Raw genomic sequence first — 72,089 nt, 5'->3', positions numbered from 1 at the left:
GTTGACTGGTCAAAGGGGAGCGCATGACCTGTCCAAGTTTTAACAGTTGAAAATAGATGATTAATCACTTCTTCAAGTTTGAGATGCTATGCATTGCACGTGACTGACCGGTGCATGACGTATGTCATTATTACAAGGTTGCCACTAATACTTATTTTGATGCGGTTGATCACTCAAATATGCACTTCGATTTGTGGTTGATCCTTCAGTCGGATGACCGTTAGTTAAGTCCCGTCAAGTGGTGAACCGGTTATCACCTGCTCCGATAAACAAGGGATTGAAGAGAGAGTCAATTGAATAACTAAATACAAAACGTGGGAATGCGGAACAATCTATAATCCCATGATTGTTGGCTACATATACATCATGGAGAACATATGCTTCATCTACATGTAGGATTATAAATAGCAATTGTAGGTGAAAGAAATTACAGCCTTTTAATACTTATATATGAATGTGTATATGTAATTAAAAGAGAGAAATAGCCTTTTATCACCAAAATGTAAAAGAGAGTATAGCTAGCCTTTAGTATTATTGTGCTAAAGAATACATTTGCTAAAGAGAAAAGAGGACTAGCCTCTAGTTACTCCATGTAATCTAGAGAGAAATAATAAAATTATTAATTACCCCATATTCAGTTGTTCTTCTTTTTACATTCTTGTTACATCAACTCTCATAAAGAGTTCCTTAATTTACATTCTTGCAATTAGAGATGGCAATGGGTGTTTCATAAACAGACATCCCAATCCCAATGGATATGAATGATATAAATGGACGAATAATAGATATGAATATGGATGATTTAAATATTTTGTGAATCGGATATGGATAACAATTTATCATCCACAGATATATCTGTTACTGATATGACTAATACAGACGGTTTTATTTGTGCGGTGTCGTTAGGTCGCAAAACGTCAGAATCAGTTACCAAAATAGAGTAATGGTTTTATTATTTATATTTAGCTAGGTTTGCAAGCTATAGTTCACCTACTTGTCTTCCTTTTAACGAGTAAGTGGTAAATATAACTCAAGTTCATATTTTTGTATGTTTGCTCAGTAATGTGGGATAAAAGTGCCTATATAGTTAACCCTAGTGACAAGTGGTGATAGATTAAGATTAACTAAGATAATATAAACTTAGAAAGAATAAAAAGGGATATGTATGAAGAATAGAATCCTGATGGGGAATTATCACAAGAGTTTAACTTATAGAATAAACACTAAACCTCAATCAATCGGGCTATAGACCTAAATGATTTGTCACTAAGAATTTAGTCTTTGAAGATTCTGGCTAAGACGGATATCACTACTCCCAATGCTAACCTTAGAAGGTTTAATAGAATCCCAGGTACATGAATAAAGTGGTATATCCCTAAAGGAAAGTTTCAGCTTTTCTTGATCCTAGTTGGTCTAACTATAGTAATATTCCACCACTTAATACTAAGCTATGCCTTAATATTAACAGATGTGAAATCTTAGATATTCTAAGGTGCTTCTAATTGGATTAGAGGTATCTCCTTTGCGATCACTTACTAAACCCCGGATCATCTTACAACATCTCAAGAACGTTGCTTCTGACGCGAATCGTGTTTTTGAGTAAGCTAGTGTTCACTGAACTCTATATTGCCTACTCTAATCACAACCTAAATGGCCAACTCTTCTCTGACGAATAAATGATTATTTGTACGTAGGTACTATATCCCTATTGTGATGTTAAGCATACATAACTAGTTACCTGTATCCTAGGGTTGATCAAGTCCTAATGCTAGGTTATAGCCACGTGAGTAAGCGGAAAGGGTGATCCGTAAATTAGACTTCTAAACCGTCAAGGTTTCAGCATAACAGTAGCACAAGTTTCAGATTAGATATTCAACACATAATAAACATTTGTAACGGATAGATAAGCATGCAAGATGAAAGCAACTTAAAGTAACAAGATAACTTTATTAAATTAAGGAAAGCGTTCACCGTTTACAGACGAGATCTGGACCATTACAAGTACTGACATCCTCAAGACCGCTCCTAATACAATATTCAGCGTTCGCCTCCGGGTACTTAATTTCCCGCTCGGAGGTGAGAAGGCCTTGAAAGCTCTAGTGAGAGAAAGTGTATTGTAGTAAGAGAGTGACGAGAGGTGTGTTGAAAATGGATTACAAAAAGCCTTTAAATATAAGTGAAAATTGCCTGCAAACGGCTGGCAGGCCGTTTGGCAAGTTGTTTGCTGAAGCAGGCCGTTTGCTTGTGATGCCCGTTTGTCTAGGCCGTGTGGCAGGCCGTTTTCTATAGTGGTAGGCGGTTTGGCAAGCCATTTGGCAAGCCGTTTGGCCTGCCCTGGTCAGCCTATTTCCTGGGTGGTAACTTGATTTCTTGTCTTTCACCGTTTATGCTCTAGAATCTTTGTTTTAGCTCCGATTCTCTCGATTCTTCTTGTATCATCTTTATAATTACTTAATCTACAAATGTAACCGAAAAAGTGATTATTTTTCCGACAAAGTTTGGAACTTTATGCTTTTTGGGACTCAATATCGGGGGTAAAAACGTGACTTTTTAGCCGATATCAGTTACCACCCAAAATACATCTATACATAGAATAGATATATACGTACTAAAATACATGTATATGCATCTACATATCGATATTCATATACATATAACCTACAAAATTTTAAACTATAAACGGAAATAAGGGTTATGAAAGTTACAATTATTTGAGTGTTAATAATAATATTATACGTTACACATCTAGATTACTTTGAACACATATTTAGTTATGTTGTAACGTATATTGCTCAATTAAAGTCACAATCGCCGACAAATTACAATAAAACATGTGTAATAAATTCAAAACATATAGATTATACATTTACATATGTTATAATCTGCTTTTAATTGTCAAATCGTCCTTAGATTAACATTTTATTTAGAATCCAACGGATATCCATTAACCCGTTTCATCCAACGGATATGTACATAGACGGATGAACAGAAATTAAATGGATATGAATATGAACATGGATGAATAAAAATTAAATGGATATGAATGTGGATACGACATAATAATGAGAAATTGTGATGTGTAAGTGTATATACTTATGTTAATAAGTAAATCTTCATGTGTGTTCCTACATAGAGGTAACTAGAAAAACACCAGCCCGCGCGATGCGGCGGGGCCTTTTGGGTTTCATATTCATATTTAACGTAGCATTATGTATTTACAGAATTTAAAACGACGTTTTTTTGGAAAGACTTGGTTAGTACCTAGTATTCCTAATGCAATGCGTGTTTTTCGCCAGGAAAATCTCGTATAAAAGGGATCAGAACCATCGATACGAGGTGGTTAGTTTGAGTTGTTTATTATATATGTATGTATATGTATAAAAAGTAGACCGAAATGTTTAGCAGTTTTTAAAAACAGTCCATTTCGCGCATGGCTAGTTGCATTGTGTTTGTAATATTATTTCGAGTTGAACGGTGATGTCAGAAATATTTAACTTGCAGCGAGCGGGAAGATAGGGTCTCTTAAAATTTGGGTGAAGTTAGTTTTATTTTTTTTAATTAATTTGTGGTTTTACATTTTACCCCTTGTTTTGGGAGTTGGAGTTGTACATGATGTTAAGTTTGGGGCTGAGTTTGATTTTTTTGGCCATGTCGTTTTAGGTGCTTTTGGGTTGGGGACGACAAAACACGGTGCTTCATTGAGTTGGAGTTGTACATGATGTTAAGTTTGGGGCTGAGTTTGATTTTTTTGGCCATGTCGTTTTAGGTGCTTTTGGGTTGGGGACGACAAAACACGGTGCTTCATTTAGTATATATATAATATAATATAATGTCTAATGATTTTGAGTTTGGTTCTTAGTGTTCATGTGTAACGAACTCAAAATCATTTAACCCAAATCGACACTTTTTTTTAAACCGGCTGACCACTCCTATCAGCACCATGGCGCGGTGCGCCTCTCTCAGCCGCGGCGCGGAACATGAGGAGAGCTGAAGATCAACCACATACAAGAGTTCTGTTAACGATTTACACTATTTCCCGCGGCGCGGCCCCAACTGAGGCCTGATTCTGTTTTCGACATAATACACAGGACCCCAATTTTTACAATCTTTAAACAATAGGAGTTTTATTAATTACACAATGTCATATCGACACAATAAACGTTTTATCACAACCCTTGGTACACGAATGACCCGTTATACAAAATACGAATTAAGACTCAGTAACCCAACCCAGCACCAAGAGCATAATCCTAGGACTACCAAATCCCCAATCCGCGTCCAAATATCCAAAAGCAAATCATCCAAGCTTAAGCAATGTCTATCAACTAGGTAACTCCTCATCAACTGTAACGACCATGACTTTTCCATCTTTAATTAATAATGGTTATTATTAATACTTGTGATTAAACGAATGTATGTTATTACATTTACATGTTGCCATGATTGCCCGTACTTGACTTTAATTGCCCAAAACGTCTTTGTGACACACGAAACTTTCACGAATAATATTTTTATAATATTATTTACATTCATGATTGATTTTATTAATCATTTTAATTAACTAAAGTTATTAGTTAATTACTTGGGCTTCGTTGGATTTAATTGTTAATTACTTGAACTTGGGCCTTTATTAGTGTTAATGGACTTTAAGAGCCCACCCTACATCTTATATGGACTTACTAGCCCAACTCTTTCATGTAAGTATCATTTAATATGAAACTAGATGATTTATGTAGTAAGGAATCTTGTTACTACTTAGTTATATCATAATCCCCATGAAACCACCTCATTTATCCACCTTTTAAGCTTTAACATGAAAGAACCTCATGGACAAACTTCTTCCTCCCTTTCCTCTATTGTGGCCGTGGCCTTTGATGGCTTTAGAGGGGTTTTCATTTCATTTTTTTATTACTTCTACTTGCATCCTCATTTCCCAAAACACACACATTACTTGCTCACTTTTTCTCTCATTTCTTTTTCTTATTCTCTCTAAATATTGTGAGTAACTTGAACTTCTTTTTCTCTTTTTCTTTCTTGCTAAAACCGTGACATAACACCCCTAAATCATCATCATTTGTTGTTTGTTACTTGTACTTAGTTGTTGTTACTTTGTTACTAGTTGTTGTTTGTTACTTACTAGTTTCAAGAATCAACTCTTTAGTTTGATTCTTCATAATATCTTGTATTTTCAAGAACACAAGAACATAAACTTACTAGTTTATGATTCTACATTTATTGTTTCAAAAGATTTAAGGTTCATTTGTTGTAAATCATACTTGTAATTCATGTTAGTAAACTTTAAAGTTTACTCTCTTAAGGATCAAACTTTGGTTTGAATCTTTAAAGTATGAACAACCCATGAACTAGTTACTAGTTACTTGTTTACTTAGCTTATTTACTTCATTTACTTGCACTTTAATTTCATATTTGTTGGTTGTTATTGGTCAAGTGTTACTAGTTAACCTTGATCTCATTAATCTTGAACTAAAAGTTAACTTTAAAAGTTCAAGAACATGTAAGTAAGCTTTCTTTAAATTATAACTTGGTACACTTATGTTAGATCTAGACTTTTGAGTCTTGGATCTTCAAGATCAAACTAAGAACTATGTTCTACAACTCAAGATCTTGATTTCATAAGTTTACTTTCAAGTTTGTAACTTATTATTAGTTTTAAAGTTCATGCATGTGTTAGATCTAAGACTTTGATGTAACTTTGGTTCATCAAACTTCATACAACTCTTAAGTGAGTTGTGCTACATGTCTTAGACCTACACTTGTGTCATAATAGTCAAAACTTGGTTAATATTACTTTTACATTTCATGTATGTGTTGAATCTAAGACTTTGATGTAACTTTGGTTCATCAAAACACTTGCAACACTTAAGTGAGTTGTGCTTCATATCTTAGACTTACACTTGGATTATGATGGTCAAAACTTGGTGAAAATGATGCAAACACATCAACGGGTTGTACACTTGAAGCTATATGCATCAAGGATGAGAACCATTATAAGCATCGAGCACCAAGAACCACCGGAACCTACTGACCCTACAGTTTTGCTGTTTCTGGGTCTGATCAGTATGACCTGGGCTGTTTTAATATTTATTTTCAGATATCTCTGTTCTAGTAGATAACTTTTCATATAGGACTCGTCTTAATCCGAGTTACGGTTTAGGATTTATGGCCCTCCGATCGTCACTATGTCCATTTAACGTTGTGCAGAAAATTCTGACCTACTCGCACTTAGACCGTCGCCACGGTCAAATGAAGACTAGTTTGCTTCTGGTATTTTTACCACAACTAAAGGACTCATATGCGGAGCCATGGCCACTGGTCTCACCTTATTTCAGTAGGTGTAGAGGCCGTGGTGACTGACCGAACTCAGCCTTTGTTTTAAACTACTTTTATAAACAAAACTTACTTTACGCCTTATGTTTGATGATGAATGATGATGACCTTTAAGACCTTATTTACATACTTTTAAACTTATTCGGACGATTTACTAACTTAGTACTATTTGACTTAGGTTGAGGACCCGTTTGGACAACCTTCATTACTTGCTTACTTTCCGAGTCATACTTTACCGCTACTTTATCATTGTGAGTTATAGCATTCCCTTTTTACTTTAACTATTTTGGGAACTGAGAATACATGCGGATTTTATGTTTTACATACTAGGCACGAGTACTTAAACTTTATATATGTGTGGGTTATACAACGGCATAAACATTCCCTTTAGCTCGGTAACGTTTAATCATTGGTTTTTGAACCGTGAACGCGAATCTTAGATATGGATCCATAGGGTTTGACATCCCCACTCGGGCTAGTCGCGCTAGCATTTAACGAGTGTTTAATACTTCGTAGACATACGCACTTGCCAAGTGTACTTTCAGGGGGTGATATATTATTAAACGTTAAGTTAGTTACCGAGTGCCCACGGTTGAGCATATACTTAAACATACGGATTTGGATTACTATTTTGAAACGCTCTTTGTAGCACTGAAATCTCGTGGCCTACCTTACATACTGTTATACTTAAACTATAGCTCACCAACCTTTGTGTTGACATTTTTAAGCATGTTTTTCTCAGGTGCTTAAGGTTATTTGCTTCCGCTGTCGTGCTAGTCTTGCTGTAGACACCCGCTGCTCTAGAGTTATCACCGCATGAACTGTTTAACTTGCATTCAAACTTTAATACTTTTGAACTATGATTTGTAACGACCTATGGGTCACGCACTATTATATTTGCTTCCGTTCATTGAAGCATAATTTTGGATGTAAAACATTTGACGTTGTCTATGACATCACCTTTTTATCATGAATGCAAACGTATTTTGAAATAGCATATAGTGTTTGACCTTGTAATGATCCTGTTGTTGATGATTCGTACACGATGGTTTTGTACGGGGCATCACATTTGATATCAGAGCATTGGTTGTAGGGAATTAGGTTGCATTAGTGAGTCTAAGACCGACCCGAGTAGGATTCACTAATAGGACTAATCTACAACTTGCTAGTTTACTTGTTTCCGCTGAACTTACTGCATACTGCTGCTTGCTTTTACTACTATATATCGTATGCTGCTACTTGTTTACACTACTGCATGATATTGCCTACTTTCGATTGCATGCTACTGTGTTACAATACTGCATGCCACTATCTGCCTTTAGCATGTTACCTCGGTATGATACTGTTACTATTGCCATGCTACGTGCTGCTGTAAACAATCTAGGCTGCTGTAGTTGTTATGCCTGATTATACTCTTGCTACCTGTCTACTATCCGCTATACCGACTTGGAGAACTTATCCTTCCCGGTTCATATGTTTTCCTGAACTACTTCCCCACTCGTCTAACCCTAAGAACTAGTAGTGTAATCCACCTGTTACTACTGTTCCACCATTCCAGAGATCGAAACATTACTTCACGCAATCTAGAAGATTGTTCAGTTGACACATACACTGTATGCTTTCATAACCGTCACTTAACTCTTTCATTCTTCACGACTGCTCAACGATCTAACGACACTTCTGCACTTAGGTCCCTACCACTCCTAGACATTGGAGAAGTCGGGAAGGCATTCCCTTTAATGAGGTCATAGTGCCTTCTACTAATACTCAGCCATACCCAAAGACTTGCGAGTCACCTCGAGACATATCGTATCACTACTTGCTACACGTACAACCCGACGCGAGACCCGAAATGAATATCTAGAAGGAACCTAACAACGTTACTTGAATCCGAACCTTTGAAGAAACTTCGGGACACTTAGGCATTAATACATGACCTACGGAACCTACGCACCCACATCGAGAAAATGTGAGATTAGTTATGTCGATTCCGTTTTGAGATGGCATAGATAAAGCACCATTAAATTGGAAGTGATCACGTTACATTGACCATATGAAATGATATTGGAATGAACGTACAATTTAGTACAATATAATGACGCCAGGCCAGCGTGATTATCTTGAAGTAAATCATGCAGAAGTTCCAATGTTACTACATGAGGAATATGGGGTGATCCAGGGAGAATTTTGTCAGGAATTACTTGAGCATACACATTGTATCCTGTTAAAGGTAGGGAAGGAATAACCACGTAGCCAAGATACTGTACAAGAGGGGCCTTGATTGCAGAATTAATAACCCGAAAATTTGCTATAGATATCGACACCCTGGTCATTTAAGGGAAAAAGTTCTCATATAGGAAAAACTTTAAAATTACCTGCGGTAAAGCAATCGTTATGGAGTTTTGCATGGATCCTGATTTTAGTTAGGGTACGTTTCATCACAACGTTTTATTGTCACAAGGATGTTTAATACTAGAGCGATAGAAACCTTATATCTAAGAACTTTAGTGTCATGACTAATAAGCCATTAACAACCATGAGGGTTAAGTATTCTAGAGGACAAGCAAATGGTAAACTGGCAGAGATAGAGGAATAATTTAAGGTAGTACTTTAAGATTAACAGGTGGGTCATTTGGAGATGACCTCATATTAACCAAACTTGGAAGTTGTAATGTAGTAGTTGAAAAGGGATTAGTTACCTACGCACAGGCAAATGTTATTTGAGAAGATTGATAAAATTTTCACGGCAGTATAATAAGATTGGTTGGAATGAACCCTAAGATTAACCTAACCCATCAATTTGAGAAATTGGATGCAATAGTTGGGATGAACTTTAAGATTAATCTAATACTCATCAAGTTAGGAAGCTTTGATGAAATAGTTGGGACAAACTGACTTTCAAGGATGAAAGCGGAATTTATTTATAATGAGGAAAATTTATTCGTATACCTCGCAAGAATGGTGAAACTATTATGGGAAGAGATGTAACCCGAAAACTGAACCTTATTAGTTACAAACCCGAAATCCCACAATGGAAATGGGAAGGAATTCATCACTAAGCTACCAGAGATGGTAAGGCGGTTAGGACATCATCTGGGTTATTATTAACCATCTCGCCAAAACTGCTCACCTCCTAGCCATGAAAGAAACTGATACAATGAACAAACTTGCACAACGGTACATAAAGGAAATTGTATTCCGTCACTTCAGCAATTCAAATTCTATATTGAAGATTTCCCAAGAATCTCATTTGATACTCATTCTTACGCAACTCTAAATCCTAACTTAGTACGAGGAATTTCTTATTCAATGAAAACCACAACGTCATCCTTCTTACCTCAATATTGGTCAATCCAGTTTGAAATTTTCCTAAAATCAATGAGTGGTTAACTCTCACCCTCATACTCTCCCATTCGTATCTCACTTATAAGCAACAACTTCACTTAAACATTTTGGGTCAAAGGACTTATGCTCTACTAATAGTCGTCACTCACATATAAATTCAACGACTTTTATTACCTCAAATATCACTCGAGATTTTCAAAATTCTTTTACTAGATTCTCATCAACCTTTTCCAACTTGTAACCTCCGAAATATGAAAATTTTGTTTGCCAAAATTTTTACACACATTATCTTACTGTGCTCCCCTCTCAAAGCTCTAAAAAAAAAAATTTATTTTTTTTGTCATTCACGCAAAAAATTTTGAAATCGTACCCATTATATAAAATAAAGTAAATAATTACTCATTTTTGGCCAATGCATATGAAACTTTACTTTCACTTTTACAAATCAAATCTTTCATTCAAAAGATATTATACTTTGAACGGTACGTATTGCACATAACCCTAATTTACTAAGAACTTTGCTCCTTCACTTACATTGTCATCATAAACAATTTTTATAAAACTTTCGTTGCTTATTATATAAAACTTTTCGTGTTATTCGTATCCAAGTCATCATAAAGGCTTTATAACCATTGAAATCGAGAGATTCATGCGCATGTGATAAAGGCACTGACTACCACGTCATGCAAGGCCTTCGGGCATCCGCTAACACTTAAACCATTCAAAACTATTGCGTTACCCCATGGATTTATTTCACCACACCTATTGGAACAATGCATTTTCTTACATAGCTCTAAGACCTGACTCATTCCAAGGGATTCTCATTTAGTGGTATTAATACCATCATTATTCCGACTTTAATACTAGTCATAACCTGTTTGGCACTTTGCAAATTCAAGAAGCAATTAACTACTCATCCTCGTGCTCTATCCTTCGTACCTCACTTTTTAGCAACGGCTTCGCACGTGAATATTTTTGGCCCAAAGACTTGTGTCCTGATAATTACCAAAACTACATTTATGTCATTAGTTTTCGTTACCTAGTAACTGGTCACCTGATGATTCAGAGTTTTTCCACTCAAATTTTTTTTATTCCAACTCGTAACCTTTGAAATACGAAAAACTATGTTTATCAAAAAATTTTACACGTTGTTTATTTGTGCAGTCCTCACAAGATTTACAGACAATGAAAGTACTAAAAACTTTTCGGTCACTTAAATGATTTATAAAATCATATATGTATAAATTTATACTTACTTATTTTGATACTAAGTTATATCTTCAAATTATTTAAAAACCGCTCCTTTACCGAGTTATTCAACTTAAGTCAAATAGTTTTGAGCAAAATGGTACACGTTGTACCTACTTCTAAATTTACTAGGAACTTCGTTCCGTTTACGTGGTCACAACAAGCGTTCAAAGGCTTGATTTTCACCACTCCCTTGGTTGATTTTATTAAAGGTTTTCGTATTAGACTACACCATGTATGGATCACACTTTTTCTCGCCCCTGTTAGGGATGAAACTTACTATTAAGATCTTTGTTAAAAACTCTTGAGCCACTTTGGATGGCGGTTTTATAAAATTTGTTAGAAAATCTTTGCACCCATAAAATGTCTTTTTAAAGCTAGACATGACAAAAACGCGGGCCGATAAATCAGTTTTTCTGAGGTACACTCATTGGTCACCCTATTGTAGGAAAGGTACTAGGTGGGTTACCGTTCTCAATACTTCACGGCAAATCACAACACCCTCGTAAACCTCATCTCTATGAAACTGTACGTTAAGAACACAAGGATATTTTTTTTTTGGAGACTCTTTTCCACTCGGAGTAAACCATTATTTAGGACCAAGAGTTCACGTATCTTCTCCTCCGCACATCCCCTTAAGTACACGGAAAAATTCAAAACGAACCACTTGAAGAGTTCACTCTCATTCAGGACCACACCTTTCGTGCGACTTTCTTTCGGAAATGTCATATAAGATACTTTAAGAACCTATGAATCTCGTTATCCCTTTTGGGAAGAGACTGCTTAAAACATCTACGACACTCAGGTGGATACTCTATATATTTCTTCTTTCATTGGTTGCAACTGTATGTTGCTCTAGTTAACGTTAACCCTAACTTCAACATGTAACTGAAAGGATGAAGTTACATTGCGGAACTATGTTTTCATTTCATCCAAGGATAGGTTCACCTACAGTATGGTAAACTAGGTGATATCCCTCATTGATCGTTCAGACCGTTCTGAAGACACTATGAATAATTATGGCTTGCAAGTCCGATTGATCACTTTCAGCTAAAATTTTAGCTCATTTATTCAAATGAAACGTTCTTAAATATCGGGTTCCTTATGCCCATGGCCTCCTTCCGAAATCAAGGGGTTTTGTAAAATCCGTGACTAACACTATCCAGACATCAAATCGCCGGGTTGTGATCGCCATATTTTCCATCCTACCTGTCAACTTTCTATTACGACGTAAACGCTCGATGTTTTAGATGGGTTTAGAAATATTCATGATGCGTTTCACGCATCCAGCTTACTGAAGATGCCTGTAAGGCTAAACCACACCATCTTTCCCTTGTAGATATATATTCAGATGACACACTCATGTTAAGCAGAAACGAAACAAATTTGTTGACCTCTTAGGGCAAGAGACTTAATTAACGGCACATACCTATTCTCACTTTCATACGCCGAAGTACCTTTCAAGGTAAATAACTTACTTCTGAGCCCATGAGTCTCACGGAACTTTGATACGCCCTTCTTATTCGAATACGGTACCATTGTTTGGTCATTCCTTAAAATTTCGGGACGCAATTTTCTTTAACAGGTGGGTAATGTAACGACCCTGACTTTTCCATCTTTAATTAATAATGGTTATTATTAATACTTGTGATTAAACGAATATATGTTATTACATTTACATGTTGCCATGATTGCCCGTACTTGACTTTAATTGCCCGAAACGTCTTTGTGACACACGAAACTTTCACGAATAATATTTTTAGAATATTATTTACATTCATGATTGATTTTATTAATCATTTTAATTAACTAAAGTTATTAGTTAATTACTTGGGCTTCGTTGGATTTAATTGTTAATTACTTGAACTTGGGCCTTTATTAGTGTTAATGGACTTTAAGAGCCCACCCTACATCTTATATGGACTTACTAGCCCAACTCTTTCATGTAAGTATCATTTAATATGAAACTAGATGATTTATGTAGTAAGGAATCTTGTTACTACTTAGTTATATCATAATCCCCATGAAACCACCTCATTTATCCTCATTTCCCAAAACACACACATTACTTGCTTACTTTTTCTCTCATTTCTTTCTCTTATTCTCTCTAAATATTGTGAGTAACTTGAACTTCTTTTTCTCTTTTTCTTTCTTGCTAAAATCGTGACATAACACCCCTAAATCATCATCATCATTTGTTGTTTGTTACTTGTAGTTAGTTGTTGTTACTTTGTTACTAGTTGTTGTTTATTACTTACTAGTTTCAAGAATCAACTCTTTAGTTTGATTCTTCATAATATCTTGTATTTTCAAGAACACAAGAACATAAACTTACTAGTTTATGATTCTACATTTATTGTTTCAAAAGATTTAAGGTTCATGTGTTGTAAATCATACTTGTAATTCATGTTAGTAAACTTTAAAGTTTACTCTCTTAAAGATCAAACTTTGGTTTGAATCTTTAAAGTATGAACAACCCATGAACTAGTTACTAGTTACTTGTTTACTTAGCTTATTTACTTCATTTACTTGCACTTTAATTTCATATTTGTTGGTTGTTATTGGTCAAGTGTTACTAGTTAACCTTGATCTCATTAATCTTGAACTAAAAGTTAACTTTAAAAGTTCAAGAACATGTAAGTAAGCTTTCTTTAAATTATAACTTGGTACACTTATGTTAGATCTAGACTTTTGAGTCTTGGATCTTCAAGACCAAACTAAGAACTATGTTCTACAACTCAAGATCTTGATTTCATAAGTTTACTTTCAAGTTTGTAACTTATTATTAGTTTTAAAGTTCATGCATGTGTTAGATCTAAGACTTTGATGTAACTTTGGTTCATCAAACTTCATACAACTCTTAAGTGAGTTGTGCTACATGTCTTAGACCTACACTTGTGTCATAATAGTCAAAACTTGGTTAATATTACTTTTACATTTCATGTATGTGTTGAATCTAAGACTTTGATGTAACTTTGGTTCATCAAAACACTTGCAACACTTAAGTGAGTTGTGCTTCATGTCTTAGACTTACACTTGGGTTATGATGGTCAAAACTTGGTGAAAATGATGCAAACACATCAACGGGTTGTACACTTGAAGCTATATGCATCAAGGATGAGAACCATGATAAGCATCGAGCACCAAGAACCACCGGAACCTACTGACCCTACAGTTTTGCTTTTTATGGGTCTGATCAGTAATACCTGGGCTGTTTTAATGTTGATTTTCAGATATCTCTGTTCGAGTAGATAACTTTTCATATAGGACTCGTCTTAATCCGAGTTACGGTTTAGGATTTATGGCCCTCCGATCGTCACTATGTCCATTTAACGTTGTGCAGAAAATTCTGACCTACTCGCACTTAGACCGTCGCCACGGTCAAACGAAGAAGAGTTTGCTTCTGTATTTTTACCACAACTAAAGGACTCATATGCGGAGCCATGGCCACTGGTCTCACCTTATTTCAGTAGGTGTAGAGGCCGTGGTGACTGACCGAACGCAGCCTTTGTTTTAAACTACTTTTATAAACAAAACTTACTTTACGCCTTATGTTTGATGATGAATGATGATGACCTTTAAGACCTTATTTACATACTTTTAAACCTATTCGGATGATTTACTGACTTAGTACTATTTGACTTAGGTTGAGGACCCGTTTGGACAACCTTCATTACTTGCTTACTTTCCGAGTCATACTTTACCGCTACTTTATCATTGTGAGTTATAGCATTCCCTTTTTACTTTAACTATTTTGGGAACTGAGAATACATGTGGATTTTATGTTTTACATACTAGGCACGAGTACTTAAACTTTATATATGTGTGGGTTATACAACGGCATAAACATTCCCTTTAGCTCGGTAACGTTTAATCATTGGTTTTTGAACCGTGAACGCGAATCTTAGATATGGATCCATAGGGTTTGACATCCCCACTCGGGCTAGTCGCGCTAGCATTTAACGAGTGTTTAATACTTCGTAGACATACGCACTTGCCAAGTGTACTTTCTGGGGGTGATATATTATTAAACGTTAAGTTAGTTACCGAGTACCCACGGTTGAGCATATACTTAAACATACGGATTTGGATTACTATTTTGAAACGCTCTTTGTAGCACTGAAATCTCGTGGCCTACCTTACATACTGTTATACTTAAACTATAGCTCACCAACCTTTGTGTTGATGTTTTTAAGCATGTTTTTCTCAGGTGCTTAAGGTTATTTGCTTCCGCTGTCGTGCTAGTCTTGCTGTAGACACCCGCTGCTCTAGAGTTATCACCGCATGAACTGTTTAACTTGCATTCAAACTTTAATACTTTTGAACTATGATTTGTAACGACCTATGGGTCACGCACTATTATATTTGCTTCCGTTCATTGAAGCATAATTTTAGATGTAAAACATTTGATGTTGTCTATGACATCACCTTTTTATCATGAATGCAAACGTATTTTGAAATAGCATATAGTGTTTGACCTTGTAATGATCCTGTTGTTGATGATTCGTACACGATGGTTTTGTACGGGGCATCACATCAACGATACCTATAAAAAGGTAAACAACGAGAGGGGCAAGCATAAAGCTTAGTGAATGCAATAATTATACATATACATATATAATCTACTTACTTGCAAACACTTACACAAATACCGCACACATGCTAGCAATCTAATTAGCATACCATCATAAGTATAAAGCTAATAATCTCCAATACTGCAAGCTAGCATAACCATTAGCATATATTCATCACAATATAATATGTTACACTACAACACATACACAAACCATATGGTTAACTATACTCGCGTCATGGTGCTACCGGCTCTTTGGTTCACACCATACGCACTTGCCATGATGCTACAGGCTCTTTGGTTCACATCACAACTTGAGTCATACTTACGCTAAAGTGCTACCGGCTCTTTGGTTCACACTCTAACAAACTCACGCTAAGGTGCTACCGGCTCTTTGGTTCACACCCTAACAACTGATGCTATAGTGCTACTGGCTCTTTGGTTCACACTACAACACACATGCCATGATGCTACTGGCTCATTGGTTCACATCATAGCACATTCGCACATGCTATGACACTACCGGCTCTTTGGTTCATACCATAGCACACAAATAAATACACTATATACATACACGTATAATTATTCCACTCACCTTGGAATGCCCGCACAAGTCATGTGTAATATGATCTCCGTCCTCAAATCCGAGCAAGTAACCACCTATATCATACATAGGTACAATATACACATAAGCACTCATTCTCTAAAAGAGAACCCGATACAAACATCCCTTAGCCGAGGGATCACATATTGCTCGTTTGACCCGCCCATTTATCTCCTAATGAGCTCAACCCAATTACCACTTCGGGTGGTAATTCAAACCCACACTAATAAGTACAAGTTAACCCAATTTGTACTTTACACTAACTAGACCAACCTAGGTCCCGACACTAGATTACTACTTAGGTAGTGATCATTTCAAACCGTCATTAACACCAAAACCACAACACGTGCAATATTGACCCATATTGTGTTTGACCACATTTGACTTATGTTAAAACATCACTTTGAATCAAAATCACTTCTCATGTGTGATTACTTTCAAACACGCCATTTAATAATTAACACAAGTGTTTAAACATCCATTTGACCAAAACTAATGTCGTCATCAACTTTGACCCAATTCAATTTACCCATTTTGACCAAAGTCATAAAAACGCCCAATATCACTAACGACTAGTGAGTATATTTTCAAAACACCAATTAACACCTAAATTAAGTATTTACATACTTGATTTACTAAAACTTGACTCAAAACTTATTTTGACAGTAAATCAAAGTCAACACCCATTTTGACTAGCAAACATGTTCTTTAGAACATCAAAGCCACCAATACACTTACAAACTAGTGACTAACACCCAAATCCATGACAAATACTTCCAAATTCGTCATCAAACCCTAAACCCACAATAATCAGGTTTACTTACACAATACATACAACAAAACCCCCAATTTCAAGAGAAATGGGGTTTATAACCCAACACTAACTCAAACCCTAACACAAAACAAGAATCAAACACTAATATTCAGATTCGAGACTTACCACTACAATAAAAACGTAGCTAAGAGTAACAGGAACAACTTTAATTATTGCGCTTTCACCCGATTCGAGCTTCTTCTTCCTCGATTAAGCTCTCTCTCTTTAAAAATGGGTTTCTCTTACTAGGATAGGATGAGAGTGTTTTGTGGATGAGAAAGTTGGTAAAATGAGGATAAGAATATGCGCCCCACTCTTTATCCCATCCCCATGTGAATAGACCAAAATTCCATTCATTTAAAATAAAAACAAGGAACTTCCACCAGGTAGGAGCCGCGGCGCGGCCTCATTTAGGCGTGACGCGCCTCATAGTGTAAAACTGAAACAGCAGCTTCTTTCAGGGACTAAAATTGTCCGAGTCTGATTCTGATGCAAATTCTGAAAATGCATAAGTGTTAGGTTGACTTTTAGTGGCGCTTTCTGATGCACACATTACTGACACTTTCAGGAACATTTTCTGATGCATAAAATTCAGGATCTTACATCATGTAAGTAGACTTTAGAAAATGGTTCATTTGGGGTAAGAATTTATAGGTTGTCTTTGAAAGTGTAATATTAGTTGAAGTGGTTGGGTCAAGCTTTAACTATTGGGATTGTGAGCGTGTTTAATTAGGAGTGGATGTTTGATAGTCTATGTGTGTGATTGTATTGCATAGGTTGCGATAAGGAGCCTAACAAACTATCAATCTTCATGTTTTGTCATCCACAATGTGGGTATTTAGTTAGTAGGGTTACTTTTGGGAAACAATTTCATATGGTTGGATTGCACCCGTGCAAGATGCTATGTGTTATCGTTGGAATTCTTGAAAGTATTATTCATTCTTTACTTATGTTTCTACATGATAAAATGTGTTTAATGAGTTCATTGGGATGGACTCAAACTAGAAAGGGTCTAAGTTACGTGAGAATTGGTAATGTGTAGGTAAATTACCATTATTGACTAGTCTCGACTAAGTTTAGGCTAGTTGGCTTTATACGGAATCCGGATATCCATTAGTGTGGGTGTATTTGTTACAATTATAAATAAGTGTTTTTATTTATTTTAATGGTGTTGTTGCTAACTTGTACTTACTAAGCATTGTGGCTTACACATATGTTTGTGATGTGGTTTTAGGTTCAAGCACGTCAAAGGTGCATAGGGAGGGTAAACAACTTACTCGGGATTAGAGAAAGTGTTGTAGAGGTAAGTGAATCGTCTAGACTCTTGCCACCGTGGATGCCTGACTGCTTGAACACCAACGCCCTTGATATCGGCTAAAAAGTCATGTTTTTACCCCCGATATTAAATCCCAAAAGCATAAATTTCAAAGCTTTGTCGGCAAAATAATCATTTTTTTGGTTAGATTTGTAGATAAAGTAATTACGAAGACAATGCAAGAAGAATCGTGAAAATCGGAGCTAAAACGAAGATTCTAGAGCGAAAACGGTGAAAGACAAGAAATCAAGTTACGATCCAAGGAATCAGCAAGCCAAACGGCTTGCCAAATGGGTGGCCAAACGGCCTGCCAGTATGGCAAATGGCCTGCCAAACGTCCAGATCAAACGGGCCATGCAAACGGGTAGGCCTGGAAAACGGGCTGTGCAAACGGCTTGCCAAACGGGTTGCCAAACGGCTTGCCAGCCGTTTGCAGGTAAAATTCAACTCTATTTAAAGGGATTTTTGTCATCCAATTTCAACACACTTCTCTTCACTCTCTCACTACAATACACTTTCTCTCACTAGAGCTTTCAAGGCCTTCTCACCTCTGAGCGGGAAATTAAGTACCCGGAGGTAAATGCCGAAGATTGTAATAGGAGCAGTCTAGAGGATGTCAGCACTTGTAATGGTCCAGATCTCGTCTGTAAACGGTGAACGCTTTCTTTAATTTAATAAAGTTATCTTGTTATCTTAAGTTGCTTTCATCTCGCATGACTATCTATCTGTTGCAAATGTTTATTATATGTTGAATACGTTATCTGAAACTTATGCTATTGTTATGCTGAAACCTTGACGGTTTAAGAAGTTTAATTTACAGATCACCCTTTCCGCTTATTCACGTGGCTATAACCTAGTATTAGAACCTGATCAACCCTAGGATACGGGTAAGTAGTTATGTGTGCTTAACGTCACAATAGGGATATAGTACCTACGTACGGATAATCATTTATTTGTTAAAGAAGAACTGTCCATTTAGGTTGTGATTAGAGTAGACAATATAGAGTTCAGTGAACACTAGTCTGCTTAGAAGCATGATTCGCGTCAGAAGTAACGTTCTTGAGATGTTGTAAGATGATCCGGGGTTGAATAAGTGATCGCAAAGGAGAGACTTCTAACCCAATTAACAGTGCCTTAGAATATCTAAGATTGCACATCTGTTAATGTTAAGGCGTAGCATAGTATTAAGTGGTAGAATATTACTTTAGTTAAACCAACTAGGATTAAGAAAAGCTGAGACTTTCCTTTAGGGATATACCACTTTTTTCATGTACCTAGGATTCTATCTATAAGGTCGTTTAAACCCTCCAGGTTAACGTTGGGAGTAGGGATATCCGTCTTAGCTAGAATCTTCAAGGCCTAAAATCTTAGTGACAAATCAGTTAGGTTTATAGCCCAAATTGATTGAGGTTTAGTGTTTATTCTAGGAAGTTAACTTCTGTGATAATTCCCCATCGGAACCCTATTCCTCATACCTATCTATCCTTATCTTTATAGTTATACTAATATATATTCGTAGTTAATCTTCATCTATCACCTCTTGTCACTAGGGTTAACTATATAGGTACTTTTGTCCCACGTTACTGAGCAAACATACAAAAATATGAACCTGAGTTATATTTACCACTTACTCGTTAAAAGGAAGACAAGTAGGGGAGTTATAGATAGGAACCCCAGATAAATATAAATGATAAAACCATTACTCCCTTGTGATAGCTAATTCTGACGTGTCGCGGCCTAACGACATCGCACAAATAAAACCGTCCGTTTGGCCATATCATGAGGGAAGTAAGTTTTTGGCGCCGCTGCCGGGGACTTATTTTCTGTCTGTTAAGGTAATCATTGATTCTGTCAAAATATCTGAGACTCTTGAGTGGTGTCTAAGAAAGACAGTTATACACGGACTTGGTTGTTGGATTTTCCGAACAGTCTCCAATTATATTGGAACCAAAAGGATCATGCCTCTCCGTTGTCGGCCTGGCCACTTGTTTCAAAGATAAATTGACTGGAACCACAAATGCTTAACAAACAGGGAGTTTGTTTGTATAGGATTTAAAGTCGCCATTACAGTAAACCCTTTTCAAAACTATAAAAACAAAATATTAATTATGGTCTCAATTTCTGTAGATTCCAACTTAACCGACTACGAAGAAAGTGTGAATGGCAGTTGCTCTCCCACAACTTCGGAAACCGGAGAAGTTTTTCATTATAAAACAAAAACAAATCTAAACCGTGATGGAATCTCATCAAGAATTAATTCTTGATCCTTGTAGTTCAAGAAGCCGGATAATTTCATCTGACTTAGATATTTCATTGCTTTTGGATAAGTTTTACTCAAATGAACCCGGATTCGACCCTCTTCATGATCCAAAAGGGAGACTCAGCCTTAATGAACTCCTGATTATGGAAGATGGAATACGAGAAGAATATCCGACTATTTTCAATTATCCAGACTTGTTTGAATATGTCCCAAAAGATAAACGAAACACTGATAAAACAAAAGCTCCGTTTACTAGAAATCTGTTAAATTCTAGTAGAAGGTTAGACATCTATAGAGAATTAATTAGGCACCTCTATTCCTCAGACTTCTCGTTCTCAACATTTTAAACCAATCTGTTAAAAGAGCTGCGTTCTCAAGTTCGTTCTCTTCACAAACTGCTAAGAGAATGTGGGGATGACATTTTTGTCAAGTATCGGGATGCAGAAATTGATTTCAAGTTCGATCTACAGTCATTCGTCAGTTTTCTCCCTCACTTCACCAATAAGGAAGTTTCTCCAATTCATATAAACCGTTACGTCGCCGCAATAATTTCTGAATTAGAATCTTGGACTGAAAGCAAGAAACCTAACCCTATTTCAACATATGGAAACCGAGATTTCTTTTACTTTGATCCAGCCTCATTTCTTATCAAAAGATTAATTGAAGTTTTTCCGGATTCCACCGACGAAAGAATACATCAGAATTTTTTCGCAAAAAGAAAGGAAATATATTCTGAACTCGTACAAATCCTCACTATGTCAAAATTTCCATTTACAAACCCGCAAAGGAAGATCATTCGGGAAATATCTACAAACTTTAAATTTACTATCGACTATCGGTGATCCTGACTGCGCGGAAGATCTTTTATTTCAAGACACAGTGTCAAAACTTATTTTTGAACTTAATTATCGAGATACTGGACCAAGGGACGGAATTTCAAACGTTAAAAAAGTTAGAAGGGCTTTAGTTAAATTTATGGACGACATCGGAGATTTACAAAAGCGCGAGCGTAAAATGCTAAGTGATTTTGAAATATTTTCAGTATACTCCATTGATCTACTCTGGATGGTCAAAGAAGCTTTAAACTTGTCTTTCTTTCCGCGTCATTTCTGGAACTTAGTTGTGGAACCTATGTAATTTGAGTTATTTATAAAATAAAATATTTTAATTTTGTCTTTATCTTTTAAATTTAGTTTAATTAATAAAAATTAACCTAATTAAAATCCGACGCATTTTTTTGTAACTCTTATTAATATAGTTAAAATTTTAAAATTAGAAAAAATAATAAAAATTTCGCAAGTCGGGTCGGGAAAATAAGCCCGCGAGCCACACGGGCCAATTTCTTTCTCCTTTTTTTTCCTTTCTCCTTCTGTTTCTTTTCTTTTTTTTGATCTTCTCCTTCCTTCCCTGTGACTCACGGTCGACGGCCCCAACCACCATCACCATCGTCAATTCTTCATCATTTTCAACGATTCGAAGCTCCAATCTGATTCTCTCGTGCCTCCTAATCACGTTTCCATCTTCAATTTGATGTAAAAGGTACTCTTTCTTGGTCAAAATCCGAATTCTTACTCAAAGTCAAAATTTTTAACTTTTGAAAAAAATTGTTTTTTATGCCCAATTTTGGATTCCTTTATGCTTAGTTAGATAATGTGATTGTTGTGTGTTAGTTTTTAGGTTCGATTGAATCACTTTGGATAGTTTTTATCTCTCGATTCGTTAGTTGAGGTTTTAGGATAGAAATTGGTGGAATTCTTGGAAATTTGATGTTTTACTAGCTTAATTAGGCTTAGTGATTCATTTAGGATGATTAGAAATTAATTTTGGAACAATATATGCTTGTTTGCTTAAATTTGACATTTTGGCTAAACTACACTTAATTAAGATTAGGGTTTTTCCTATAGTTAAAACGTTTTTAAAACTTAGGATTACCTTAAAACTAGCCCAAATAAAGATATCATCAATTTGCTCATGAAAATGTAGCTCCGTCTTTGATTTTCTTTATTTTGTACGTTTTGAACAAAATGAATATTTTTCGATAATAAGGCTTTAATCTTTGACTTTAAAATTTTATAGCTCAAGTTTAGTGATTAAAAATATTTAAGGTAATCAACAATGGTCATTAGAACCATTGTATGCTTAAAAATCGTCACATTTTGATCAAAATTGCTTATTACGACTAACTTGCTATAACTATTATTTTTTAGCATTATTTATTGTAATCGCGGGTACGCTTTGAATTTTGCTTAATAATAAGTTTGTAGTGGATTAGATATTGTTTGTGGTAATTTTGGCTATATTTGACTATAACAGGAATTTGGAAAATGCCATTTTTAATGCCCTCATTTCGAATTTTTTTTCGAAAAATATATGCATTTGTAAATTCTAAGTCTTAAATCTTTTTGGAACATAACCTATGTTACTTAATTTTTGCATATGGCTAATCGCTTACCAGCAGAATATGAGTTGCCCCACTACCTCCTCGGGTAAGACGATCCAATAGAGAATGAGCCATTTATGAGGACCTGGATTAACCGTCCAAAAGGGGCTAACAAATATATTAACTGGACGATTATGGAACAGTGTGGATGGGCCAATGAGCTCAGGGTAATTTTGAACATTCAAGCAAACGGGAGAACACACAGAGCCTGGCAACAACTGTTTGAGATAAATGAAAAAGCGTACAATGAGCCATACGCAGAATTTATGGCAACTTGGAGGTTTGACTCAAACGTTGATCTAGAGGCTTACAATGATCAAGAGTGCATCCACTTTCGCCACCAAAATCAAATGTACCACCTAACTCTTGCACGATTTACAAGGTATTTGGAACTGTACAAACCGTCATAGCTCGCCAGTTCCTTATTCAAAAGAGGGTACACCACCTTGAATAATATAGACTACCAAGCTTTCTGGCGCGAACACACCTCCGATAATGAGCCATGGAGATCAGGTAAAAAGGCATCAAAATTCATCAATCCCGTACACCACATTCTTCACCACCTCATCACTAAAACCCTTTACCAAAAAGCCCAACATGGTGGTGCCGTTACCATTAATGATATGCGCCTGATGCACGCCATGATGCACAACCAGAATATGCAAGTCGCACACCTCCTAGCCCAGGCATTTACTAAGGAGAAGGGTTCAGCTAGGACAGTTGTGCCAGTTTTGGGCGCCGTTGTTACTAAACTCCTTCGTCGGATGCGTGTTTTGGGAAGTATCGAGAGGTTTGGGTATAAAATCGGGGCCGAGTCAGAAGAAATAGGGTATAGGCTACTGAGCACTTGGGAATACATTCGCATCGAGGGTGAACAGTTGATCATTGCAGCAAATCCAGCGATACCTGATTCTGAGGACAGGACAGTACCAGGGGTTAGAGTAACAGGGTTCAGACCTGATACCAGGACGAGAGATGGTAGAAGACGGCGGGGTTCTCAGGAACCAAGGGATGAGGATGATCCCACCACATAGGGATGGCCCACTGACACCCGCCGACACTCATCAGTTGGTGAAGATGATAGGCCGCGCTTTACGCCATACCACTACCACATGGGATACTTGCCTGGGCATGAGAGTTGGTTTGTCTAGCACGTTATCTTTCAGAACCTGGACCACTTCACACATTACGTGGGCAGACATCTCAATGTTCCATCATACCCTCATAAGTATCCAGTATTGCATGCCCATAGGGACCCGATGAAATGTCCCGTTCTTATTGATTAAAAACGTTCCATATTAATTGATTTCGTTGCGAGGTTTTGACCTCTATATGAGACGTTTTTCAAAGACTGCATTCATTTTAAAACAAACCATAACCTTTATTTCATCAATAAAGGTTTAAAAAGCTTTACGTAGATTATCAAATAATGATAATCTAAAATATCCTGTTTACACACGACCATTACATAATGGTTTACAATACAAATATGTTACAACAAAATAAGTTTCTTGAATGCAGTTTTTACACAATATCATACAAGCATGGACTCCAAATCTCGTCCTTATTTAAGTATGCGATAGCGGAAGCTCTTAATAATCACCTGAGAATAAACATGCTTAAAACGTCAACAAAAATGTTGGTGAGTTATAGGTTTAACCTATATATATCAAATCATAATAATAGACCACAAGATTTCATATTTCAATACACATCCCATACATAGAGATAAAAATCATTCATATGGTGAACACCTGGTAACCGACATTAACAAGATGCATATATAAGAATATCCCCATCATTCCGGGACACCCTTCGGATATGATATAAATTTCGAAGTACTAAAGCATCCGGTACTTTGGATGGGGTTTGTTAGGCCCAATAGATCTATCTTTAGGATTCGCGTCAATTAGGGTGTCTGTTCCCTAATTCTTAGATTACCAGACTTAATAAAAAGGGGCATATTCGATTTCGATAATTCAACCATAGAATGTAGTTTCACGTACTTGTGTCTATTTTGTAAATCATTTATAAAACCTGCATGTATTCTCATCCCAAAAATATTAGATTTTAAAAGTGGGACTATAACTCACTTTCACAGATTTTTACTTCGTCGGGAAGTAAGACTTGGCCACTGGTTGATTCACGAACCTATAACAATATATACATATATATCAAAGTATGTTAAAAATATATTTACAACACTTTTAATATATTTTGACGTTTTAAGTTTATTAAGTCAGCTGTCCTCGTTAGTAACCTACAACTAGTTGTCCACAGTTAGATGTACAGAAATAAATCGATAAATATTATCTTGAATCAATCCACGACCCAGTGTATACGTATCTCAGAATTGATCACAACTCAAACTATATATATTTTGGAATCAACCTCAACCCTGTATAGCTAACTCCAACATTCACATATAGAGTGTCTATGGTTGTTCCGAAATATATATAGATGTGTCGACATGATAGGTCGAAACATTGTATACGTGTCTATGGTATCTCAAGATTACATAATATACAATACAAGTTGATTAAGTTATGGTTGGAATAGATTTGTTACCAATTTTCACGTAGCTAAAATGAGAAAAATTATCCAATCTTGTTTTACCCATAACTTCTTCATTTTAAATCCGTTTTGAGTGAATCAAATTGCTATGGTTTCATATTGAACTCTATTTTATGAATATAAACAGAAAAAGTATAGGTTTATAGTCGGAAAAATAAGTTACAAGTCGTTTTTGTAAAGGTAGTCATTTCAGTCGAAAGAATGACGTCTAGATGACCATTTTAGAAAACATACTTCCACTTTGAGTTTAACCATAATTTTTGGATATAGTTTCATGTTCATAATAAAAATCATTTTCTCAGAATAACAAATTTTAAATCAAAGTTTATCATAGTTTTTAATTAACTAACCCAAAACAGCCCGCAGTGTTACTACGACGGCGTAAATCCGGTTTTACGGTGTTTTTCGTGTCTCCAGGTTTTAAATCATTAAGTTAGCATATCATATAGATATAGAACATGTGTTTAGTGAACATGTGTTTAGAAGGATTAACTTTTGTTTGCGAACAAGTTTAGAATTAACTAAACTATGTTCTAGTGATTACAAGTTTAAACCTTCGAATAAGATAGCTTTATATGTATGAATCGAATGATGTTATGAACATCATTACTACCTTAAGTTCCTTGAATAAACCTACTGGAAAAGATAAAAATGGATCTAGCTTCAATGGATCCTTGGATGGCTCGAAGTTCTTGAAGCAGAATCATGACACGAAAACAAGTTCAAGTAAGATCATCACTTGAAATAAGATTGTTATAGTTATAGAAATTGAACCAAAGTTTGAATATGATTATTACCTTGTATTAGAATGATAACCTACTATAAGAAACAAAGATTTCTTGAGGTTGGATGATCACCTTACAAGATTGGAAGTGAGCTAGCAAACTTGAAAGTATTCTTGATTTTATGTAACTAGAACTTGTAGAATATATGAAGAACACTTAGAACTTGAAGATAGAACTTGAGAGAGATCAATTAGATGAAGAAAATTGAAGAATGAAAGTGTTTGTAGGTGTTTTTGGTCGTTGGTGTATGGATTAGATATAAAGGATATGTAATTTTGTTTTCATGTAAATAAGTCATGAATGATTACTCATATTTTTGTAATTTTATGAGATATTTCATGCTAGTTGCCAAATGATGGTTCCCACATCTGTTAGGTGACTCACATGGGCTACTAAGAGCTGATCATTGGATTGTATATACCAATAGTACATACATCTAAAAGCTGTGTATTGTACGAGTACGAATACGGGTGCATACGAGTAGAATTGTTGATGAAACTGAATGAGGATGTAATTGTAAGCATTTTTGTTAAGTAGAAGTATTTTGATAAGTGTATTGAAGTCTTTCAAAAGTGTATAAATACATATTAAAACACTACATGTATATACATTTTAACTGAGTCGTTAAGTCATCGTTAGTCGTTACATGTAAGTGTTGTTTTGAAACCTTTAGGTTAACGATCTTGTTAAATGTTGTTAAACCAATGTTTATAATATCAAATGAGATTTTAAATTATTATATTATCATGATATTATCATGTATGAATATCTCTTAATATGATATATATACATTAAATGTCTTTACAACGATAATCGTTACATATATGTCTCGTTTAGAAATCATTAAGTTAGTAGTCTTGTTTTTACATATGTAGTTCATTGTTAATATACTTAATGATATGTTTACTTATCATAGTATCATGTTAACTATATATATATATCCATATATATGTCATCATATAGTTTTTACAAGTTTTAACGTTCGTGAATCACCGGTCAACTTGGGTGGTCAATTGTCTATATGAAACATATTTCAATTAATCAAGTCTTAACAAGTTTGATTGCTTAACATATTTACATGGAAATATTTAATCATGTAAATATCAATCTCAATTAATATATATAAACATGGAAAAGTTCGGGTCACTACAGTACCTACCCGTTAAATAAATTTCGTCCCGAAATTTTAAGCTGTTGAAGGTGTTGACGAATCTTCTGGAAATAGATGCGGGTATTTCTTCTTCATCTGATCTTCACGCTCCCAGGTGAACTCAGGTCCTCTACGAGCATTCCATCGAACCTTAACAATTGGTATCTTGTTTTGCTTAAGTCTTTTAACCTCACGATCCATTATTTCGACGGGTTCTTCGATGAATTGGAGTTTTTCGTTGATTTGGATTTCATCTAACGGAATAGTGAGATCTTCTTTAGCAAAACATTTCTTCAAATTCGAGACGTGGAAAGTGTTATGTACAGCCGCGAGTTGTTGAGGTAACTCAAGTCGGTAAGCTACTGGTCCGACACGATCAATAATCTTGAATGGTCCAATATACCTTGGATTTAATTTCCCTCGTTTACCAAATCGAACAACGCCTTTCCAAGGTGCAACTTTAAGCATGACCATCTCTCCAATTTCAAATTCTATATCTTTTCTTTTAATGTCAGCGTAGCTCTTTTGTCGACTTTGGGCGGTTTTCAATCGTTATTGAATTTGGATGATCTTCTCGGTAGTTTCTTGTATAATCTCTGGACCCGTAATCTGTCTATCCCCCACTTCACTCCAACAAATCGGAGACCTGCACTTTCTACCATAAAGTGCTTCAAACGGCGCCATCTCAATGCTTGAATGGTAGCTGTTGTTGTAGGAAAATTCTGCTAACGGTAGATGTCGATCCCAACTGTTTCCAAAATCAATAACACATGCTCGTAGCATGTCTTCAAGCGTTTGTATTGTCCTTTCGCTCTGCCCATCAGTTTGTGGATGATAGGCAGTACTCATGTCTAGACGAGTTCCTAATGCTTGCTGTAATGTCTGCCAGAATCTTGAAATAAATCTGCCATCCCTATCAGAGATAATAGAGATTGGTATTCCATGTCTGGAGACGACTTCCTTCAAATACAGTCGTGCTAACTTCTCCATCTTGTCATTTTCTCTTATTGGCAGGAAGTGTGCTGATTTGGTGAGACGATCAACTATTACCCAAATAGTATCAAAACCACTTGCAGTCCTTGGCAATTTAGTGATGAAATCCATGGTAATGTTTTCCCATTTCCATTCTGGGATTTCGGGTTGTTGAAGTAGACCTGATGGTTTCTGATGCTCAGCTTTGACCTTAGAACACGTCAAACATTCTCCTACGTATTTAGCAACATCGGCTTTCATACCCGGCCACCAAAAATGTTTCTTGAGATCCTTGTACATCTTCCCCGTTCCAGGATGTATTGAGTATCTGGTTTTATGAGCTTCTCTAAGTACCATTTCTCTCATATCTCCAAATTTTGGTACCCAAATCCTTTCAGCCCTATACCGGATTCCGTCTTCCCGAATATTAAGATGCTTCTCCGATCCTTTGGGTATTTCATCCTTTAAATTTCCCTCTTTTAAAACTCCTTGTTGCGCCTCCTTTATTTGAGTAGTAAGGTTATTATGAATCATTATATTCATAGATTTTACTCGAATGGGTTCTCTGTCCTTCCTGCTCAAGGCATCGGCTACCACATTTACCTTCCCCGGGTGGTAACGAATCTCAAAGTCATAATCATTCAATAATTCAATCCACCTACGCTGCCTCATATTCAGTTGTTTCTGATTAAATATGTGTTGAAGACTTTTGTGGTCGGTATATATAATACTTTTGACCCCATATAAGTAGTGCCTCCAAGTCTTTAATGCAAAAACAACCGCGCCTAATTCCAAATCATGCGTCGTATAATTTTGTTCGTGAATCTTCAATTGTCTAGACGCATAAGCAATCACCTTCGTTCGTTGCATTAATACACAACCGAGACCTTGCTTTGATGCGTCACAATAAATCACAAAATCATCATTCCCTTCAGGCAATGACAATATAGGTGCCGTAGTTAGCTTTTTCTTCAATAACTGAAACGCTTTCTCTTGTTCATCATTCCATTCAAATTTCTTCCCTTTATGCGTTAATGCAGTCAAGGGTTTTGCTATTCTGGAAAAGTCTTGGATGAACCTTCTGTAGTAACCAGCTAGTCCTAAAAACTGGCGTATGTGTTTCAGAGTTTTCGGGGTTTCCCACTTTTCAACAGTTTCTATCTTTGCCGGATCCACCTTAATACCTTCTTTGTTCACTATGTGACCGAGGAATTGAACTTCTTCCAACCAAAATGCACACTTTGAAAACTTAGCGTACAATTCTTCCTTCCTCAATACTTCTAACACCTTTCTCAAATGTTCACCGTGTTCTTAGTCATTCTTTGAGTAAATAAGTATGTCATCAATGAAAACAATGACAAACTTGTCAAGGTATGGTCCACACACTCGGTTCATAAGGTCCATGAACACAGCTGGTGCATTAGTTAAACCAAACGGCATGACCATAAACTCATAATGACCGTAACGTGTTCTGAAAGCAGTCTTTGGAATATCATCTTCTTTCACCCGCATTTGATGATACCCGGAACGTAAGGCAATCTTTGAATAAACAGACGAGCTTTGTAGTTGATCAAATAAGTCGTCGATTCTCGGTAGTGGGTAGCGGTTCTTGATGGTAAGTTTGTTCAACTCTCGGTAGTCGATACACAACCTGAATGTACCATCTTTCTTCTTGACAAACAAAACAGGAGCTCCCCACGGTGATGTGCTTGGTCGAATGAAACCACGCTCTAAAAGTTCTTGTAATTGGCTTTGCAGTTCTTTCATCTCGCTGGGTGCGAGTCTGTAAGGAGCACGAGCTATTGGTGCAGCTCCTGGTACAAGATCTATTTGAAATTCAACGGATCGATGTGGAGGTAATCCCGGTAATTCTTTCGGAAATACATCGGGAAATTCTTTTGCAATGGGAACATCATTGATGCTCTTTTCTTCAGTTTGTACTTTCTCGACGTGTGCTAGAACAGCATAGCAACCTTTTCTTATTAGTTTTTGTTTCAAATTACTAATAAGATGTAGCTTCGTGTTGGCCTTTTCTCCGTACACCATTAAGGGTTTTCCTTTTTCTCGTATAATGCGAATTGCATTTTTGTAACAAACGATCTCTGCTTTCACTTCTTTCAACCAGTCCATACCGATTATCACATCAAAACTCCCTAACTCTACTGGTATCAAATCAATCTTAAATGTTTCGCTAACCAGTTTAATTTCTCGATTCCGACATATATTATCTGCTGAAATTAATTTACCATTTGCTAATTCGAGTAAAAATTTACTATCCAAAGGCGTCAATGGACAACTTAATTTAGCACAAAAATCTCTACTCATATAGCTTCTATCCGCACCCGAATCAAATAAAACGTAAGCAGATTTATTGTCAATAAGAAACGTACCCGTAACAAGCTCCGGGTCTTCCTGTGCCTCTGCCACATTAATATTGAAAACTCTTCCGCGGCCTTGATCATTCGTGTTCTCCTGGTTCGGGCAATTTCTAATAATGTGGCCCGGTTTTCCACATTTATAACAAACTACATTGGCATAACTTGCTCCGACACTACTTGCTCCGCCATTACTCGTTCCGACACCATTTGTTCCTTTCATTCTATTAACCCCTGGTCCGTAGACCTGACACTTCGCTGCGCTATGACCATTTCTTTTACACTTGTTGCAAAATTTGGTGCAGAACCCCGAGTGATACTTTTCACACCTTTGGCATAGCTGCTTCTGATTGTTGTTGTTGTTACGGTTATTATTGTTGTTGGGATGATTGTTGTAGTTGCTGCTGTTGTTGTTGTTGTTGTTGTTGTTGTTGTTGTTGTTGTTGGGCCGTTTGTTGTAGTTGCGATTGATGTTGCGATTGCTGGGATAATTGTTGCGATTATTGTTGTAATTGCTGTTGTTGTTGTATTGGTGATTCTTATCACCGTTTTCCTCCCACTTTCTTTTGACTTGCTTCACATTGGTCTCTTCAGCAGTCTGCTCTTTAATTCTTTCTTCAATCTGGTTCACTAGTTTGTGAGTCATTCTACATGCCTGTTGTATGGAGGCGGGCTCGTGTGAACTTATATCTTCTTGGATTCTTTCCGGTAATCCTTCACAAACACGTCGATCTTCTCTTCCTCATCTTCAAACGCTCCCGGACACAATAGGCACAATTCTGTGAATCGTCTTTCGTACGTGGTAATATCAAATCCTTGGGTTCGTAACCCTCTAAGTTCTGTATTGAGCTTATTGACCTCGGTTCTGGGACGGTACTTCTCGTTCATCAAGTGCTTGAATGCTGGCCACGGTAGTGCGTACGCATCGTCTTGTCCCACTTGCTCTAGATAGGTATTCCACCATGTTAACGCAGAACCTGTGAAGGTATGCGTAGCGTACTTCACTTTGTCCTCTTCAGTACACTTACTTATGGCAAACACCGATTCGACCTTCTCGGTCCACCGTTTCAATCCGATCGGTCCTTCGGTTCCATCAAATTCCAAAGGTTTACAGGCAGTGAATTCTTTGTAGGTGCATCCTACACGATTTCCTGTACTGCTAGATCCAAGGTATTGTTGGTATGTAGCGCAGCCTGTACTGCGGCTATGTGTGAAGCTAGAAAAGTACGGAATTCCTCTTCATTCATATTCACGGTGTGTCGAGTAGTCGGTGCCATTTCCTTCAAAATAGTCAAATAGAACAAGTTAATCATACAGAATATTAAGAGTAGTTAATAGTATTTCGTAGCATAATATGAACTCATTTATAAAAGCTTTTTCTTCATATTAGCGTTTTATAAGTTTAAATTCGGGTAGTACCTACCCGTTAAGTTCATACTTAGTAGCTAATATACAATTCAACTACTACAATTCTATATGAAAAACTGATTATAATAATATTTCGCGTTCAAACTTTTACACAATATTTTACAAACTTACAATACCGCTTATTTTACATATAGCATGAAATATAGCACACAATAAATTTGATACAAGATGGTTGTGAAGATAATTCTAGCTAGTACACAAGTCGTTCAGCAAAGGCAATAAAGATACATAATTCATACGTCCAGAAACAAGTCATGCATTCTGGTTTTACTAGGATTACTTCCCATCCTTGGTCTTGTGGAACATAACCGTTATGGCCGTTGATAAGACATCGTGTTGTAACGTCGTCAAAGGGACGAGGGTTACGTAATGTCCAACAGTCCCGTAACAATCTAAAAACCTCATTTCTTACCCCAATTACCGAATCCGTCACTTGTGGGAACGTTTTGTTTAATAGTTGTAGCCCGATGTTCTTGTTCTCACTTTGGTGAGAAGCAAACATTACTAACCCGTAAGCATAACATGCTTCTTTATGTTGCATGTTAGCCGCTTTTTCTAAATCACGAAGTCCTATATTCGGATATACTGAGTCAAAATAATTTCTTAACCCGTTGCGTAAAATAGCATTTGGGTTCCCCGCAATATATGCGTCAAAGTAAACACATCGTAACTTATGGATTTCCCAATGTGATATCCCCCATCTTTCGAACGAAAGCCTTTTATAAACCAAGGCATTCTTGGAACGTTCTTCGAATGTCTTACAAACTGATCTCGCCTTAAATAGTTGTGCCGAGGAATTCTGACCGACTCTAGACAAGATTTCATCAATCATGTCTCCGGGTAGGTCTCTTAAAATATTGGGTTGTCTATCCATTTTGTGTTTTTATACTATAAAATAGACAAGAGTTAGATTCATAAAAAAAATACTTATTAATACAAGCAATTTTTACATATATCATAAAGCATAAGCACACTATATTACACCACACGAATACAACTATCTTATTGCGACTCGCTCGTTTCTTCTTTTTCGGTTTTGGTTCGTTTTGCCAAGTTTCTAGGGATATATGATGTTCTCCTAATACGAGCCGTAATTTTCCACATTGGTTTACAAAAACCTGGTGGTTTAGAGGTTCCCGGGTCATTGTTACAACTTAAGGACTTCGGGGGTTGACGATACATATAAAGTTCATCGGGGTTGGAATTAGATTTCTCTATTTTTATGCCCTTTCCCTTATTATTTTCTTTTGCCTTTTTAAATTCAGTTGGGGTAATTTCTATAACATCATCGGAATTCTCCTCGGAATCCGATTCATCGGAGAATTGGTAATCCTCCCAATATTTTGCTTCCTTGGCGGAAACACCATTGACCATAATTAACCTTGGTCGGTTGGTTGAGGATTTTCTTTTACTTAACCGTTTTATTATTTCCCCCACCGGTTCTATTTCTTCATCTGGTTCCGATTCTTCTTCCGGTTCCGATTCTTCTTCCGGTTCCGACTCTTCTTCCGGTTCCTCTTCGGGAACTTGTGAATCAGTCCACGAATCATTCCAATTTACATTTGACTCTTCATTATTATTAGGTGAGTCAATGGGACTTGTTCTAGAGGTAGATGTAGCGACCCCGACAAATCGTCAAATGACGGCGTCATCTACGTATGGTCCCATTACATGGTCGTAAGTCTTTATAACAAAGTTTGACCGAAAAGTATGTCGCATTCATTTCATAAATAAGGGTGTTTCAAAGTTTACAAAAGTAGTTTCCATAACAAGTACATAACAATGTTAAAGTTTGTATGAAACACATGCGACACGATTAAAAGTAGTCAAAAAGACGCTCCACGTATGCAAGTATACTCGACATCCAATGCAAGTATCAAATAGTATGAGCGGAAGCATGTATCACCTAAGTTCAAGGACCTGAGAAAAACATAGAGAATCTGTCAACGAAAACGTTGGTGAAATCATAGGTTTAAATAAGTAAATGAGTAATAGTAAGTTGAACCACAAGATTTGCAACATCGATAAAGCCATAGTACATTCTAAAAGTTAATATTCACGAGCACCCAATTATCAAAGCTTAACGTTCCGTCCGTTGAATACCCCATCAATTAGTGCTAGAACAACACTGTTCCCGAAAATATATTTCATTCGTAAACGGTAGCGAACCGTTTGAATGAGGGTTTGTCAAACCCATATGGCCATATAACATAAGTTCTCGCTTACACCATCTGATGTAACTAATGATAATCGGATTGAGGATTTTCGTTCTAAACTCGTATGTAGAATGTTTGTTTTCCCGTTCTTGTGTTCACTTAGTTCAAAAGAATCGTTTATGTTTTCTCATCCCAAAAGTAAGTTTAAAAGAGTAAAAGTGGGACTATGATCTCACCTTGTATGCACGAACCAAAAAGTACTTCGACAAGTAACGTGTGCAAAGAACAATGCTAGTCTTGACCTAAACAAATAGGTTGTATTAATAACGGTAAACACGATAGGTCAAAGATGTTCAATTAGTCCTATGGCTCGTTAAGACTCGATCATAATAGCATGTGAATCAAATTGTCATGTTTCATGCAAGGTACAAGTATAAAAACATGTTAGAACGATTGCACAAATATTTGGTTAAGTTTGATTAAAAGTCAAACTTTGGTCGGTCAAAGTCAACGAAAGTCAACACGTTCGGGTCGGGTCCCAAACTATTTTTCTAAGCTTAGAAGTCATATATGAGCATGTTGGCCAAGTTACATGTTAATCGGAGGTGCGTAGCATAGCAAACATTATTCGAAAATTGACCAAGTTGGACAGAATCTGTCCAGGTTATTCTGCGCGCCGCGCAGAAAGGGGGCGCGCCGCGCCACTTCCTGGGCAGAGAATCCTGGCCAGTTTTTCAAAGTGTGCACGAACCAAAACCTTTTCTAACACCACTCTTGACCCGCAAACACTTATAGCGCCTATCATACGTCGTTGGAAAGGTATTTTGACGAAGAATGCAACTAAACACATATCATCAATCAAACTTGCACTTAAAACAACCAAAAACCGTAATTAAACATTCATAATCAAAGTTTAAGTTCCAAAAACGCATTTTATGATTCGGGCAACCAATTTACATGTATGTTATGCCGTTTCGAAGGTAATCCAACACACATTGCAACAAAACACTTAACAACAATATCTCATAGCATTTGACGCATCAAAAGTTCATGTAAAGCTCATCAAACCCTAATCCAAAATCACAAATTCAACAATCTTGCATATGAAACTAATCCATGTCAACCTACATACCAATTTGAAGCTAGTGATGTTAGGAACACAATTAAAACATCAACTTTTAACATCTAACAACATATGATCATCCAAAATTCAAGAACAACACACCAAAATTCAAGTTCATGCTAGTTACACTAAAACAACGAGATCGAGCATATAAATCATATATTCGTGTTAGACTTGAGCCATAGACACTAATTAACACTTTTATAAGTTAAAAACATCAAGAACACAAAATCTAGTGATTTTAGAAAGTTACCCAAAATTGATGAAATCGGTATGGAAACGAAGAGGAGATCACGAGGAGTTCAAATATGCAATTTGTTTTGATCGAATCCTTCTTGAACGAATTTGGATGATGATTGAAGGTTTGAGGGTTTTGAGAGAAAAAGGTGAAGTATTATTTTTTGGGGAGGTGATAGAATGAATGGAGAGGAAAGAGTTGACTAGTTGACCTAGTCATCTCTTTCTCCATTTGGCAACTTTAGTCCCTCAACTTAGGAAACGGGTACGGGAATTACCTAAACGAGATAATTCAAACGCGTATTAACGAGATGTGTTATAAACATATAACGGAACTTAATTAGTTAAACGGAAAAGTAAATGGAAAAAGGCGGGATGTTACATTACCTACACCTTAAAAGAAATTTCGTCCCGAAATTTAAGTAGGCGTAGTAGTCGTTGTTTCTTCCTCGAGATCTTGCGTTTCCGAATTCACGAATAGATGAGGATACTTCCTTTGCATTTGATCTTGTCTTTCCCAAGTAAACTCAGGTCCCCTTTTGGCGTTCCAACGGACTTTAACAATCGGGATTCGGCTTTGTTTCAATGTCTTGACGGAGGTGTCCACAATTTCAACCGGTTCCTCCACGAAATGAAGTTTGTCATCAATGGTAAGCTCCTCGAGAGGAATGACGATATCGGGTTCGGCAAGACACTTTTTCAAGTTGGATACATGGAAAGTAGGATGAACGGAGTTCAATTGAGGCGGAAGATCTAAACGATAAGCAACGGTTCCAATACGCTCCAAGATTTCGAAAGGACCAATATACCGCGGATTTAGCTTCCCGCGTTTCCCAAAACGGATTACACCCTTCCAAGGTGCGACTTTTAACATTACTCGGTCACCGATTTGAAATTCAAGATCGTTGCGTCGTTTGTCGGTATAGCTCTTTTGACGACTTCGGGCCGTCCTAAGCCTATCTCGGATTTGAACGATTTTCTCGGTGGTTTCGTGAATGAGTTCGGGTCCGGTGATTTGCACGTCGCCTACCTCGGCCCAACAAAGAGGTGAACGACATTTGCGGCCATATAGCGCTTCAAAAGGTGCGGCTTTAATACTCGCGTGATAACTATTGTTGTAAGAGAACTCGGCGAGAGGTAAGTGCTTGTCCCAAGCTTTTCCGAAATCAACCACGCAAGCTCGTAACATGTCCTCTAAGGTTTGAATTGTACGTTCGCTTTGTCCATCGGTTTGAGGATGATATGCGGTGCTCATGTCTAAACGCGTTCCCAACGCTTCTTGCAATGTACGCCAAAATCTAGAAACGAAACGGCCATCTCGGTCGGAGATAATCGATAATGGTACACCGTGTCGGGCTACGATCTCCTTAATGTAAAGTTGTGCGAGTTTCTCCATTTTGTCCGTTTCTTTCATGGCAAGGAAGTGTGCGGATTTGGTGAGACGGTCAACAATAACCCAAATGGTATCAAAACCGCCCGTCGTTTTTGGTAGCTTGGTGATAAAATCCATCGTTATCCTTTCCCACTTCCATTGCGGGATCTCGGGTTGTTGAAGTAGTCCGGACGGTCTTTGGTGTTCGGCTTTGACTTTGGAACATGTCAAACACTTGGAAACATAAGTAGCTACGTCCTTTTTGATGTTCGGCCACCAATATAGTTGTTTAAGGTCGTGGTACATCTTATTGGCACCGGGGTGAATCGAGTATCGTGACTTATGGGCTTCATCTAAAATAAGGCTTCGTAGATCTCCATAACTAGGCACCCAAATTCTTCCGGCGAAATATCGGAGTCCGGTTTCTTTAACTTCGAATCGAGAGGTGAGGACGTTCAAGTGTTCGAGAGAGATGTTTTCATCCTTGAGAGCCTCATCTTGGGCTACCCGAATTTGGCTATTAAGGTTTGTGTGGATGGTGATGTTTAAGGCTCGGACACGAAGAGGCACCGCTCTTTCTTTTCGACTTAAGGCATCGGCTACTACATTTGCCTTCCCGGGATGATAACGAAGCTCGCAATCGTAATCGTTTAAGGTTTCAATCCACCTTCGTTGTCTCATGTTTAGTTGCTTTTGATCGAAAATGTGTTGGAGGCTTTTGTGGTCGGTAAAGATAGTACTCTTGGTTCCATAAAGATAGTGTCTCCACATTTTAAGTGCAAAGACAACGGCTCCGAGTTCGAGATCATGTGTCGTATAGTTTCGTTCATGAATTTTGAGTTGTCGAGAAGCATAAGCAATGACTTTCGTTCGTTGCATCAATACACACCCAAAACCATGTTTCGAGGCATCACAATATACAACAAAGTCATCATTGCCTTCGGGAAGTGACAAGATAGGAGCGGTGGTTAGCTTCGTTTTCAAGATTTGGAATGCGGATTCATGTTCGGTCGCCCAAATGAATTTCTTTCCCTTGTGAGTCAATGCGGTTAGAGGACGTGCAACCAAAGAGAAATTTTCGATGAATCTACGATAGTACCCGGCGAGACCCAAAAATTGACGAATGTGAGTAGGAGTAGTAGGAGTCTCCCATTTGCTAATGGCTTCGATTTTCGTTGGATCGACTTTAATACCTTGGTCACTTACAACATGACCAAGAAATTGAACTTCCTTTAACCAAAATTCACACTTGGAGAATTTGGCATAGAGTTGTTCTTGTCTTAAAAGTTCAAGCACAAGTCGGAGATGTTGTTCGTGCTCTTCTTCATTTTTAGAATAGATCAATATGTCATCAATGAACACAATAACGAATTTATCGAGATACGGTTTGCACACGCGGTTCATAAGATCCATGAACACCGCCGGTGCGTTAGTGAGACCAAATGGCATGACAAGGAATTCATAACTACCATAACGAGTTCGGAAAGCGGTTTTGGAGACATCTTCCCCCTTAACCCTCAATTGATGATAACCCGAGCGGAGATCGATTTTCGAATATACACAAGACCCTTGTAGTTGATCAAAGAGGTCATCGATGCGAGGAAGAGGATATCGGTTCTTAACCGTCAGTTTATTTAGTTCACGATAATCAATGCACATTCGTAGGGATCCGTCTTTCTTTTTAACAAACAAAATCGGAGCGCCCCAAGGTGAATGGCTAGGTTGGATAAAACCACGATCAAGTAGTTCTTGGATTTGACTTTGCAATTCTTGCATTTCGGATGGGGCGAGTCTATATGGTGCACGTGCTACGGGTGCGGCTCCTGGAATAAGATCGATTTGAAATTCAACCGGTCGATGAGGTGGAAGACCCGGTAATTCGTCGGGAAATACATCGGAATAGTCACTAACAATTGGCACATCATCGATGTGCTTCTCATCGGACTCGACTTTCTTAACGTGAGCAAGGATCGCAAAACAACCCTTACGGAGTAGTTTTCTAACTTTAATACTCGAAACGAGGTTGAGTCCGGTGCAACTCTTATCGCCATAGACGATCAAAGGTTCACCATTCTCGATAGGAATTCGGATTGCGTTAAGATCACAAAGAATGTGAGATTTCGTTTTGACTAACCAATTCATACCGATTATTACATCAAAGCTTCCTAGTTCCATGGGTATCAAGTCAATTTCAAATTCCTTACCCAAAATGTTCAAAGTACACCCCCGGTAATATTTGTCGGCACTTAAGAGTTTTCCGTCGGCCACTTCGATGGAATAAGTAGTATCTAAGGGGTGTGGTGGAGTGCAAAGAGTAGGAGCTAAAGTCTTGGACACAAAACATTTATCGGCACCCGAATCGAATAAGCAAGTAACATAAGAGTTGTTGAGAAGAAACGTACCCGTGACTAGTTCATTGTCATCTCGGGCTTCCTCGGTGTTGATGTTAAAGGCTCGGCCTCGGTTGTTTGGGTTGGCTTTCTTTTTCGGGCATTCGTTCTTATAATGGCCCGTTTGGCCACATTCATAACAAGTGACCGTCCTTGGAGGATTGGGCCCCTTTCGAGCGACGGGGGCGGTGCTTGTGCAATTGTTGGCCCTATGACCAACTCCTTGGCAACGGTGACAAATTAGCTTGTTACATTCGCCGTAATGATGTTTGTGGCACTTGTTGCACAAAGGTAAGTTTCCGACATAACCCTTCTTGCCGTCGTTGTTGAAGGGCTTTTTGGTGGAGGTGTTGTTGTTGTAGTTGGTTGATGGAGTGGCTTCCCATTTCCTTTTGTTGCCACCCGACTTGTCCTCGGCTTTAGGAGCCGGCGCTACGATTTCGTCAACCGTTTCAATTAGTTGGCGAGCCATGTTCATAGCGGCTTGATGAGTAGTGGGTTTGGATGACATCACCCCTTGTTTGATGCTTTTTGGAAGACCGAGCATGTAGAGCTCAATCCTTTGAGATTCGGGGTTAACAAGATTAGGACACATCAAGGATAGTTCGGCGAAGCGTTGATTATAAGCCTTAAGATCGTTTCCGACCGCTTTCAAAGCTCTTAGTTCTTCTTCAAGCTTTCGGGTTTCTTCGCGCGGAAAATATTCGACAATCATCTTTTCCTTCAAATCGGTCCAAGAGAGGGCATGAGCTTCATCGGTACCCACCGATTGAACATAGGTGTTCCACCAAGTGAGAGCAACACCGGAGAACGTGTGGGTGGAGTATTTGACCTTGTCTTGATCACGACAACCGCTTATGCTAAAGACGGCCTCGGTTTGTTCAAACCAACGAGTAAGCACAACCGGTCCACCGGTTCCATCATAAGTGTGAGGTTTGCACCCCATGAAAGCTTTGTAGGAGCATCCCTCGTTTGAGTTACCGGCCCCATTGTTGTTGTTGTTGTTGTTGTGGTTGTTGTTATTGTTATTGTTGTTGGAAGAGTGACCGGCCATGGCCGCATCTACGGCGGTAGCTATCATCCGTTCGAGAGCTTGTTCGGGAGTTTCATTGCGGCGTACACGACGAGGAGCCATTGTTCCTTCAAAACAAAATAATACCGTTGGTTAGTATTCTAAATAATACTAACCGTGATATGGGATAAAGATAGAGAGAAAATTATCCTTGACCCGCCTTAGATTCTTTATGTCATAATGTCGGTATGTTCATATGAGTCACCGTAATATAATTTCCGGGAATTATATTACCCTAATTCATATGTGCATTCGACATTACGTCATATAGTCAAGGTGGCGTGTCAACGCAAGATTCCATCATACAACGCAAGATTTAGATAGGATAAGAGTAGATATGAGTAAGAGAGTTCGAGTATAAATGCACAAATAGTCAAGTAATTCCTACGTCAAGTCTATATGCCGGTTGTAGTCTAGACTCACCAATGTACCCTAAGACTCGGGGTTGACACCAATGAACTCTAAATCCCTACAACCAAAGCTCTGATACCACTTGTAGCGACCCCGACAAATCGTCAAATGACGGCGTCATCTACGTATGGTCCCATTACATGGTCGTAAGTCTTTATAACAAAGTTTGACCGAAAAGTATGTCGCATTCATTTCATAAATAAGGGTGTTTCAAAGTTTACAAAAGTAGTTTCCATAACAAGTACATAACAATGTTAAAGTTTGTATGAAACACATGCGACACGATTAAAAGTAGTCAAAAAGACGCTCCACGTATGCAAGTATACTCGACATCCAATGCAAGTATCAAATAGTATGAGCGGAAGCATGTATCACCTAAGTTCAAGGACCTGAGAAAAACATAGAGAATCTGTCAACGAAAACGTTGGTGAAATCATAGGTTTAAATAAGTAAATGAGTAATAGTAAGTTGAACCACAAGATTTGCAACATCGATAAAGCCATAGTACATTCTAAAAGTTAATATTCACGAGCACCCAATTATCAAAGCTTAACGTTCCGTCCGTTGAATACCCCATCAATTAGTGCTAGAACAACACTGTTCCCGAAAATATATTTCATTCGTAAACGGTAGCGAACCGTTTGAATGAGGGTTTGTCAAACCCATATGGCCATATAACATAAGTTCTCGCTTACACCATCTGATGTAACTAATGATAATCGGATTGAGGATTTTCGTTCTAAACTCGTATGTAGAATGTTTGTTTTCCCGTTCTTGTGTTCACTTAGTTCAAAAGAATCGTTTATGTTTTCTCATCCCAAAAGTAAGTTTAAAAGAGTAAAAGTGGGACTATGATCTCACCTTGTATGCACGAACCAAAAAGTACTTCGACAAGTAACGTGTGCAAAGAACAATGCTAGTCTTGACCTAAACAAATAGGTTGTATTAATAACGGTAAACACGATAGGTCAAAGATGTTCAATTAGTCCTATGGCTCGTTAAGACTCGATCATAATAGCATGTGAATCAAATTGTCATGTTTCATGCAAGGTACAAGTATAAAAACATGTTAGAACGATTGCACAAATATTTGGTTAAGTTTGATTAAAAGTCAAACTTTGGTCGGTCAAAGTCAACGAAAGTCAACACGTTCGGGTCGGGTCCCAAACTATTTTTCTAAGCTTAGAAGTCATATATGAGCATGTTGGCCAAGTTACATGTTAATCGGAGGTGCGTAGCATAGCAAACATTATTCGAAAATTGACCAAGTTGGACAGAATCTGTCCAGGTTATTCTGCGCGCCGCGCAGAAAGGGGGCGCGCCGCGCCACTTCCTGGGCAGAGAATCCTGGCCAGTTTTTCAAAGTGTGCACGAACCAAAACCTTTTCTAACACCACTCTTGACCCGCAAACACTTATAGCGCCTATCATACGTCGTTGGAAAGGTATTTTGACGAAGAATGCAACTAAACACATATCATCAATCAAACTTGCACTTAAAACAACCAAAAACCGTAATTAAACATTCATAATCAAAGTTTAAGTTCCAAAAACGCATTTTATGATTCGGGCAACCAATTTACATGTATGTTATGCCGTTTCGAAGGTAATCCAACACACATTGCAACAAAACACTTAACAACAATATCTCATAGCATTTGACGCATCAAAAGTTCATGTAAAGCTCATCAAACCCTAATCCAAAATCACAAATTCAACAATCTTGCATATGAAACTAATCCATGTCAACCTACATACCAATTTGAAGCTAGTGATGTTAGGAACACAATTAAAACATCAACTTTTAACATCTAACAACATATGATCATCCAAAATTCAAGAACAACACACCAAAATTCAAGTTCATGCTAGTTACACTAAAACAACGAGATCGAGCATATAAATCATATATTCGTGTTAGACTTGAGCCATAGACACTAATTAACACTTTTATAAGTTAAAAACATCAAGAACACAAAATCTAGTGATTTTAGAAAGTTACCCAAAATTGATGAAATCGGTATGGAAACGAAGAGGAGATCACGAGGAGTTCAAATATGCAATTTGTTTTGATCGAATCCTTCTTGAACGAATTTGGATGATGATTGAAGGTTTGAGGGTTTTGAGAGAAAAAGGTGAAGTATTATTTTTTGGGGAGGTGATAGAATGAATGGAGAGGAAAGAGTTGACTAGTTGACCTAGTCATCTCTTTCTCCATTTGGCAACTTTAGTCCCTCAACTTAGGAAACGGGTACGGGAATTACCTAAACGAGATAATTCAAACGCGTATTAACGAGATGTGTTATAAACATATAACGGAACTTAATTAGTTAAACGGAAAAGTAAATGGAAAAAGGCGGGATGTTACAGTAGACATCTATCACATAATATCAAACGCGTTAAGAGATTAATATATCACATAATATTCACATGTTAAAAATATGTAGTTTCCAACAAAATTTGTTAAGCAATCATTTTTCAAGTAAACACGGTCGAAGTCCAGACTCACTAATGCATCCTAACAAACTCGATAAGACACACTAATGCAAAATTCTGGTTCTCTAAGACCAACGCTCGGAAACCAACTGAAATGTCCCGTTCTTATTGATTAAAAACGTTCCATATTAATTGATTTCGTTGCGAGGTTTTGACCTCTATATGAGACGTTTTTCAAAGACTGCATTCATTTTAAAATAAACCATAACCTTTATTTCATCAATAAAGGTTTAAAAAGCTTTACGTAGATTATCAAATAATGATAATCTAAAATATCCTGTTTACACACGACCATTACATAATGGTTTACAATACAAATATGTTACAACAAAATAAGTTTCTTGAATGCAGTTTTTACACAATATCATACAAGCATGGACTCCAAATCTCGTCCTTATTTAAGTATGCGACAGCGGAAGCTCTTAATAATCACCTGAGAATAAACATGCTTAAAACGTCAACAAAAATGTTGGTGAGTTATAGGTTTAACCTATATATATCAAATCATAATAATAGACCACAAGATTTCATATTTCAATACACATCCCATACATAGAGATAAAAATCATTCATATGGTGAACACCTGGTAACCGACATTAACAAGATGCATATATAAGAATATCCCCATCATTTCGGGACACCCTTAGGATATGATATAAATTTCGAAGTACTAAAGCATCCGGTACTTTGGATGGGGTTTGTTAGGCCCAATAGATCTATCTTTAGGATTCGCGTCAATTAGGGTGTCTGTTCCCTAATTCTTAGATTACCAGACTTAATAAAAAGGGGCATATTCGATTTCGATAATTCAACCATAGAATGTAGTTTCACGTACTTGTGTCTATTTTGTAAATCATTTATAAAACCTGCATGTATTCTCATCCCAAAAATATTAGATTTTAAAAGTGGGACTATAACTCACTTTCACAGATTTTTACTTCGTCGGGAAGTAAGACTTGGCCACTGGTTGATTCACGAACCTATAACAATATATACATATATATCAAAGTATGTTCAAAATATATTTACAACACTTTTAATATATTTTGATGTTTTAAGTTTATTAAGTCAGCTGTCCTCGTTAGTAACCTACAACTAGTTGTCCACAGTTAGATGTACAGAAATAAATCGATAAATATTATCTTGAATCAATCCACGACCCAGTGTATACATATCTCAGTATTGATCACAACTCAAACTATATATATTTTGGAATCAACCTCAACCCTGTATAGCTAACTCCAACATTCACATATAGAGTGTCTATGGTTGTTCCGAAATATATATAGATGTGTCGACATGATAGGTCGAAACATTGTATACGTGTCTATGGTATCTTAAGATTACATAATATACAATACAAGTTGATTAAGTTATGGTTGGAATAGATTTCTTACCAATTTTCACGTAGCTAAAATGAGAAAAATTATCCAATCTTGTTTTACCCATAACTTCTTCATTTTAAATCCGTTTTGAGTGAATCAAATTGCTATGGTTTCATATTGAACTCTATTTTATGAATCTAAATAGAAAAAGTATAGGTTTATAGTCAGAAAAATAAGTTACAAGTCGTTTTTGTAAAGGTAGTCATTTCAGTCGAAAGAACGACGTGTAGATGACCATTTTAGAAAACATACTTCCACTTTGAGTTTAACCATAATTTTTGGATATAGTTTCATGTTCATAATAAAAATCATTTTCTCAGAATAACAACTTTTAAATCAAAGTTTATCATAGTTTTTAATTAACTAACCCAAAACAGCCCGCGGTGTTACTACGACGGCGTAAATCCGGTTTTACGGTGTTTTTCGTGTCTCCAGGTTTTAAATCATTAAGTTAGCATATCATATAGATATAGAACATGTGTTTAGTTGATTTTAAAAGTCAAGTTAGAAGGATTAACTTTTGTTTGCGAACAAGTTTAGAATTAACTAAACTATGTTCTAGTGATTACAAGTTTAAACCTTCGAATAAGATAGCTTTATATGTATGAATCGAATGATGTTATGAACATCATTACTACCTTAAGTTCCTTGGATAAACCTACTGGAAAAGAGAAAAATGGATCTAGCTTCAATGGATCCTTGGATGGCTCGAAGTTCTTGAAGCAGAATCATGACACGAAAACAAGTTCAAGTAAGATCATCACTTGAAATAAGATTGTTATAGTTATAGAAATTGAACCAAAGTTTGAATATGATTATTACCTTGTATTAGAATGATAACCTACTGTAAGAAACAAAGATTTCTTGAGGTTGGATGATCACCTTACAAGATTGGAAGTGAGCTAGCAAACTTGAAAGTATTCTTGATTTTATGTAACTAGAACTTGTAGAATATATGAAGAACACTTAGAACTTGAAGATAGAACTTGAGAGAGATCAATTAGATGAAGAAAATTGAAGAATGAAAGTGTTTGTAGGTGTTTTTGGTCGTTGGTGTATGGATTAGATATAAAGGATATGTAATTTTGTTTTCATGTAAATAAGTCATGAATGATTACTCATATTTTTGTAATTTTATGAGATATTTCATGCTAGTTGCCAAATGATGGTTCCCACATGTGTTAGGTGACTCACATGGGCTGCTAAGAGCTGATCATTGGAGTGTATATACCAATAGTACATACATCTAAAAGCTGTGTATTGTACGAGTACGAATACGGGTGCATACGAGTAGAATTGTTGATGAAACTGAACGAGGATGTAATTGTAAGCATTTTTGTTAAGTAGAAGTATTTTGATAAGTGTATTGAAGTCTTTCAAAAGTGTATAAATACATATTAAAACACTACATGTATATACATTTTAACTGAGTCGTTAAGTCATCGTTAGTCGTTACATGTAAGTGTTGTTTTGAAACCTTTAGGTTAACGATCTTGTTAAATGTTGTTAACCCAATGTTTATAATATCAAATGAGATTTTAAATTATTATATTATCATGATATTATCATGTATTAATATCTCTTAATATGATATATATACATTAAATGTCTTTACAACGATAATCGTTACATATATGTCTCGTTTAGAAATCATTAAGTTAGTAGTCTTGTTTTTACATATGTAGTTCATTGTTAATATACTTAATGATATGTTTAATTATCATAGTATCATGTTAACTATATATATATCCATATATATGTCATCATATAGTTTTTACAAGTTTTAACGTTCGTGAATCACCGGTCAACTTGGGTGGTCAATTGTCTATATGAAACATATTTCAATTAATCAAGTCTTAACAAGTTTGATTGCTTAACATATTGGAAACATTTAATCATGTAAATATCAATCTCAATTAATATATATAAACATGGAAATGTTCGGGTCACTACACCCGAGAGGTGCAGGCCCGAGCCGTCAGCATACAGGACCCCTATCTCCTCCTCCTCAATATCAGTACACGCAGCATACAGTCATCCCATCTCCTCCTAGGGAACTGAGCACAGGGGCCACAGGTTTCGTCGACAACCTGTTTGACACAGCCCACATGAGCACTCACAGAGATACATCCGCCGATGCTCAAGCTTCTGTATGGGATCAGGCTGCTAGCCGATACATGACTGAGGGAGTCACACAGGGTATAGACGGTATGGGTATGAACCCACATTTGGGAAGCGGTTTGCATGAGTGGCAAGGCTGGCGTACAGGGCCTAGTTTACACTAGTACCTCATCGCTTACAGGGTTGATCGCATGTTCGGATGAGATACAGTTCAGGATATCCTCAGGTGTGAACACGGTGGAATTGGCACAACAATTTGCCACAGACAAGGAGATGACCGACAAGGGTCAGTCTGTATTGAGAAACCCGACGAGACCACGCACCAGTGTAATCTATTCCACTCCGTACCCACCACCTCAGCCATGACCGTATTTATTTTTGAATATTTGAATAAATTACTTATGATACTCTATTACTTTATGTTTGTACGCCCGATTTTGGGCATAACTATTTCATGTTTTTAGTATGTATGGTATTTAGAATAACAATTGCATGAATAAAATGTCACAAACAAACGACGATCGAGATCATACGAGATGGAAGCACGACTTGGAGCAGGGACGAATTGAACGAGGATGACGCCGTCACAAGGATTGAAGATCCCATAGTTAGCACGCCATCCGACTGCACGCCTTGCGGCCATAGGGGAGTACTATGCCTTCACCACTTTTTTAAATAGAATATACGCAAACTACTATACCACTTTAAAAACTAAGTGTGGGATTGACAACCCCACCAACATAAACTTTTAATAACAAAACGCCTCCTTCAAAACTTAAAGTGTGGGATACGCCGTATCCCTAACATTGAGGACAATTTTATTTTAAAGTGTGGGATAGTAAATGTTGCACATAACGATTCTTTTAAAATCCTCAAGTGTTGATAAACTAAATTTTTCTTAAAATTTAAAACTTTTCGATCTATAAAAACACCAAGGATTATAAAATTCTATAAAAGATCAAAAGTTTTTGCTACAAATAGACCAAAGAGTAAAAACAAGGTTAAAACTTTTTGCGAAAATCAAACCAAATATTCCAAAAGAGCATTGCATAATGAAAGGCGTTATTCAACCCATTATAATTGTTGTGAGGCACCCCCAAATAAGGCTTTATAAGCACTCATTTTTAATGCTTCACTATATTTTCGTTGAGCGCGCCGATGTTAACATCTCGGAATCAGAACTTGCTCTTGATCTACATTTCGGAATCACATATTTTGACGAGGATTACTAAGTTAGAACCTCAGCTACTCGTGAAGACAAAAACACCCCCATTTCACACATCCATCTCCATCTCCGATCTACAATTCCATTCACCACTACCCATCCATTCTAGCCGCCCCAATAAATAAGAAATAAATCTTGACAAAAATCATTTCTTTCGGAAAAACCTCTATAAAACCGCTTCAGAAAACGCGAGCACCCAAGCCAAACTATCAAAAAGACTACCAAAAGGATACCTCGAAGAAAGAAGCAAAAGATGCTTGCAAAAAAAAAAAAAAAAAAAAAAAAAGAGAGGGATGCTCGATCCTGAAATTCCTGACAAAAAGCTAAAAGGGATCATCGAAAAATCGATCTTTCAAAGAAACTCCTATCCCCCAAACCCTTCACATTCCAGAAAACCTCCAAACCACCATCTATTCGCGATACAATCTGGGTTAATAACCGAAAGTTCTCTCAAATAAGTGATAGATATTTGAGTCTCGATCAAGCCTATGATGAAGAATGTTAGTAATGGTGTATCCTAGGAGATACACGCATAAAAACATCATTTTCAAACAAAAAACTCGATCAAAGAGCACAAGACATAATGAAATTTGGCAGTTTTCAGAGTTTGCCGCCCAGCGTCCATCAGGCCGCCCAGTGTCAAGCGTAAGCCCTGCATGCAGCTTCTATGCATAAGCCCTTTAACTCAGCGCGTGAACGGCACGCAGCCACGTCAGCACACGCCACCGACATTCCAGATACTTCACGTAACAGAACCATTCAGTGATTGACACGTGTATCCCGTGAATTTCGGACACTCTGTGCCTATAAATAGACCCCCTGGGTCACCACATTTCACATCATTCTAATCTGAACTTCAGTCAGAGAGAAGTACACTTTCTCTCTCACACAGTTCTTTCTCACTCTAAACATACATTAGCCGCTTAGCAGCAGTGCGCTAGACGGATCATTACAGTTTGATCCACAGATTGATTGAGGCCACCCCACAGATTTTACATATGTGTTCCGGGTCTGCAGAGATTATTTCTCAAGGGCAAATAACCATCAACATTATATGCCACACGCTGAGCAGCTAATTTTCTGTACTAGTACCTTACAGCTGCTATACGGAAAATTGTACTAACAGATGGTGCCACCCGTCTCAAAGACCACCAAAACCACTAAGAGCACGAAGGCAACTGAAACAACCTCATCAAAAACAACACTTGAACCAGTCGATGAAAACCTCATTGAAAATATACCAGTTGATCAGTTAACTCTTGAAGAGACTTCCGTTGAAGAAGAAGATCATTTGCACACTGACACAGCAGATGATCAAGTTCATGAAACCATACCACGATTAAGAAAACCATTGATGGGAGGTTCCAGCGCAGGAATGTGGAAAGCCAGGCGAGGAACACATAATGTTTCTTTCAAGAAGACTTCTGATGTGAACGCTAAACATCACAGCAAGGGAAAGTAAATTTCCAAATCACAATTGTTCAAGCTATTCAATCAGTTGAATGCCTTAGTTGATGATTCGGAGAATCAACACAGTGATGAGGGTTTTTTGGAAGATGATTGGAATTTTGAAGAAGAAGGTGAACAGTTCTTTATGACTGAAGAAATGGCAAGCAAGTTATTGGATAGAATTTTAACTAAAACAGCGCCATCACGATTTAAGCAAAAATTAGCACAACCAACCATCCGTGCAACAACTGTAGATAATTTGTTTGCTTTGATTACTGGTGATGAAGCCATTAAACCACCAGCAATGGCAGAGTCAACATAGTGTTTTATCCCTCGAATTGCAGAATATCCATTACCAAGAAATTTGGGAATTCCATCAATCGGTGTTTATAATGGTACAACAGATCCAGAAGATTTTCTGACTATGTTTGAAGGTGTTATGAGGTTGCAGCACTGGGAAGATGAAACTGCATGCCATATGTTTCCAATGGTATTGCAGAAAATGGCAAGGGAGTGGTTTGCTAGTTTGCCATCAAGGAGCATTACCAGTTTTCTTGATTTGAGGGCAAAGTTTGTGATGCAGTATCAAAGCTTGAGAAGCTGCACATTGTCACATCTTGATGCACATGAGATAACAATGCACCAGAATGAATCACTGAGTGATTTTATGAAACGCTATACCATTGAATGTCAGAAGATACCAGACATACCAGAGTCTCAGCTTGTTTTAGGATTTATATTTTGTCTTGATCAGCGATATTTTGCACGATTAATTCATGCTTTACATTATGACATTCCAAAAACATTGCATCAGTCGTTGGGTATCGCTCAGAAGCATTTACGAGCAGGCGAAATGGGATATCCAAGAGTGGATAATTAACAGACAAATTTCAGGCAGCAAGGTGGAGAACGGAACATAAATGACAATTATCAAAGGCAACGTGGTTACGACAATAATTACCAGAAACAGCAGAACGGCTGGATGGGAAATAATCATCCAAATGACAATTATCACCATCGAAAGCCATTAGACAAGCATCCCCTTTTCATGGAATTAACTAAAACTCCAAAAGAGATCTTGTTCACAGAACCTGCTAAAGAAATTTTTCACCCCCCACCGCCGATGGAAGAGCGTCAGGGACCACAAAGTGACAAATGGTGTGATTTCCATGAAGCATATGGGCATGACACTGATAATTGCAAGTCACTGATGAGAGAGATCATTGCAAAGATCAAAGATGGAGAATTAAATCATCTTTTACCAGGAAAAAACTATCGAAGAAATGATCCAAACAAACATTTTGCTTGGCAGGGAAAAATGCGTCACAGTGGACGGCGTGACAGGAACAGAAGAGAAGAAAGGAATGATGAAAGGGATCCAACCCCTGAAATGCACATCAAGGTTATATGGAATGAGATAGAGGAAAATGAAATAGATGGAGAATGCAGGACGGAGACCTGGATGTATGCTCCAATCATATTTCATACCATTCCAAATTGGCGTCTGTCAGAAGAGCCTATGGTCATCTCAGCTGTAATTGCAAACAGAAACATCAATCGAATTTATACTGACACAAGTAGTGAGGCAGATATTTTATATTTGCATTATTTCAAAAGTTATCCGTTCAGCGTAAAGGATAGGCTTCGCTACACGACTGTGAAAATTGCGGGCATTACGGGAGAATCAATGAAGGCAGTTGGTAGAGTGAAGTTGGATGTAACATTAGGAACACACCCTTTAGTCCGAACAGAAATTGTGGACTTTACAGTTCTTGATGGCAAATCAAGATTCAATGCATTGTTCGGTAGGCGAACTCTTCACAAATTTGGAGCAATTACTTCTACACCACATGCAGAATTGCGGTTCCCAACGCCAAATGGTGTCGCAGTGATACATTCTGAATATGTGGGACTCGCAAGAGAAAAATTAGTTGTTTACGAAGCTCAAGGGAATTTTGTTAGAGGGGAATCATCGAAGCAGTTATTTATCAGAAATGATGTGAACGGGTACTTTAAACCATATAAAATGTGGGAGCATTGAAAGGAGGACGCTGAACGCTGAACGGAAGACATTACAATAACATAAATCCTGCAGAACAGTCTTTATCATGATTTTTAATTTTTATCAGTTCAGAGAATTACATAATACACTTTTTGTAATATTTTGATTGGGACTTGATCACCCCATACGAAGATATTACACAAAAATGTTGTATATGTATGACAGTATTATCAATGAAATGTTAAATTTTTCTTACGCACAGCGTTACGCGTTACGAATGTAAAGCATAGCATTCATTCCTACCCACATAAGGCAAGGCATTTTTATGCCCCCGATGGTAGATGCTCTTGTGTCAACATTATAGACACAAGGGATCGGCTAGCGTAAAGTGTTTACTTCGCTAGAGGGCACCGAGGCAAAACTAAAGATCTCATAATGTCATGACATACAGAATGGTTTATCACAACGGCATAAATCCATTTATATCTTGAAAATAGAAAAAATTGAAATACAAGTGTATTTTGTAAGCCATACAAAACGTGAGCGCAACACGCTAAACAGAACACCGTTAATTCCATAAACAAAAATTTCTTTAACAGACTTATCAATTTTTATAAGATAGCATAACAGCATTATGATTCATTCATATCCTACTTCACAAAGCAGTCTGAGAATTCTCAATGTTCCTTTATAAAGCAAATGCTCCATTGCAGAATGGAGAACGGATAAATTGTTCGATATATTCATTACAGCAATAACAAAGTTCTACATAACTTGTTTTGACTAAATGGAAATACAAAACAGATATACAATTTTAATAGCCTATATACATAATACCATTTATGTAGCAGTACACCTCTGATTCAAAAAGAGGAATTATGCATTATGGACAGCGGATGACGGATAACAGTTCAATTCATATACAAATTTAAAAGTCAGTTTAAGATAAAAAAATCATTTCATATGATGTGATATATGCAAATCTAAGTTTTTTAACAAGCTTATAACGGTTAAATACATATGGCAGTATTCATGGCAGTGATGCGTCAATCATGGAAAGCAGCAAAATAAAAATAGTAACCAAAAGAACTAAATACATATACATATACTATCAGTATACAGATTTTGCATGTTGTTACATAATAAGTGTGTTTTCAAATTGGAACATCTAGAATGTCCTTAATAGATACGTTATACCTAAGACACATTTCTTCTAAGGAGTTAATCTTCAAAGAAGTCACTTCAGCTATGGCCGCCTGCAGCTTAGCACCAGCATCTGGTTTGATGTGTTTTGCAATTGCATCTGGTAAAGGGTGAGGCCTTACAGGTAATGCATTTAAAACCTCCTCCATTGCATCTGAAAGGTCACTTTCTGTGGATGCCACCAGATACTTATCAAAAGTTTGACCCACAAGTGAAGAGCCCAACACCCTATGCATCAGACCAGGGACACCAGCCTTCAAATCAGTAAAATTCTTTTCAGCATCATCAGCAGCAGCAATCTTCTCCTCCAACAACTGATTCTTCTCCTCAAGCAACTTCTTTAGCTCCTCATTACTCTTCACCAGCTTATCATTCTCCTCCATAAACTTCTCCTTCTCCACCCTTTCTGCAACACATTTTGTTTCCACAACCTGCAACAACTCCTCCTTCTTCTTAATAGCATCCCCTACAGTCTTCGACTTTGAATTTGCATCTTTCAAGTCAACTTCAAGCCCTTTTACCTTGTTGGAATTATGAACAGCATTGGCAACAATAGTGTCTTGAGCTTTTTGCATCTTAATCCCATGAATCACATGTTGATTCAGAAGCACTAATGCTGCAGTAGTAGATTGATAGCTTTGTTTATGAGTCATGGTGGACAGAGAGGAAGACAAATCAGTAATGGTGCTTGCCGACAATGAATTCAGTAATTCTGATAAGAAAACAATTATTAGTGAAATAGTGTTCTTAGATTATAAATCTTATAAGGATTACCTTCAAAAACTCAGCTAAACTATCAGATTTGTTAGCAGGATCGTCAAGAAAAGCCTGCAAACCACTCAGAGGTACAGATGATGGTTGGGTAGATGCAGAAGATTGGGTTGTATCAGTCCCTTTAGGAGTATGCAGAGTTCTAAATGGAGGAGTCTCAAAAGAATCAACATCATCAGTTTCTTCATTATCATCATCACTGTCATCTTCAACATTAATAGTTTTATTGCTCTCAGGATCCTTCCAAGTAGAAGTATCAACAACGTCATCTTGAGGAACCAATCCTATTAAATGGAGAAGTAGATAAATATACAATAGAGCTTTGACACAAAATTATTAATTTACTTATACAGATGCAGCTAAGATACATACTTCTCTTTTTGGTTTGCCAACAGCTTCACCCGCTGGATGTTCCCCCTCATGTTTTGAACTTTTGCTAGCCTTCTTGGCGCTGGACGGTTCAGGGGTGACTTCAACAATCTCAACATCAGGAGATGGTTGAACAGTACCACCATCTCCACCCTCAACAGACCGCTCTGGGCTTTTCAATTGTTGTTCAAAAGCAGCATCTTGGGCTTTTTCTGCCTCAATTTCAGCAGAGGTTTTAGGCCGTTCAGACACAATCAAAGGATCAAGATTGTTCTTCTTGAAGGTTCTGTAAACCTACATTTCTCCTTCTGCAATCAAATAATATACAAACAAACAAAAACGTATATAAGAACATACACAACTCAGAACAGCATAACAAATAATAGAATATATCAATAAAGGTGCCTACCACAGCCTTCCCAGCGCAGCACCGGTGTATATCCAGAATGCCAGTTGTTACTCATTTTACAGAGAACCAATATGGCTTCATAATCATCATATGACCTTTGTGGAAATTTGAATGTCTTCAAAGTTTCAAGAATAAAACTTTCATCCTCAGATAATGTGGTGGATTTGCTAACTCCTATGGTAGTTTTTCTCCAACCACGAACACATGCCCAGGCATCCTAAACAACCCTTTCATTAACAAAGAAATAGGGATCTTTCCAGTTCTTTAAAGAACTTTCCTTCACCCCAGTAAAAGCCTTATTCGGCTTACAGTCGAATGTATACCAGCATCTGCTAACTAATCTAGTTCTAAATAATTCATGGAAAATATTCACATTAGGGGCTTCTCCTACAGAATTACAGTACATTTCAAAAAGAATAATTTTTTGTAAACCTAATGGATGAATTTGACTAAGCCCTATCCCATAATGGGCAAGAATTTGTTGAAGAAAGGAAGAAAGAGGAATACGGAGGTTTCCTACAGTTAATTGCAATTTATAGAGGGTAATCATCTTCTTTGGAGGTTTATTGGCCCTATCGCTAGGCAAAGGCACAATAGGATTCAACACTCTAAGATGTCTGTGTTTCTTGCATAACTGTTCTATATCGGCTTCAGTGATACTAGAATGGATGGTGCTGACATCACGATTGTCTCTCTGAGAAAACGTGCTGCTGGATTCGGCCATGGTAGTATGAAAAAAGAAAATTCAAACAGAAGAAAAGATGAACAATCACTGACCTTGTACTTCACGGATTGCTAAATTGAATAAATTGCAAGATATCTTCACAGCAAATAATCAGTTTTTGGAAAAGGAAAAAGGTAAAAGGCCGGGCTATTTATAGTCAAGCAAATGGATAATAAAGGAACGAGATTGAGACACGTGTATAGGGCAGATCAATAGAGCAAACAATTTAAACTTTGAAAATAAATTAAAAAGATTTCAGGGGAAAATTCATAATTGATAAAATGACGTCAGGGCAGAAAATCAGACGGCTACAGAAGTTTTGTGTCTTCGAGGAAAAAGGCATCTTTTATTTTTAGTTTAATGACTTTATTTTTTACAAAAATAAAGACATTAAACTGGGGGGACTTAATGGTGTATCCTAGGAGATACACGCATAAAAACATCATTTTCATACAAAAAACTCGATCAAAGAGCACAAGACATAATGAAATTTGGCAGTTTTCAGAGTTTGACGCCCAGCGTCCATCAGGCCGCCCAGTGTCAAGCATAAGCCCTGCAGGTAGCTTCTATGCAGCGCGTGAACGGCACGCAGCCACATTAGCACACGCCACCGACATTCCGGATACTTCACGTAACAGAACCATTAAGTGATTGACACGTGTATCCCGTGAATTTCGGACACTCTGTGCCTATAAATAGACTCCCTGGGTCACCACATTTCACATCATTCTAATCTGAACTTCAGTCAGAGAGAAGTACACTTTCTCTCTCACACAGTTCTTTCTCACTCAAAACATACATTAGCTGCTTAGCATCAGTGCGCTAGACGGATCACTACAGTTTGATCCACAGATTGATTGAGGCCACCCCACAGATTTTACATCTGTTTTCCGGGTCTGCAGAGATTATTTCTCAAGGGCAAACAACAATCAACATTATACGCCACACGCTGAGCATCTAATTTTCTGTACTAGTACCTTACAGCCGCTATACGGAAAATCGTACTAACAGTTAGCATGACTGGCTATGAGTGATTTCATTTCTTAGAACTATAGGACACCCAGAAACACTTTAGTGAAATTAGTGACCCGAGTGAGATAGCCTCAGTTATGTAACCTCCCCTCATGCTTGCGGGAAAAAGGTTTGGGAATAACAAAAAAAAATCAAAATAAAAAAATAACCAAGTTTTTGCTCCTCCATCTTACGGAACAAAAATCACTTGATCTTTACGAATAAAAGTCCTCGTTGTCTAAAGTTTGAAAGTTTACTTGAGGATAAGCAAAGTCTAAATGTGGGATATTTGATATCGGCTAAAAAGTCACGTTTTTACCCCCGATATTAAATCCCAAAAGCATAAAGTTCAAAGATTTGTTGGCAAATAATCATTTTTTCAGTTAGATTTGTAGGTAAAGTAATTACGAAGACAATGCAAGAAGAATCGAGAAAATCGGTGCTAAAACGAAGATTCTAGAGCGAAAACGGTGAAAGACAAGAAATCAAGTTACGATAAAAGGAACCAGCAAGCCAAACGGCTTACCAAACAGCCTTCCAGTATGGCAAATGGCCTGTCAAATGCCTAGATCAAATGGGCTATGCAAACGGGCAGGCCTGACAAACGGGCTGTGCAAACGGCTTGCCGAACGAGTTCCCAAATGGCGTGCCAGCTGTTTGCAGGCAAAATTCAAGTCTATTTAAAGGGATTTTGTCATCCAATTTCAACACACTTCTCTTCACTCTCTCACTACAATACACTTTCTCTCACTAGAGCTTTCAAGGCCTTCTCACCTCCGAGCGGGAAATTAAGTACCCGGAGGCGAACGCCGAAGATTGTAATAGGAGCAGTCTAGAGGATGTCAGCACTTGTAATGGTCCAGATATCGTCTGTAAAATGGGAATGCTTTCCTTAATTTAATAAAGTTATCATGTTATCTTAAGTTGCTTTCATCTCGGATGACTATCTATCTGTTGCAAATGTTTATTATATGTTGAATACGTTATCTGAAACTTATGTTATTGTTATGCTGAAACCTTGACGGTTTAAGAAGTTTAATTTACGGATCACCTTTTCCGCTTATTCACGTGGCTATAACCTAGTATTAGGACCTGATCAACCCTGGGATACGGGTAAGTAGTTATGTGTGCTTAACGTCACAATAGGGATATAGTACCTACGTACAAATAATCATTTATTCGTCAAAGAAGATCTGTCCATTTAGGTTGTGATTAGAGTAGACAATATAGAGTTCAGTGAACACTAGTCTGCTTAGAATCATGATTCGCGTCAGAAGCAACATTCTTGAGATGTTGTAAGATGATCCGGGGTTGAATAAGTGATCGCAAAGGAGAGACTTCTAACCCAATTAATAGTGCCTTAGAATATCTAAGATTGCACATCTGTTAATGTTAAGGCATAGCATAGTATTAAGTGGTGGAATATTACTTTAGTTAAACCAACTAGGATTAAGAAAAGCTTAGACTTTCCTTTAGGGATATGCCACTTTGTTCATGTACCTAGGATTCTATCCATAAGGTCGTTTAAACCCTCCAGGTTAACGTTGGGAGTTGGGATATCTGTCTTAGCCAAAATCTTCAAGGCTTAAAATCTTAATGACAAATCAGTTAGATTCATAGCCTAAATTGATTGAGGTTTAGTGTTTATTCTAGGAAGTTAACTTCTGCGATAATTCCCCATCAGAACCCTATTCCTCATACCTATCTATCCTTATCTTTATAGTTATACTAATATATATTCATAGTTAATCTTCATCTATCACCTCTTGTCACTAGGGTTAACTATATAGGCACTTTTGTCCTACGTTACTGAGCAAACATACAAAAATACGAACCTGAGTTATATTTACCACTTACTCGTGAAAAGGAAGACAAGTAGGTGAGTTATAGCTAGGAACCCCAGCTAAATATAAATGATAAAGCCATTACGCCCTTGTGATAGCTAATTCTGATGTGTCGCGGCCTAACGACACCACACAAATAAAACCGTCTATTTTGGCCATATCAGCCCTCATGTTGCATTTTGTGAATCTTATTTCGGGATTTTGAGTTATTCCTTGACCTTCGTGATTAGCGATTAGTTGTAATTTGGGTCGGAATTACTTCTTTGGTTATGTAATGGGTCGTCAATGAGCCGCAGGGTGTTAAAACTTGTGCATTTGGCGTATGTGTAACTTAAACAGGTTATGGATGTTTATGAACGATTTTGGTTGAACTTGTTCTGAAATGGGAGTGTGTCAATTTAATTAAAATGTGCAGACTTGGTGCAACATTGTGGCGCGCCACGCAGATCTGTGACGCCCCGTACAAAATCAACGTGTACGGATCATCAACAACAGGTCCATTACACGGTATAATACTACATGATATTTTAAAACAAGTTTTTCATTCATGAAACGAAAACGTTTTTACCAACGTCAATTTTTTTACAAAAGGTAATGTTTTTGCCAACGTCAAATGCTTTACAAATGATAACGTGCTTCTACGAATAAAGAGCATTAACATGAGTACGTGACACAGAGGTCATTACAAAGCTATTTTCCAAATGTAACATAAGTTGTGAATGCAAAGTAAAAGTTCCATGATTGAGAGATCTCTAAACAATGCAGTGGAAGTCTAACACAGCGAGTCTGTAACAACAAGTCTATAACACCAAGACTATAACAGCAAGTCTAACAGCGGAAGCAACAACGTCTAAGCACATGAGAAATACATGCTTAAAAATGTCAACACGAATGTTGGTGAGCTATAGTTTGATTGTAATCAGCAATGTAATGTAGACCACGAGATTTCAGTGCTTCAAATTAACGTTTCAAATCTGTATTTCAAATCAGCATGATAAAGTATATGCTTATCCGTGGGCACCCGGTAACTAACTTAACAAGTAATATTACCCCCTAAAAGTACACTTGGTGAGTGCGTAAGTTTACGAAGTATTAAACACCCGTTAAATGCTAGCGCGACTAGCCCGAGTGGGGATGTCAAACCCTATGGATCCATATCTAAGGTTCGCGTTCATCGGTTCATAAACCAATGACTAAATGTTACCGTGCTAAGGAGAATCTTTGTGCCGTTATATCACCCACACATATGTAAAGTTTAAGTACTAGTGTCTAGTATGTAAAACATAAAAAGTGCATGTATTCTCAGTCCTAAAAATAGTTAAAGTAAAAAGGGAGCTATAACTCACAGTGAATGTGCGGTAAAATCGTTACCAAAATGTAAGCAAGTAGTAAGTTGGTCCAAACAAGTAAGTTGGTCGATCCAAAAGGTCCTCAACCTAAGTCAATGGTTACTAAGTCATTATATTGTCCCCAAAAGTTTAAAAGTGAATAAATTAAGTCTTAAGTATCATCATCATCATCATCATCATCATTCGTAAAAGGTAAAGTAAGTTTTCAACAAGAATAGAGATCGAAAAAAAAGGCTGACTTCGGACAGCTGCTACGACCTCTATACAAACTGAAAAGACGCGTGGTCAGTGGCCAAGGCTCCGTATGTGAGTCCTCGTACCACTGTCCAATTTTCAGATCCTAACTCGATGTCGTTTGACCGTTGCGACTGTTCAAGCGCGAGTAGGTCAGAATTTTCAGCACGTCGTTACAAAGGCATAGTGATTTTTGGAAGGCTATAGATCCTAAACCGTATATCGGATTTAGGCTAGTCTTAAACGAAAAGTCATCTACTCAAAACGAACTATCTGAAAATAAACTTTCCAGAAGTCCCAGGTGTCTGATCAGACCCCGAAAAAGAGTAAACAAGTGCTCCAGTGGGTTCCTTAGTGCTTGATGCTCATCACGGTTCTCATCCTTGATGCGTGTAAGCTTCAAGTGTACAACTCTTTGATGTTTTAGCATCACTTTGACCAAGTTTCAACCATCAACACACAATGTCAAGACTAAGAAGAATACAACTCACTTAAGAGTTTTAGAAGGATGATGAACCAAGGTTACATCATGTTCTTAGTCTTAACACAAATACAAGTTCTATTCACAACTAACGCTACAAACTTTCATTCAATCAAACAAGAAAGACACATAAATTTGATTCAACAAAGTAATGGAACCCTAAGATAGAGAGCTTGGATCCTTTAACAAATGATTATGAGATTGTAAAGCTAGAAAGCTTGAATCTTTTATGTTCTTGAAGATCTTGAAAGCAAAAAGGCTATATCTTCAAATTTCATGAAGACCATAAACACAAGTTTTGATCTTTTAGCAAAAACAAAGTGATCTTAAGCTATAAAGCTTAGATCCATCAAAGTAATGAAGATCCAAAGCTAGAAAGCTTGCATCTTTTATGTTCTTGAAGATCTTTAAAGCAAAAGGCTAGATCTTCAAGTTTCATGAAGATCATAAACACAAGTTTTGATCTTTATAACAAAATAAAGAGATCATAAGCTAGAAAACTTAGATCCAACAAAAGTAATGAAGATTCAAAGCTAGAAAGCTTGAATCTTTTATGTTCTTGAAGGATTCAAATCAAAGTTTGAATCTACAAGATATAACAAGATCAAAAAGCTAAAAAGCTTGATCTTATAAAGATGACGATTATGTCGATTCTATGAAGAGAAAAAGAAGAAGAAGAAAACTTAAAACTTACAATTTTTAGAGTGACAAAGACTAGAGAGAAAATTAGAGAGTAAGTGTGTGTAAAATGTGAATGAGATCAAATGTGAAATGGAAGGAATAAGCTTGGTATTTATAGGGGAATTGGTGGTGGTGGCCGTGGGTATGAATGGGGGGACAAGGGGACACCTTTTTGCTTTTTGGATGGTGGTGGTCTAAAGGTGGTGATTATTGTTAGGATCCCATGCAACATATGTGGTAATGGTTAACAAAAATGCTAGTATGTTGGCTCTTATAAATGGATTTTTGTCCTACATCTTAATGGGTCATAATCCATTTAAAATTGGGCTAACTTAAAAGTCCAATAGATAGAGTAGGGTGGGCTAAAGTCCAACAAGGTAGAAAGTCCAACAAGACTAACTAGTGTGCATTAGTAATTTACTAAGCATAATTAAGCATCTAAAAACTCAAGTAATTGTTATTAGAAAATAACAATTAGTATTACGTATTCGTAATATTCCAATTACGACAAAAGTTAAACGTGTACCAAAACATATAGCTCGTTCTAAACGTCAAGTGACACTAACGGTCATAAAAGCATTCGAGGATCAAGTTAAGTAACTAAGTACTTAATAACATGTTTTAAAATATAAACGAAAGTAATCAACATGAATTAGGATCCCAGAATATAATCTAACACAGTACGCACAAATACGCAGTTTTGTGAAAATATAAAGCACAAATATAAGTCGAAAAAGTCGGGTCGTTACATTACCAACCTGTTAGAGAAAATTTCGTCCCAAAATTTTGAGGAGTGACCTACAACGCTACCGAATTTGAAGAAGAAGGAGTGTATTAAAGTTCTGAGGGACTCGTGGGCTCAGAAGTAAGCTATTTACCTTGAAAGGTACTTGGGCGTATAAAAGTAAGATTAGGTATATGCCATTCATTAAGTCTTTTGACCTTAGAGATCTACAAATTGATTCCGTTTCTTGTTAACATGAATATGTCATCTGAATATATATCTACAAAAGGAAAGATGATGTTTTTAGCCTTATAGATGATGTGCGGCGAGGGGTATATGAAATAGTATTAATTTTTACAACGAAATACGTTACAAATTACACAAGTTTTAATTATTTATTTATAAAATGGATATACCTAAACCTTGCTACAACACTATAGGCAGTGTACCTAATCGTAGAGTAGTATAGTTTTTAGTAAGTCTGATTCGTTCCACAGGGAGACGGTTACACTATATTTTTATATAATTACATTTGTACAAAAATATATAAATATATATATATATATAATAATATATTTAAGGGGGTTTTACCGTTTAATGACCGGTTTGTCGATTTTATATTTTAAGCGAAGCGTAAAGTAAATGACGATATTTAACAAAAAATATAAAATAAATAACTATAATTAAAATGACAATGAATAAAAGTACGAGGAAATATGAAATAAAATATATTATGCTTATTTAAACTTCCGTAATCATGATGTTTGACGTGTTGATTTTTAGTTTATTCCCATGGGTTAATTGTTCTTTGTCCTGGATTATTTAATATGTCCATACGGATTTGTCCATAATAGTCCATCAGTAATAAATATAAAGAGCGAAAGCCTTCGTCAAATTATTCTTATTCCCGAAGTTAAATATTCCAACTAATTGGGGATTCGAATTGTAACAAGGTTTTAATACTTTGTTTAATGAATACACCAGGTTATCGACTGCGTGTAAACCAAGGTTTTACTACTTTGTTAACAATTACACCAATTACCCTTGAATGTAATTCACCCCTGTTTCAACAAGTCTATTAACTATTAATCCAGTTCCGTGTCCGGTAAAATGAATAATTATTGGTATTTATAGATATCCCTCCCACCGTACCCAGTCAAGCGTATGTGGTTATATATAAATACGTCAAATTATAAGTTTGTATATTAAATTAACAAGGTATTGTTTAGTTAATATAAAACCTAATAATTGCCCATAGTCTAATTTCCACAAGTGTCTTTCTTTTATCCAAATCCCAATTATGGTACAAAGCCCAATTACCCAATTTTAATATTTTTAGCCCAACATCATGATTACTTCGGTATTAAATAAGTATAATAATAACTTAAGCACGAGACATTAATTTAAAAAGGAGAACATAGCTTACATTGATTATTTATCGCGTAGTGGTACACGAACAGAGCTCCGACCTTAAAACCCGTAAAAATAACTTTTACATAACCCAAACTAATCTAATATAACACTAATCTATACTATATATATATATATATATATATATATATATATATATATATATATATATATATATTTGTATTTATTTATTTATTTATATTATACTACGGAGTATTATTATTATTATTATGTTTTTACTCGGCAGAATGCATGGCCTTTTATAGGGATTTCTGATTTTTCAAACTCCGCGAGTCGTGGAGTTTTTGGCCTTCAAACTCCGCGAGTCGTGGAGTTTGATTTTCCAGCTCACCTCAATTTGGATCTTAGCTTTGCCGACATAATATATAAATAAATATAATATATAAATAATTTTAAGAATTATTTAAATATTATATTATATTTATGTGCATAGTTGACTTGTAATTTTTAGTCCGTTGCATCGAGCTTTGAGAGTTGACTCATGTCCCGGTTCTGGATTTTCGAACGTCCTTGCGTACAATTTAATATCTTGTACTTTGCGTTTTGTAACTTGTACTCTTGTCATTTTTAGGCGTTTTTCATCAATAAATTGAACCTTTTGAATTGTATCTTGTACATTTGAGCTTTTTGGACGTTTGTGTCTTCAAATCTTCGTTTTTGCCTTTTGTCTTCGCACTTATTTAATATAAACAATTACAACTTAAAATAGAACAATTACAACTAAATAATTTACATATTGGGAGGATATTTCTACAGAATATATATTTATTTGGAGCACTATCAATAGACATCTTCAGTAAGCTGGATGCATGAAATGCATCATGAATGTTACCAAACTCATCTAAAACATTGAGCGCTCATGTCGTAATATAAAGCTGACAGATAGAATAGAAAGCATGGAGATCACAACATACTGCATGTGAACTTATCCTTGGATGGAATGGATGCACATTTCCATAATGTAACTTTATCCTTTCAGTTACATGTTGAAGTAAGGGTTAAAATCGACTGGAACACATATAGTTGCAACCATCGAAGGAAGAAATATGTAGGGTAACCACATCTGTATTATAGATGTTTTAAGCAGTCCCTTCCAAGAGGATGACAAGATTCATAGATTCTTAAAGTATTTTATATTACATTTCCGAAAGAAAATCGCACTAAAGGTGTGATCTTTGAACGAGAGTGAACTCTTCGAGCGGTTTGTTCTGAATTTATCCTTATGCTTAAGGGGGTGCGCGGATGAGAAGATTCGTGAACCCTTGGTCATAAAGAATGGTTTACTCCAAGTGAAAAGGATTTCAAAATGATTTCTTATACCTCAATATACTGATTCATAGAGATGATGTTTACGAGGGTGTTGCAATTAGCGGTGAAATATTGAGAGTAGAAACCCACCTAGTACCTTTCCTACAATAGGGTGACCACTGAGTGTACCTCAGAAAACTGATTTATCGGCCCGTGTTTTAGCCATATCTAACCTTAAAAGGAACATTTTACGAGCGCAAAGACTTCCTAAATTTTTTTTTTTTTTTTTTTTTTATAAATCTGTCATCCAAAGTGGCTCAAGAGTTTTTAAGAAAGATCTTAATAGTAAGCTTCATCCCTAACGGAGGGTGAGAAGAAGTGTGATCCATACATGGTGTAGTCTAATACGAAAACTTTAAAAAAAATCAACTAAGGAAGTTTTGAAAAACCTTTAAACGTTTGATGTGACAACATAAACAAAATGAAGTTCTTAGTAATTTTTGAAGTATGTACAACGTGTACCATTTTGCACCGAACTATTTGTCTTAAGTTAAACAACTCAATAAAGGAGCGATTTTTAAATAATTTGAAGGTATAACTTAGTATGTACAAACCAAAATAAGTAAAGGTAAATTGATTAACTTAATTATATACCTACATATATGATTTTATAAATCGCATAAGTGACAGAAAAATTTTATTACTTTCATTTGTCCATAAATCTCGTGAGGACCGCACAAATAAACAACGTGTAAAAATTTTAATAAACATAGTTTTTCGTATTTCAGAGTTCACGAGTTGAAAAAGATCGAGTGAAAAATATTTGAATCATCGGGTGACATGTTATTAGGTAATGAAAACTAATGAATTAAATGTAGTTTTGATAATTATTAGGACATAAGTCTATGGGCCAAAAATGTTCACGTGCGAAGCCGTTTCTAAAAAGTGAGGTATGAAGGATAGAGCATGAGGACGAGAAGTTAATCGCTTCCTGACTTTGCAAAATGCCAAACAGGTTATGACTAATATTAAAGTACTGATGGTGTTAATATCACTAAATGAGAATTCCTTGAAATAAGTCAGGACTCATAGTTATGTAAGAAAGAGCATCGTTCCAACAGGTGTGGCGAATAAGATCCTTGGGGTAACGCAATAGTTTTGAATGCTTTAAGTGTTAGTGGATGCCCGAAGGCTCTGCATGACCTAGTAGTAAGTGCCTTCATCACATACACATCCATGAATCTCTCAATTTCGACGGTTGTAAGGTCTTCATGATGACTTGGATACGAATGACACGAAAAACTTTATATAACAAGCAACGAAAATTTTATAGAAATTGTTTAAGGTGACAATGTAAGAAAAGAAATGAACTTCTTAGTAAACTAGAGTTGTGTACCACATGTACTTATTCTAAGTAAAATATCTTTTGAATAAAAGAATTTATTTATAAAAGTGAAAGCAAAATTTCATATGTACTAGACAAAAATTAAGTAATTATTTACTTTGTTATATATAACATATATGGTTTCTAAAATTTGTACGAATGGCAATAAAATAAATTTATTTTTATAAAACTTTGAGAGGATCGCATAGTAAAATAATGTGAGTAAAATTTTGATAAACAAAATTTTCATATTTCGGAGGTTACAAGTTGGAAAAAGATTGATGAGGATTGAGTAAAAGATTTCGAAAATTTCGGGTGATATTTGAGGTAATAAAAACTATTGAATTTAAATATGGTTGATGACTATTAGTAGGGCATAAGTCCTTTGACCAAAAATGCTTAAGTGTGAAGTTGTTGCTTATAAGTGAGATACGAATAGGAGAGTATGAGGATGAGAATTAACCACCCATTGATTTTGGAAAATTTTGAACTGGTATGACTAATATCGAAGTAAGAAGGATGATGGTGTGATTATCATCGAATAAGAAATCTCTCGGAATAAGTTAGGATTTAGAGTCGCGTAAGAATGAGTATCAAATAAGATTCTTGAGTAGTTTTTAATATAGAATTTGAATTGCTGAAGTGACGGGATACAATTTCTTTTATGTATCATTGTGCAAGTTTGTCCATTGTATCGGTTTCTTTTATGGCTAGAAAGTGAGCAGATTTGGTGAGGTGGTCAACCATAACCCAGATAGTGTCCTAACCGCCTACCGTTTTCGGTAGCTTCGTGATGAATTCCATTGTTAATCCTTCCCATTTCCATTGTGGGATTTCGGATTGTTGTCATGCAACTAATAAGGTTCAGCTTCGGGCTACTTCTCTCCCCGTAACTATTAATGGCTCACTATTCTTGCGAGGTACACGAATAATCTATAAATAGTTTTCGCTTTCATTCTTGAAAGCCAGCCCGTTCCAACTATTACATCAAAGCTTCCTAACTTGATGAGTATTAGGTTATTCCTAAAGTCCATTCCAACTATTACATCAAGCTTCCCAAATTAGTGGGTGTTAGGTTAACCTTAAGGTTCCTTCCAACCACATCTTATTATACTACCGCGAAAAGTTCTATCAATCTTCTCAAATAACATCTGCTGGTGCGTAGGTAACTAATCCTTTCCAACTACTACTCTAAAACTTCCAAGTTTTGTTGACATGAGGTCATCTCCAAATGACCCACCTGTTAATTTTAAGGTACTACCTTAAATTATTCCTCTATCTCTGCCAGCTTACCGTTAGCTTGTCCTATAGAATACTTAAATCTCATGATTGTTAATGGCTTATTAGTCATAACACTAAGGTTCTTAGATATAAGGTTTCTATCGCCCTAGTATTAAACAACTTTGAGACAATAAAGCGTTGTGACGAAACGTACCCTAACTAAAATCAGGATCCATGCGAGTCTCCATAGTTAAGATAACGATTGCTCTACCACTAGTAAGTCCAAAGTTTTTCCTATTCTGCAATCAAGGCCCTTCCTTGTACAGTATCTGGGCTAAGTGGTTATTCTTTCCCTACCTCTAACAGACCATAATGCGTATACTCAAGTGGTTCCTACCAAAATTTTCTTTGAATCACTTCATATTCCTTATATACTTACATTGGAACTTTTGCATGATTTACTTCAATATAATCACGCTGGCCTGCGTCATTATATTGTACTAAATCGTACGTCCATTCCAATATCACTCCACATGGTCAATGTAACGTGATCACTTCAAGTTCTACTCAATTTCATCTAACGGTGCTTTATCTATGCTATCTCAAAATAGAATCTACATAATTAATCTCACGGCTTCTCGGTGTGGGTGCGTAGGTTCCGTAGGTCATCCATCAATGCCTAAATGCCCCAAAATTTCTTCAAAATGTTCGGGTTCAGGTAATTTCGTTAGGTTCCTTTCTAGAAATTCAATCTGGGTCTCGTGTCGAGTTGTACGTGTAGCAAGTAGTAATACGATATGTCTTGAGGTGACTCCCAAGTCTTTGGGTATGGCTGAGCATCAGTAGAGGACACTCTGACCTTGTGAAAGGAGATGCCTTCCCGACTTCTCCAATTCCTAAGAGTGTTAGGGACCTAAGTCCAGAAGTGTCGTTAGATCGTCGAGTAGTGGTGTAGAATGAAAGAGATACGTGACGGTCACGAAAGCATACGGGATGCGGGTCAACTGGCGGAAACTGAACAACCTTCTAATGTTCATACGTTGTACGTGGCTAATTAGGGTGAGCTCGTGGGGGTGGTGCAGTTACTCCGACAAGTCCTCGCATATCTCCTTCTCCGAGGATCAACTTTAGTGGGCGTGTGATCCGAGGGGTACTCTTCCTAGATTGCGTGAAGTAATGTTTCGATCTCTGGAACTGTGGAACGGTTGTAACAGGCGAATTACATTACTAGTTCTTAGGGTTAGACGAGTGAGAAAAGGGTTCAGAAGAACATCTGAACTAGGAAAGATAAATTTTCCAAGTCGGTACAGCAAACAGCAGACATGTAGCAAGAAACAGCATTAACAATAACCTAGGTAGTCTATTGCAGTACACAAAACTGTAGTAGATAGTAGTGTCATGCAGTAGTATCAGGCATAATAACTACATCAGCCTAGATCATCTATAGCAATACATAGCATGGCAATAATAACAGTATCATGCCGAAGTAACATGCAATTAAAAGCAGATAGTAGACTGCAGTAGCGAGAATAAGTAATAGCATACAGCAAGTTCATATAGCAGTAAAAGTAAGCAGTAGCATGCAGTAAGATCATATAGCAGTATAAATAAGCGGTGGTGATAATGCTAAAAACGAACATATATTTCATAGCATTATTCCTCAAGAAAGACAAGCTTTTAGTTGCAATTGTTCTATTTACAAGTGATATTCGTTTAAATAATAAAAGGTGAAGACAAAAGACAGATTCGACGAATTGAAGACGCAAACGACCAAAAAGCTCAAAAGTACAAAATACAATCAAAGAGGTTCCAATTATTGATAAGAAACGTCTCGAAATTACAAGAGTACAAGATTCAAAATGCAAAGTACAAAATATAAAATTGTACGCAAGGACGTTCGAAAATCCGGAACCGGGACATGAGTCAACTCTCAACGCTCGACGCAACGGACTAAAAATTACAAGTCAACTATGCACATAAATATAATATAATATTTAAATAATTCTTATAATTATTTATATATTATATAAATAATAAAAATCCGTCGGCAAGAAAGACTCCAAAGTTGGTGAGCTGTATTTTCAAACTCCACGACTCGCGGAGTTTGAAGGAAAAAGTTGCCGCGAGTCGCGGAGTACCCCTGAACTCAATTCCCTATAAAGCCAACCGAATTCTGATCATTTTCAATATCCAAATTCAATCTCTCTCTATATATGTATACGTAAATATATTTATATTTATATTTTAATTTTAATTTTAATTATAATTCTAATAATAAGGGTATGTTAGCGAATGTTGTAAGGGTGTAAGTCGAAATTCTGTCCGTGTAACGCTACGCTATTTTTAATCATTGTAAGTTATGTTCAACCTTTTTAATTTAATGTCTCGTAGCTAAGTTATTATTATGCTTATTTAATCCGAAGTAATCATGATGTTGGGCTAATTACTAAAATTAGGTAATTGGGCTTTGTACCATAATTGGGGTTTGGACAAAAGAACGACACTTGTGGAAATTAGACTGTGGGCTATTAATGGGCTTTATATTTGTTAACTAAATGATAGTTTGTTAATGTTAATATAAAGATTTACAATTGGGCGTCCCTATAAATTACCATATACACTCGATCGGACACGATGGGCGGGGTATTTATATGTACGAATAATCGTTCATTTAACCGGACACGGGAATGGATTAATAGCCACTAGAATAATTAAAACAGGGGTGAAATTATGTACAAGGACACTTGGTATAATTGATAACAAAATATTAAAACCTTGGGTTACACTCAGTCGACATCCTGGTGTAATTATTAAACAAAGTATTAAAATCTTGTTACAGTTTAAGTCCCCAATTAGTTGGAATATTTAACTTCGGGTATAAGGATAATTTGACGAGGACACTCGCACTTTATATTTATGACTGATGGACTGTTATGGACAAAAACCAGGCGGACATATTAAATAATCCAGGACAAAGGACAATTAACCCATGAGCATAAAACTAAAATCAACACGTCAAACATCATGATTACGGAAGTTTAAATAAGCATAATTCTTTTATTTCATATTTAATTTCCTTTATTTTATATTTAATTGCACTTCTAATTATAGCACTTTTATTTATTGTTATTATATTTAATTGCAATTTTAATTATCGTACTTTTTAATTATCGCAAGTTTATTTTATCGCACTTTTATTATTCGCAATTTCATTATCGTTATTTACTTTACGCTTTAAATTAAGTCTTGTATTTATTTATTATTTTACATTTGGTTTTAACTGCTACTAAAGTTTTAAAATCGACAAACCGGTCATTAAACGGTAAAAAACCCCCCCTTTATAATAATAATATTACTTATATATATATTTGTATTTTTATAAAAGTAAACTAATATAGCGTTAAGCTTTGTTTAAAGATTTTCCCTGTGGAACGAACCGGACTTACTAAAAACTACACTACTGTACGATTAGGTACACTGCCTATAAGTGTTGTAGCAAGGTTTAAGTATATCCATTCTATAAATAAATAAATATCTTGTGTAAAATTGTATCGTATTTAATAGTATTTCCTGCTAAAAATTAATAGTATTTTATACACCTCCGCTACTACATCAAGTATTTTTGGCGCCGCTGCCGGGGAACCGCTTAAAAGCCGGAAGCGCAACGCTAATATAAAAAAAAGGGATTTTTAGTTTACTTTTATTAAAATTAGTTTTTATAAAAATACGTTTTAAATATTCGAAAATATAAAAAGAAAAACAAAAATATAAGTATTTTTAAGATTTTGTTAAATATTTAAGTTTTATAAAGTTTCTTTATTTTTATATAAGTTTTATTTAAGTATTTTGTTTTTATTCAAAACATAAAAAAAAACCGAAAAATTTAATATATATATAAATCTATTTTTAAGATATTTTTAAAATTATAAAGTAGTTCTATTTTTATTTAAGTTTTTAAATATAAGTTTTTATTATATAAATATTTTGATATAAACAGAAAATATAAAATAAAAAAAAACAAAAAAAAAACGTCGAATTAAAAACTGTACCTGAGTTGAATTCTGGAACCCCGCGAGTCGCGGAGTTTACAGCTTCTAATACCGCAACTCGCGGAGACAATCTGACACGCCACACAGGAACCCTAATCAACATTAATTACGGAGTAATTATTAATTATTATTATTATTAACCCTAATTACTTATTATTATTATAATTAGTTTTATTTTAAGTTTCTTTTTATTTAATTTATATATTTAGTTAAATTAGTTTAAATAAAATATAAAATTAATAGTTTTAATAAATAATTAATATAAAAATAATATTTTTATAAAAATTGTACTTTTTACAACTTTTAGTTTATTTTTATATTTTATCCCTTTTTAATCGATTTAGCGTAATATTTGTATTTTTAGCTCATATTTAGTTTTAAACTTAGTTTTTGCCATAGTTATTTTTACTTCTAGATTTTTAGGCTTTGCAGTAGAATTCCTTAAGTACTTTTTCTTTAGACTAAGATTTAGGTACTTTAGAATTTTGCGACGCCTTTTTAAGTTTTAGTTTCTTTTTAAGTTATTTCCATTTGGGATTTAGTTTTTCCTGTAAGCTTTAATATTTTTAGACGACTTTTACCTATGTATCAATTATCATTCCAATTAGTAATCTCAATTTGCGATTATAATTTTAAGTTAGTTGTAGTAATAAGGTTAGGTTAGTCAAGTGTTTTTAAGTTTTATAAGTTTCTTTTATTTTTCCGTCACCTTTTATTTTTCAACCATTTTTCTTTTTCGACCTTTTTCCGACGCGCTCTTTTTCTTTCTTATTTCTCGCTATTCTAGTTTTAGGACATAGATTTTTATTCTACTTCTTATCTAAATTTTTTAAAATTACGAAAATTTATTTTAAGTGGTTAAATTGATAGACATCAAAATTTTCTGGTTCGTAGTAATAGTTGGATTTGTACGTGGACCGGGTTATTGGAGCCAAACAGTCCTCAATTATATTGAGAACAAACGAATCCTGCCCCTCTGCTGCATCTTTTGGCTATTCGAAACGTGGGCAAAATCAGAAAAGTCTATTGATTGGATAACTTATTATAATTTTTCTTTCCTTTTAAAAACTAATAGGATATTCAGTGAATGCACCGAGCAAGACGTTCACCACCTTTTGTACGTTCACCACCTGTAACTAGATCAAGACATTTAGCAAATATTACTGCCGTTGATTTTTCTTTAGAATCGTCATCCAGTCGACCAAGTACTCCAGTTCAAATTTCCGATAATCCATTTTTTGAACCCGACCTCACAATTGAGAATCCGGAGAATATTCAGGGATGAT

The sequence above is a fragment of the Rutidosis leptorrhynchoides genome, chromosome 10, assembly GCF_046630445.1.
Source record: "Rutidosis leptorrhynchoides isolate AG116_Rl617_1_P2 chromosome 10, CSIRO_AGI_Rlap_v1, whole genome shotgun sequence".
Classification (NCBI taxonomy): Eukaryota; Viridiplantae; Streptophyta; class Magnoliopsida; order Asterales; family Asteraceae; genus Rutidosis; species Rutidosis leptorrhynchoides.
The sequence above is the reverse complement of the archived record's forward strand: the minus strand, read 5'-3'. Positions refer to the sequence as shown.